Genomic DNA, 66,809 nt, shown 5'->3' on the forward strand with positions numbered 1-66,809 from the left:
CCTAAATTGGGATATGCTGAACACCCCGTCCGTCCTACATTCTAAACTTCTAAACATTCTAAAGATGCCCTTAATCTCACACAAATTATCAATGAACCTACCAGGTACAACCCCAAATCCATAAACATGGGCACCCTCATGGATATCATCCTGACCAACTTTCCCTCTAAATACACCTCTCTGTCTTCAATCAAGATCTCAGCGATCACTGCCTCATTGCCTGCGTCCATTATGGGTCCGCGGTCAAACAACCACCCCACATCACTGTCAAACGCTCCCTAAAACACTTCTGCGAGCAGGCCTTTCTAATCGACCTTGCCCGGGTATCCTGGAAGGATATTTATCCCATCAATAGAGGATGCCTGGTTGTTCTTTAAAAGTGCTTTCCTCACCATCTTAAATAAGCATGCCCCTTTCAAAAAATGTAGAACTAAGAACAGCCCTTGGTTCACTCCAGACTTGACTGCCAGCACAAAAACATCCTGTGGCACACTGCAATAGCATCGAATAGTCCCCGCGATATGCAACTTTTCAGGGAAGTCAGGAACCAATATACACAGTCAGTTAGGAAAGCAAAGGCTAGCTTTTTCAAACAGAAATCGGCATATTGCGGCACTATTTCCAAAATGTTTTGGGACACTGTAAAGTCCATGGAGAATAAGAGCACCTCCTCCCAGCTGCCCACTGCACTGATAGAGCTGCAAAATCTGGATTTCTACAAATTAGCTGGGCTAGACAATCTGGACCCTCTCTTCCTAAAATTATCCACTGCCATTGTTGCAACCCCTATTACTAGTCTGTTCAACCTCTCTTTCCTATCGTCTGAGATTCCAAAAGATTGGAAAGCGGCCGCGGTCATCCCCCTCTTCAAAGCGGGAGACACTTGACCCAAACTGTTACAGACCTATATCCATCCTGCCCTGCCTTTCTAAAGTCTTCGAAAGCCAAGTGAACAAACAGATAATCGACCATTTCTAATCCCACCGTACCTTCTCCGCTATGCAATCCGTTATTCCGAGCTGGTCACAGGTGCACATCAGCCTCTCTCAAGGTCCTTACAGATATCATAACCACCGATAAAAGACAGTACTGTGCAGCCATCTTAATTGACCTGGCCAAGGCTTTCGACTCTGTCAATCACCGTATTCGTATTAGTAGACTCAACAGCCTTGGTTTCTCGAATGACTACCTCGCCTGGTTCACCAACTACTTCTCCGATAGAATTCAGTGTGTCAAATCAGAGGGCCTGTTTTCCGGACCTCTGGCAGTCTCTATGGAGGTGCCACAGGGTTCAATTCTCAGGCCGACTCTTTCCTCTGTATATGTCAATTATGTCGCTCTTGCTGCGGGTGACTCTTTGATCCACCTCTACGCAGATGGCACCATTCTGTATACATCTGGCCCTTCTTTGGACACTGTGTTAACAAACCTCCAGACGAGCTTCAATGCCATACAACACTCCTTCTGTGGCCTCCAACTGCTCCAACCCGCCCTCCCGACTAGCATCACTACTCTGGATGGTTCTGACTTAGAATATGTGGACATCTACAAATACCTTTGTGTCTGGCTAGACTGTAAACTCTCCTTCCAGACTCACATTAAGCATCTCCAATCCTAAATTAAATCTAGAATTGGCTTCCTATTTCGCAACAAAGCCTCCTTCACTCAAGCTGCCAAACATACCCTCGTAAAACTGACTATCCTACCGATCCTTGACTTCGGCAATGTCATTTACAAAATAGCCTCCAACACTCTACTCAGCAAATTGGATGCAGTATATCACAGTGCCGTCCGTTTTGTCACCAAAGCCCCATATACTACCCACCACTGTGACCTGTATGCTCTCGTTGGCTGGTCCTTGCTACATATTCGTCGCCAAACCCACTGGCTCCAGGTCATCTAAACTCAGCAAAAAAAATTATGTCCTCTCACTGTCAACTGCATTTATTTTCAGAAAACTTAACATGTGTAAATATTTGTATGAACAACAAGACTCAACAACTGAGACATAAACTGAACAAGTTCCACAGACATGTGATGAACATAAATGGAATAATGTTTCCCTGAACAAAGGGGGGTCAAAATCAAAAGTAACAGTCAGTATCTGGTGTGGCCACCAGCTGCATTAAGTACCGCAGTGCATCTCCTCCACATGGACTGCACCAGATTTGCCAGTTCTTGCTGTGAGATGTTACCCCACTCTTCCTCCAAGGCACTTGCAAGTTCCCAGACATTTCTGCGGGGAATTGAGATCGGATTGAGATCCGGGCTCTTCGCTGGCCATGGCAGAACACTGACATTATTGTCTTGCATGAAATCACGCACAGAACTAGCAGTATGGCTGGTGGCATTGTCATGCTGGAGGGTCATGTCAAGATGAGCCTGCAGGAAGGGTACCACATGACGGAGGAGGATGTCACAGACCACCGCCACAGACCATGACGGAACCTCCAGGGACCCTGGGCATCTTTCTTTTAGTGTTTTTCAGAGTCAGTAGAAAGACCTAATTAGTGTCCTACGTTTTCATAACTGTGACCCTAATTGCCTACTGTCTTAACTTCTTACGGATCATTGGGACACTACCGTCCCACCTGGCCAACATTCGGTGAAATTGCAGAGCGCCAAATTCAAATGACAGAAATCGTAATGTTAAACATTCATGAAAATACAAGTGTCGTACATCAATTCAAAGCGTAACTTCCAGCCACATCTCAGATTTCAAAAAGGCTTTACGGCGAAAGCACACCATTCAGTTATCTGAGGACAGCGCCCTGTGCACAAAAGCATTACATACATTTTCCAACCAAACAGAAGCGTCACAAAAGTCAGAAATAGCAATAAAATAAATCACTTACCTTTGAAGATCTTCATCAGGTTGCAATCACAAGGTTCCCATCTACATAACAAATGGTCATTTTGTTCGATAAAGTCCTTCTTTATATCCCCAAAAAAGTATGTTTCAATGCCACGCTTGACTCAGTAATCCACCGGTGTCCCTCGTTCAAAATGCATACAAAATTAAAATCTTCTAATCAAGTCAAACAACGTTCCTAATCAATCCTCAGGTACTCTATTATGTAAATAAATTAGAAATTTAAGACGGAGAATACCGGAGACCATTACCGGAGATAAATAACAAAGTACGCGCCCTCACCTGAACGCGCTACAAACACTACAACCAAAATGGTAGCCACTTAGAAAAACTACAAATTCTAGCTCATTTTTCAAAAAACAAGCCTGAAACTCTTTCTAAGGACTGTTGACATCTAGTGGAAGCCCTAGGAACTGCAATCTGGGAGGACGTCCTTTTATATTCCCTTTCCCAGCTGGGGGAAAACGGTTTCTGGATGGTTTGTCCTCGGGTTTTCGCCTGCCATATCTGTTCTGTTAAACTCACAGACATTATTTTAACAGTTTTGGAAACTTTAGAGTGTTTTCTATCCAATACTATTATATGCATATACTAGCTTCTGGGCCTGAGTAGCAGAAAGTTTACTTTGGGCACCACATTCATCCAAACTTCCAAATACTGCCCACTAGCCCGAAGAAGTTAAGCTGTTAGTGACTTATCGACCGTTCCCCAGGTGCATGTTCTTTAATTGTTTATGGTTCATTGAACAAGCATGGGAAACAGTGTTTAAACACTTTACAATGAAGATCTGTGAAGTTATTTGGATTTTTACAAATTATCTTTGAAAGACAGGGTTCTGAAAAAGGGGCGTTTATTTTTTTGCTGAGTTTATACGTTTTTGCTAGGTTAAGCTCTGCCTTATCTCAGCTCACTGGTCACCATAGCAATACCCACCCGTAGCACGCACTACAGCAGGTATATTTTACTGGTCATCCCCAAAGCCAGCACCTACTTTGGCCGCCTTTCCTTCCAGTTCTCTGCTGCCAATGACTGGAACGAATTGCAAAAAATTGCTGAAGTTGGAGACTTATATCTCCCTCACTAACTTAAGCATCAGCTGTCAGAGCAGCTTACCGATCGCTGCAGCTGTACACAGCCCATCTGAAATTAGCCCATCCAACCAACTACCTACCTCATCCCATATTTGTTTTTGTTTTTCTGCTCTTTTGCACACCAGTATTTCTTCTTGCACATCCTCATCTGCACATCGATCACTCCAGTGTTAATTGCTAAATTGTAATTACTTCGCCACTATGGCCTATTTATTGCCTTACCTCCTTACTTAATTTGCACACACAGAAAACAGATTTTCTATTGTGTTGTTGACTGTACATTTGTTTATCCCATGTGTAACTCTGTGTTGTTGTTTTTGTCGCACTGCTTTGCTTTATCTTGACCAGGTCACAGTTGTAAATGAGAACTTGTTCTCAACTGGCCCACCTGGTGAAATCAAATAAATACAAATCTTGTCTCTTACTCATTTCGTCTCCACTCTTCTTCCTCCTCTTCTTTCCTCCTCTTCTCTCCTCTCCTATCTCTGCTGTGATTTCTTCTCTGTCAATGTCCAGGCCTCAGACCTCACAGCAGGATCCCAACCTGGCAACCCACAGATATCCAGCACTTTGATAGTCCCTCTGATCTGGCAATCTGGATCTGGTTGGGCTTGCCTCTATGGAGAAACCATGGTCACACACACACACGCACACACTAACACTAACACTCAGGCTTGTGTACTCCCACACTGACCCCTCCTCTCTCTGTAATGAGTGCTCTGATTGCTTTGCCCTCTGTCTAAATCCAATCAGCATCATTTAAACCTTCTTAATGTCAAAGTTGTGGACAATGGAGAACTTTCACTTTTCAGCCAAGACCCCTGTCTATTTCTAAAGACTGCAATCACTGTCCCCCTCTCTGTCCTCCTTTCTGTCCCTCCTCTCTTCTCCTCAAAACTGTCTAACCTAGCCCCTGATTCTCTCTTCTCCTCTCCTATTCTTAGCTCGCCTCTGAACTAAGCCATCCTGTTGGACTAAATATACCACACACATACCTCTGTGTGTCTGTCTGTATGTGTGTGTGTCTGTGTCTGTCTGTATGTGTGTGTCTCTGTGTGTGTCTATGTGTGTTTCTGTGTGTCTGTGTGTATTTGTGCTGATATGATTATTACATGTGAAATGGCTCATGGAGGGGGCTGTATCCTCCCTCTCTTACTCTCTGTTTCTCTCGCTCTTTTATGTAGTTATCAGACTGGTGCCAGCACTAACTCACCTCTTCTGTCTCTATCACTTTCTCTCTCTCCCCCATCCTCCTCTCCCAGCCTGCCTAGGGGCATGGCAGCCACAGCTACACCCTCTGTGTCTGTTAATAGTCTACTTAATTATCTAATCACCACTATAGATCAACCCTACCTCTCTCTCTCCCTGTCTCTCCCCCTCTCACTCCTGTAGATCTGTAGACTAGATGTTAATTACTTCCTGTTCATCCAGCATGATAAAGCTAATGAAGTTGACTGGCTGGAGTGTGAACCTGTGATCCTCTCCACACTGTGTGTTTGTGTGTGTGTGTGTGTGTGTGTGTGTGAGAGGATGGGCTCTTCTAGAGAGCAGTGTCTAAGTGTTTGGTGAGTGTATGAGGAGCAGTGATCAATCAAACACACACCCAAACACATCCAAAGTCACACAAACACATTCCAAGTCACACACACGCAGAAACACATTCCAAGTCACACACAAACAAATTCCAAGTGTACACACACACACACACACACACACACACACAAACACCCAAACACATTCCAAGTCTCTCACACACACACACACAAACACACATGCAAACACATTTAAAAGTCACACACACCCAAACACATTCCATGTTACACATGACTGCTCTGGTGAAAGTGCAATAGAAATGTGTTGATCCAAGTTTCTCAGAGAAAATGTTCTCCAACAAGACCACTAGATACTCCGTTTGGTTTAGTAGTTCCTCTCTCTGGACAAGGTGAACTCCTTCAGCATCTGGTGTTCCTTGTTTTAAAGGACAACGTGTCATTGTGTCTCCCAGGTGTCAGTGGTACATCAAATCCAAGATGAGCTCAGACGACAAGAGGAGGACCAACTATCAGAACGGACATGGTAGGACTTCTGTTTCTACTCTCCTTCTCTACTCGTCTTTCTCTCTGCCTCTCTCTTTCTGACTCACATCACTTCACACCCAATTTTACCAATTCAGGTGAACAGACGCATTTCATTTTATTATTTCCGCCTCCTGTGAGTGTTTTGTTGAAAGATAAATGGCTAAACTGTGGCGAGACTTAAAGCTTAAAAATAAAATTCCCACAGTAACACTGTACCATATTGAGCTTCTCTGTCCATTTCATGCTAAAGAGAACTATCCTGGAAAGAAACACTGTGTGGACAATTTGCATACAATCAATTCTAACCATGTCTGCCATTCTCAAGCCTCCATTAGTTTAGATGTAAATGTGGATGAAGTGTGTCCCTAACCCCTGGCCGTAGCAGACTTTGAGAGATTGGTAACACCCTCTCTCAGTTTTACAACACAGACAGAGGGGGAGGGGAGGGGTGTCAGTAGGAGTGATACATTGCCAACTTTAAACAAATCCACAGAACAAAAGGTTCTGAAACACCCCCACCTCCCTCGCTCCCTCCCTCCTTCGCTCTCTCTCCATCTCTCTCCCCCTCCATCCTCTCCTGCTCGCTTCCTCTTCAAAATCCATTTCAAGTCATCTGTGTCTTACCTTTTGGCTGAATCTAGTTATAGCTCTGCCTCTCCTCTACCTCTCTGTCTCTCTTTTTCCCCACATCCACTGTGTTTTATCTCTGAGATGAGCGAGAGGGGGAGAAAGGAACAGAGGGAAATGACTCAGAAGGAGATAGGATATAGGAAGGGGGCAGTGATAGAGGGACAGACAAACAGCAAGATGAGTTCTGAGAGAGAGAGTCCATCTGACAGGGCCTCTTACTGCCCTATGTGTCTGTCCCCTCTCTCTTTCTGTCAACAGATAGGCTTGACTCCATACAGACTGTCTCTGTGTTTCAGAGCTATCCTTGTCCTCATCAGTGGAGGACAGAGAGGACACTCTCTCTTCTCGTCCTCCTTCTCTCCTCTCTCCTCCTCTTTCTCTCTGTTCTTTCCTGTTTATTCCTCCTCTCTCTCCACTGATATCTTGACTTATCGCTCCGACCTTCAGAGTTGTGTTTCATCCAGAAGTGGATGTTTGAGGTTGATTGTGTCTTCAGGCTGATGCTAGAGCTCTGTTTTGCATGACCATTGATTGTTCTGTTTGGAGATGGAGACTAGAGGTTATTAACAAAGATGAGGCATAAAACAGCAGGTAGCAAAGTTACCAAAGGCAGAACCCAGTCTCTCCTCTCTTCTTCTCAGCCCTCCCGTATCCAGGGGTAAAGACCTATGTAGATCCGGACACCTATGAGGATCCTACTCAGGCTGTCCATGAGTTTGCCAAAGAGATTGACCCAACCCGGATCCGCATAGAAAGAGTCATCGGAGCAGGTGGGCACTCTATCCTCAATTATCCATTCAATTCGTCAAGCTTCATTGGCATGGAAAGAACAAGGTAAATTATGGCAACAATATATATATATATTCAGTACTCATTACAGAAGCTCCTTTAGATTTGCACAGTATGCTCTATATATATACCGTAGTGGATGTGAGAAGATCTGGCATCTGGGTGTAATATGCCATAATGAGCCATATGAAGCAATCTGTTTTCATTTTAAAGAAAGGAAGTTAATTATATCTTCTATACAGTGGGGGGCTTGTGCTTCCCCTCCCAGCACTTGATTTAAGACTACATTCTCTCTGCTCAATATAACAATCTAACACACACACACATACACAAACACAGTGGGGGATATGAAAGTTGTTAGAGCTTTAGAGAGCAGAGGAGAGACTATGGATTGATTGTAGGCTGATAGTTCAGAAGGAGCAAAGAGACATTTTAGAGAGTTGAATAATTCAGAGTTAAACGTGTTGTGGAGTTGTCTCTGTACTGCAACACTGCCCTCCAGTGGTTTGATATTGTGTGTGTGTGTGTGTATTCCAGGTGAGTTCGGGGAGGTGTGTAGCGGTCGTCTGCGGACACTGGGGAAGAGGGAAATCGCTGTGGCGATAAAGACGCTGAAAGGCGGCTACGTGGAGCGCCAGAGGCGGGACTTCCTCCGAGAGGCCAGCATCATGGGACAGTTCGATGACCCCAACATCATTAGGCTGGAGGGCGTGGTCACCAGAAGTAAGGAGGGTCATAGGAATTGTAGTTGATTGTGTTTTTAGGAGTTTACATGGACAGACAGACCGCAGAAAGTGTGTGTTTATCTGGGACAGCTGCCTCTAACACCGTTAATGAGTCATTACAACCAGCCATTCCACATAGCTGCATATGCCACACACACACAAGCACACGCTACAGCACAATGTGTAGCAGCCATTCCACGCTCGTCTAGTCCACTGTTCTGTAGAGACACCTGTGTACGCCACACTGTCACTTTCTCCATCGTTCTTTCCCTCTGATCTCTCTCTTCACTGTCAGACACTCTTCTCTCTCCCCTTCTCTCTCCCTCTCCCTTTCTCTCTCCCTCTCCCTCTCTCTCTGTCTCCTTCAGTCTGTCTCCATATGTTGTTTCCCCTCCTCCACTCCAGAGTCTAATTAAAGGAGAGGTATCAGGGTGTGACTATCTTACCTGAACAGAAACACCAGGTAATGCTCCTCACTCACCACTACTTTATACTCTCAGTAGTTCCTCTGGATTGGCTCCTGCAGATACAGAGAGATGGAGAGAGGAAGAGAGAGAGGTAGATAGGAGATAGGTAGATAGGAGATAGGAAGAGAGGTAGATAGGAGATAGGAAGAGAGGTAGATAGGAGATAGGAAGAGAGAGGTAGATAGGAGATAGGAAGAGAGAGGTAGAGAGGAGATAGGAAGAGTCAGGTAGTGAGGAGATAGGAAGAGTGAGGTAGAGAGGAGATAGGAAGAGTGAGGTAGAGAGGAGATAGGAAGAGAGAGGTAGATAGGAGATAGGAAGAGAGAGGTAGATAGGAGATAGGAAGAGAGAGGTAGATAGGAGATAGGAAGAGAGGTAGATAGGAGATAGGAAGAGAGGTAGATAGGAGATAGGAAGAGAGGTAGATAGGAGATAGGAAGAGAGGAGGTAGGAAGAGAGAGGAAGAGAGGAGGTAGGAAGAGAGAGGTAGAGAGGAGGTAGGAAGAGAGAGGTAGAGAGGTGATAGGAAGCGAGAGGTAGAGAGGTGATAGGAAGAGTGAGGTAGAGAGGAGATAGGAAGAGAGAGGTAGAGAGGAGATGGGTAAGAGAGGTAGAGAGGAGATAGGAAGAGAGAGGTAGAGAGGAGGTAGGAAGAGAGAGGTAGAGAGGAGATAGGAAGAGAGAGGTAGAGAGGAGATAGGAAGAGAGAGGTAGAGAGGAGATGCGAAGAGAGAGGTAGAGAGGAGAAATGAAGAGAGAGGAAGACAGAGGTAGCAGAGAGGAGAGAAAAAGAGAAGCTAGACAGAAGACGTAGAGAGAGAGAGGGGTCATGATCAGATGAGCTCCTGCATTTTTCAGAATGTTCTTAAAAAAAGATAGATTTAGAGTTAGATAAACTTGGATTTTTTGTCAGGAACATATACAGGATGCTACCCTCTACAACATAACCTTCACTCCAAATCAAAACTCAAAACCTACAACCTGATTTTGGACGGAATTACAGAATCACCTGGAAGGTTTACAACTACCAAAGATTATTATTCCAACGCTATACAGCAAATGCTCTGGAAAACAACAGAAACCTGAAAACACCATCCAACCTGGAACTGAGTGAGTAATGTTTAGTCTGAAGCTATATTTTATTTCCAAAAGCCAAGAAGAAAATACATTACATTACTTTATAAGGACTGAATGCTAAATGAAGGCTGCCAAGCTTGATACAACTTCAATTAGCACTGACGGGTCAAGTGAGTGGTGTCAAAGCCCTTTAGCCCAACAATGGCAGGAGAGTCGCACAGTCTACTCCAACCAAATGGAGAGGCCTTAGAAGCTGCCTCCCGCTGTTCAGAGGTAATTAAAATAATTAAAATTAAAATTACAGTACCCTGTGTATGTAAAGAATGATAAGGCAAGAAAAGATCACAAAATGAAGTTCCTTATAGAAAATCAAGAGACACTTTTTGCTGACTATTATAAAAATGGGAACATCAGCAACCTCATCTTCCACACAAACTATCCCCTGGCATGGCACGGTGCTATATTAGCACACTACTCCTCTGTTTCACCTAATCAAAGAATTAGCCCAACAGGAGAAGCTCTCCCTTGAGGAAGATACCCCCACCCCGAGCGGGTCAGACCAGACCTCTTCAATACATACAGTGCCTTGCGAAAGTATTCGGCCCCCTTGAACTTTGCGACCTTTTGCCACATTTCAGGCTTCAAACATAAAGATATAAAACTGTATTTTTTTGTGAAGAATCAACAACAAGTGGGACACAATCATGAAGTGGAACGACATTTATTGGATATTTCAAACTTTTTTAACAAATCAAAAACTGAAAAATTGGCCGTAAAAAAATATTCAGCCCCCTTAAGTTAATACTTTGTAGCGCCACCTTTTGCTGCGATTACAGCTGTAAGTCGCTTGGGGTATGTCTCCATCAGTTTTGCACATCGAGAGACTGACATTTTTTCCCATTCCTCCTTGCAAAACAGCTCGAGCTCAGTGAGGTTGGATGGAGAGCATTTGTGAACAGCAGTTTTCAGTTCTTTCCACAGATTCTCGATTGGATTCAGGTCTGGACTTTGACTTGGCCATTCTAACACCTGGATATGTTTATTTTTGAACCATTCCATTGTAGATTTTGCTTTATGTTTTGGATCATTGTCTTGTTGGAAGACAAATCTCCGTCCCAGTCTCAGGTCTTTTGCAGACTCCATCAGGTTTTCTTCCAGAATGGTCCTGTATTTGGCTCCATCCATCTTCCCATCAATTTTAACCATCTTCCCTGTCCCTGCTGAAGAAAAGCAGGCCCAAACCATGATGCTGCCACCACCATGTTTGACAGTGGGGATGGTGTGTTCAGGGTGATGAGCTGTGTTGCTTTTACGCCAAACATAACATTTTGCATTGTTGCCAAAAAGTTCAATTTTGGTTTCATCTGACCAGAGCACCTTCTTCCACATGTTTGGTGTGTCTCCCAGGTGGCTTGTGGCAAACTTTAAACGACACCTTTTATGGATATCTTGCCACTCTTCCATAAAGGCCAGATTTGTGCAATATACGACTGATTGTTGTCCTATGGACAGAGTCTCCCACCTCAGCTGTAGATCTCTGCAGTTCATCCAGAGTGATCATGGGCCTCTTGGCTGCATCTCTGATCAGTCTTCTCCTTGTATGAGCTGAAAGTTTAGAGGGATGGCCAGGTCTTGGTAGATTTGCAGTGGTCTGATACTCCTTCCATTTCAATATTATCGCTTGCACAGTGCTCCTTGGGATGTTTAAAGCTTGGGAAATCTTTTTGTATCCAAATCCGGCTTTAAACTTCTTCACAACAGTATCTCGGACCTGCCTGGTGTGTTCCTTGTTCTTCATGATGCTCTCTGCGCTTTTAACGGACCTCTGAGACTATCACAGTGCAGGTGCATTTATACGGAGACTTGATTACACACAGGTGGATTGTATTTATCATTATTAGTCATTTAGGTCAACATTGGATCATTCAGAGATCCTCACTGAACTTCTGGAGAGAGTTTGCTGCACTGAAAGTAAAGGGGCTGAATAATTTTCCACGCCCAATTTTTCAGTTTTTGATTTGTTAAAAAAGTTTGAAATATCCAATAAATGTCGTTCCACTTCGTGATTGTGTCCCACTTGTTGTTGATTCTTCACAAAAAAATACAGTTTTATATCTTTATGTTTGAAGCCTGAAATGTGGCAAAAGTTCGCAAAGTTCAAGGGGGCCGAATACTTTCGCACGGCACTGTAACCCAACAGATGAGCAACCCCAAGTGGCAAGTCAACCTCCCAGCACAGAGTACTACCCCCTCATTGAAGGATACATTCCCCCAGCTGGAAGTAAGACAGGTGGAGCTGAAACAGCAGGGGTTTACACTCCAGTCAGCACAGACCCAGACAACAGTCCAGCACAACAACACCCCCTTAACCAAACCCGGAGAGATGGAGGTGGAGAGAGACCTATCTGCACTCTGGACTGTGGTGAGACAACTTCAACAATATTAAAAGCAAGAGCAGGAGAATAGCAGAGCACTAGAGGAGAGGATCAGACTGCTGGAGGAGAGGGTGAGGGGGATGGCGTGTGACAGAGAACAACCCACTAGAGAGGTGGCCACCCCCGCAGAGAAGCCAGCAGAACAGCCCACCTCAGCTCCCGCCAAAAGTCTCGACAGCACAGCACAACAGTCCACACCAGACCCTGACCATAGCATTCACATCACAGCAGGACAGACAAATGAAGAACCCCAAGCCCATGGGCATCTCACCCCCTCTGAGCACCCCCCCCCCCTGTCAGCCACCCTGATAGCCTTCCTGACAACCTGAGGACATACACAAGACACAGATTGTTCTCCTTATGGACTCAAATGGGAAATGTACACAAGAAAAAAACTTTTCCCCAAACACAGTGTGTCTAAACTCTGGTGTCCAAACACCCAGCACGCCCTAGACCTTCTGTCTGAGGACCAACTAGGTTCACCTAGCCACATAATAATACACACAGGCACAAACGACCAGAGAACACAGCAGGAAAGGGTGGCCACAACACTGAACGGAATGATTGAAAAAGCTTCTTCTACTTTCCCCAACGCACAAGTGGTTATCTCCACCCTGCTACCACAAAAAGACTTCCACCCTGCAAACATAACAGTGGGTAAACGCAAGTATTTCCCATGACTGTGCCTCAAAACCAAATGTTTTCCTGGCGCACCACACCACCCTGGACTTGAACAGCCTCTATGACCAGGTCCACCTATACAAGGCAGTAGTGCCCACCTTCACCCGGACTCTAAAGGACATCGCTCTCAAACGCAGCCCCCACACTTCACACAGGAAGTGACAGATCAGATCAATAGACACCCCGCCCAGAACAGCGAGACTCTCCCAGACCTGCTGGGACCCCCACCCCCTCCACCCCCACCAGACCTACACATAGAGGACACACGCCAGGAGGACCTACATCCAGACCACAACACCACCAACCACATACACACCCCCACCCCAACCAGTCAACACCCCCCCAAGTCAACCATGCACACACCCCATTTAGGCCCTCTCAGAACGGACCTATGCCCCTCCTGCCCACCCCATGCAACCCACCCCCTCAAAGAGGGCCTCAACATGGAAGTCACACATACACCCAGGCCGTGAGTGTGCAAACAGGCCCAACCCCCACTCTTACACTAGCCCAAGCCAGTAGGATCTGCTCACACTTATTGGGCTGAGGCCTAACCACACAACCAACAACATTGGACACTTTATGGAACACAAAGCCTTCACTATCTCATCCTGGAATATCCAAGGCCTGAGGTCATCTGCCTTTGGCCTAAAGAGCAGGAACCTGGACTTCATCAAATAAATCGGAAATACAGACATTGTCATCCAACAAGAAACCTGGAATAGAGGAGCCGGACCCACTGGTTGCCCTCTAGGTTACAGAGAGCTGGTAGTCCCATCCACCAAACTACCAGGTGTGAAACAGGGAAGGGACTCAAGGGGTATGCTAATTTGGTATAGAGCAGACCTACCAAACTCCATTAAATTCATCAAAACAGGAACATTTTACATTTATCTAGAAATGCAAAAGGAAATGATCTTAACAGAGAAAAATGTCCTCCTATGTGTTACCTATATCCCCCCCACTAGAATCCCCATACTTTAATGAAGACAGCGTCTCCATCCTGGAGGGGGAAATCAATCATTTCCAGGCCCAGGGACACGTACTAGTCTGTGGTGACCTAAATGCCAGAACAGGACAAGAACCTGACACCCTCAGCACACAGGGGGACAAACACCTACATTGAGGTGACAGCGTTCCCTACCCCATATGCCATCCTAGGCACAACTATGACAACATAACCATCAAAAACAGGTCACAACTCCTGCAGCTCTGTCACACGCTGGGTATGTACATAGTCAATGGTAGGCTTCGAGCGGACTCCTATGGTAGGTACACCTATAGCTTGGCAGTAGTACTGTAGACTATTTATCAATGACCTCAACCCTGAGTCTCTCAGAGCGTTCACAGTCAGCCCACTGACACCCCTATCATACCACAGCAAAATCACAGTCTTCTTGAGCAGAGCAATACTCAATCATGAGGCATCAAAGCCGAAGGAACTGCACAATATTAAGAAATGCTATAGACGGAAGGAATGTTGTTTTGAAACTTACCAAAAAACAATTAGTCTTTATTCTTTTGGAACTTCTGTGAGTGTAATGTTTACTGTTCATTTTTATTGTTTATTTATTTATTGTTTATTTCACTTTTGTATATTATATACACTTCACTTGCTTTGGCAATGTTAACATGTGTTTCCCATGGCAATAAAGCCCCTTGAATTGAATTGAGAGAGGAAGAGAGAGAGAGAGGTTTACATGGAGAACTCAGGCCTGGTCCTCTCTGAAGCTCAGAGCTGATATAGAGAGAAGTGTAATCTGGTCAGCACCATGGACAGACAGCCTCTGATCACTGCTCTCTGCTGCCAGCCCAGCCAGCTGCTCTATATCTTCAGCCCCCATTCACCACTGCTTCTCTCTCTCTCTCTCTGCCTAGCTGGCTGACTTACTGACTGCCTCACAGAGCCCCCATTCACCACTGCTTCACTCTTTCTCTCTCTGCCTGGCTGGCTGACTTACTGACTGCCTCACAGAGCCCCCATTCAGGTCCGGCCTGGCTAGCTGAAGAAATCACTGGCCTTATGTGTGAGCCAGATACTGAGTGTCCTGACCTGCCCCCTACCTCTCTCACTATAGCCGAGCAGCAGGCCAGGGTTGTCAGCGCCAACGTTATTTCACTTCACGGAAACTGATCCATGTCTTGAAGAATTCATCAAATAGCCATTAGTTAACTGAAACTCAGTCCTCCAAAACATGTGATACAATTGAAATAGTACATTTTACAGGAAACCAAGTAATCATGACAACGACCCCTGACTGAGGCCTGCTTCTAATTCAGCCGTGGCAGGGTCACACTTTTCAACCTCCCGTCCTGTTTCTTTTCGCATCTCAGATTGTATATTCCGATATCATAGCCTCACAGCAGGCCTGTCCTTACTGCCAGACTGTTGAGCCAATTACCCCAATTAACAGGATACTGTGAGGAGTAAACAGAATGTCACTTTAGCGAAGCTAAACGTGCGATCGACAGAACCAATCAGCTGTAGTCTGTGTGAATCAGGAGCTGTGAAATGTCTGATGAGTTTGAACAGTGGGGTTTCTTTTAGTGTTCCCTTTCATGCATTACCATGGAGCCATGGCACTCATTCTGTGTCAATGGATGGACAACACAACAGACAAGAAACATAACATAAATCAATGGGCTCTGAAACAGTGAAAAACGTTGGTTGATTAAATGTGTAGTTTTCTGGATCACTGTATGATTTGGCTGTATGTTTTCTAATGAAAGACCTGTCTTTAATGCATATTATTATAATATATTAAGCTGTCCAGAGCTGTCTCTGTCTGTCTGTTGTGTGTAATCCTGTAATTAGTGCACTCAGCAGCACACTCACCCACTGGGAGATCACAGAGAGGAGATGGGTGCCCCATGGGAGGCAGGGGGAGACAGCCGATAAATACCCCTTTGTCCTCACCCCGGCCTCCTCCTCTCTGCTGTCCTGACTCCCTCTCCCTCCCGGGCCCCTCCTCTCTCTTCTCTCTCTGCCTTTACCGTGGCTCCTCATCTCCTACTCCCTTGACCTCCCGCCTGTCTACCTCTCCTCCCTGGTGTGACTAAAGAGCAATAACAGTGGCCAATAATTAGAACAGGCTGTTAATCAAACAGGATGTTAATTAATCCAGTGGTGGATTATGGTCCACTCTCCCCAGGCCCATAGACTCTCACAGTGAAACAGCATGCTAATGCTAAAGGCTAACGCTAATCCCCCCCCCAGGCCCATGGACTCTAACCGGAAACAGCATGTTGATGCTAAAGGCTAATGCTAATCCCTCCCCAGGCTCATAGACTCTGACTGGGAAACAGTGTGCAGATGCAAATGTGGGCAGCAGGTGGCCTAGATGCTAGAGAGAGTACCAACCCTTGAGCAAGGTTAAACCGCAACATGCTCCAATGGTGCTGTACCATTGCTGACCCTGAGCCTCTCAATGTTTGAGGGTCTGGAGGGGTTGGGACAAATGTCCATTAAACACATAAATCTAGAATAAAGTATCTATTCTAACCCCCGGTCTAATCTTCTATTAACCATCATACAGAGAGTAACTCCACTCTGAGTCCTTCAGCAAACAGGGATTAATGAAACACAGGGAAACCTGAGCCAGTGTTAATTTGTTCCTCTTGGTTACTTTCTGTAGCAAATATTGACACAATGATGATACACAGACAGTATGCAAGAGATGACTGCTGCTTGGTTAGTAGCATTACTGTAGAGGAAGGTTCTCCTGCTCAGACACTGGAGAGCTGGGTGTGGGCAGGCTCTTATTCCAGTCACATCTCTAACCGGTCTGACTGACCTGGTGGTGCTGTGTGCTGTGATTTCAGGCAGACCTGTGATGATTGTGGTGGAGTACATGGAAAATGGATCTCTGGACTCTTTCCTGAGGGTGAGAAGCAAATACCATTTGTTTATTGATTTTCAATTATATAAGAACAAAAAGACATAATGAAAATCTCGCTCTCTTGTGTCCCTCTCTCCATTAGAAGCACGACGGTCACTTCACAGTGATCCAGTTGGTGGGTATGCTGCGTGGCATCGCGTCGGGCGTGAGGTACCTGTCTGACATGGGTTACGTCCACAGGGACCTGGCCGCTCGTAATATCCTGGTGAACAGCAACCTGGTGTGTAAGGTGTCTGACTTCGGCCTGTCCAGAGTCCTGGAGGACGACCCCGAGGCAGCTTACACCACCACGGTAACTATGATCTTCCCCTGACCTTATCTGTGCTTTCAATAGCTTTCACTCATCTTTCTTTCCACTCGATCAACTGCTGTTATTTTGTTCTATTTCTGTTCTGTATAGTCTGTCTATACACACAGTTCTCTGAGTCTGCATGCCCTCCTAGTGACCTCTATTCTTAGGGTCACTCTGAGGGGAAAGGGTGTATTCTGGAAGAAAACGGGGAAGAGAGAACAGAAAGGATATTTTGCTTTTGGGGGCATCTGTAAACTATTTTCCGCTCGACAGAACTTTGGTCTGGTAGGGTGAGGGGACAGGGGAAGAGAGTGGGGAGCAGGCAGGCAGGTTGGGTCACAGCCACAATATGGACTGAGGATTTGTGCAGATTTTACTCTTGCCCTCATCTGAAGAGATAGAAAGAGAGTACAGGGAGAAAGGCCAAGAGGAATGTTAGTTCTGCTGTTAAAGCAGCTCAGAGCGTTTCTTTGTTCTTTGACACAAAGTCTCAAACTGTGAAAATGTGTTTGTACACGTTGAGAGACTTCAGAAAAGTGCATTCAAACTGAGACTGTTTAACATATGGTCTGTCATTTGCACATATTTCCTCAAGCATGCATTGTCACGAACCAGATGGAACCTGGCGTGTGTGTGTGTGTGTGTGTGTGAGAACAGGGAGGTAAGATCCCTATCAGGTGGACAGCTCCAGAGGCCATCTCCTACAGGAAGTTCTCATCAGCCAGCGATGCCTGGAGCTACGGTATCGTCATGTGGGAAGTGATGTCCTACGGGGAGCGGCCTTACTGGGAGATGTCCAATCAGGATGTGAGTTGTGGATGATGTCTTCTCTATGGAGTTAACCTGATAGTCTTAATTGGGATTGGGTATCGTGAAACACCATTCTTATGAGTGTCCATACTGTATAGTATCTAAAGCTTTGAGATTCCACTGGTGGGAGAGGGGGGGGGGGGGGGGGGAGAGAGAGAGAGAGAGAGACTGGCCAACGGAGGGGTTTAAAAGTTGTGGAGTCAGACCCTGGCTGACTGACCTCACGGTCTCAGGTCAATCGTCAGAGGGATGGAGGAGATTCATCCCGTCACCCTGTGGAGTGTGAAAGCTCTTTGGTAATCCCCTTCAGCTATTCACAGCGCACACCAGCACACACACAGCCACTGGCCTCATGGGGATTGTGATGCTGGGGAATTGCTTAGAAGTGCTTTCCAAGACAAACGCCCCCGCCAATCCCTGACTGTTGCTGCCTCTGCCTCCTCACCCCTCCGCCCCATCCTACCACCCGTCAGGGCTCAGAGAGGACATCAAGGCTTCCGGCCAGATGAACAGGCTGTTATATTTACACAGCCCCCCTAACACACCCTGGAGGCATGGTTACAGTCGCTCTGATATACTGTAGTAATACTTGCATAGTACACACTTCCTGAAATGCCTCAATGACATGAGCGAGAAGTGTGTGCGTGCTGACTCTCTCCCTTCATCCACCCCAGGTGATCCTGTCCATAGAGGAAGGCTACCGTCTCCCTGCTCCTATGGGCTGCCCCGTGGTTCTACACCAGCTGATGCTGCACTGCTGGCAGAAGGAGAGGAGCCAGAGGCCCAAGTTCACTGATGTGGTCTCCTTCCTGGACAAGCTGATCAGGAACCCCAGCAGCCTGCTGGCCCTGGTGGAAGATATACAGGGGTACATCACATTATTCATTTCATTTCACAGACATTCTGATTTCACCCACAAGTGAAACGTTTTTAGTTCTTATTATATTCTCTTTTGTTTGATCCATCTGTCAGTCTAGCAGAGTCCCCCGGAGAGGTGGTGGACTACCACGTGTTCATCTCCATCGGGGATTGGTTGGATTCCATCAAGATGAGCCAATACAAGAGTAGCTTTGTGGCAGCAGGATTCAGCACACTGGACTCTGTGGCACAGATGAGTATTGAGTGAGTGGAGGGACTGTTCCCTACTTCAAACATTACTCTAATGTTACTCTAACTTTAACTAAACATTACTCTGTTACTCTAACTTTAACTAAACATTACTCTGTTACTCTAACTTTAACTAAACATTACTCTAATGTTACTCTAACTTTAACTAAACATTACTCTAATGTTACTCTAACTTTAACTAAACATCACTCTGTTACTCTAACTTTAACTAAACATTACTCTAATGTTACTCTAACTTTAACTAAACGTTACTCTAATGTTACTCTACCTTTAACTAAATGTTACTCTAATGTTACTCTAACTTTAACTAAATGTTACTCTAATGTTACTCTAACTTTAACTAAACATTACTCTGTTACTCTTACTTTAACTAAACATTACTCTAATGTTACTCTAACTTTAACTAAATGTTACTCTGTTACTCTAACTTTAACTAAACATTACTCTAATGTTACTCTAACTTTAACTAACTGTTACTCTAATGTTACTCTAACTTTAACTAAATGTTACTCTAATGTTACTCTAACTTTAACTAAATGTTACTCTGTTACTCTAACTTTAACTAAACATTACTCTGTTACTCTAACTTTAACTAAACATTACTCTAATGTTACTCTAACTTTAACAAAATGTTACTCTGTTACTCTAACTTTAACTAAACATTACTCTAATGTTACTCTAACTTTAACTAACCGTTACTCTAATGTTACTCTAACTTTAACTAACCGTTACTCTAATGTTACTCTAACTTTAACTAAATGTTACTCTAATGTTACTCTAACTTTAACTAAATGTTACTCTAATGTTACTCTAACTTTAACTAACCGTTACTCTAATGTTACTCTAACTTTAACTAAACATTACTCTAATGTTACTCTACCTTTAACTAAATGTTACTCTGTTACTCTAACTTTAACTAAACATTACTCTGTTACTCTAACTTTAACTAAACATTACTCTAATGTTACTCTACCTTTAACCAAATGTTACTCTAATGTTACTCTAACTTTAACTAAACATTACTCTGTTACTCTAACTTTAACTAAACGTTACTCTAATGTTACTCTAACTTTAACTAAACATTACTCTGTTACTCTAACTTTAACTAAACGTTACTCTAATGTTACTCTACCTTTGACTAAACGTTATAGTTGCACTGCCTGCCCACCTTATTCTTCCAATACCTTAAGTTAACCCAACAATTTCCCCTAACCAAGTGTGTGCGTGTGTGCGTGTGTGTGTGCGTATCTTCCCTCTCCCCCTAGAGACGTGCGGAGGATCGGGGTGGTGTTGATTGGCCACCAAAGGAGGATCGTCAGCAGCATTCAGACCCTCCGACTGCAGCTATTACACGACAATGGCTTCCATGTATGAGACCTTAAAACAGACGGACAGAGAGAGAGAGAGACAGACAGACAGACAGACACAGCCTGTGCTTCAGACAGGCGTACAGACGGACCATCTCAGCCCGGAGGCCTCTCATACTCAGACTACCACACACTTGGACCTTGATGCAGAAACTCCATAAAGCCAGACTGTTTTGTACACCTGAACCTGCTTCAGCCAGAGACAGACCAATACAGACAGGGACAGGACTCTGAGAGACACACTGTACTGGCTGCCCCTGGGGAATGTATGCCTTGTTGCAGCATCAGTACTTATTATACGGTAGAGCTGTAGATTTGATCTACTACATGTTTTTGTGACCATGATGTAGCTGCTAACAGACGAGCAATCAAAAGGATTGTCCTTAATTAATATGATATGAATTATTTTGGAGTTTGATAAGTAAGTGTAATCATAAGGTATTCTCGTTACGTTTTTTAACCTCTCCAGAGTATCTGGGTATGCTAATACTTGAAGAAGACGAAGAGTCCGCTTTGGAAGTGCGGAGGATTTCTGAATGTTTTAAGTGTATAGAATAATTTATCCATTATAATCCTAAAATAATATTTATATCTGTGCAGTCTTGTAAGTGAGCGCCCTAGTAAATCTGGATACTATCTTTATTTATTTTGCATTTTATCTAAATGAGCAATATATGCAGTCGTCTCAGTAACTACGATAAGAGAAATAAATGATAGTCTCTTATGGACCTATAGACATTGAGAGCAGATTGTTAGCAAACCTCAACAGACTCTGTTACACGCTAACATGCTAGCTCTACAGGCCAATTGTGCAATGCTAAATACTTATGACAGCTGTTGGAAAACAATGTATATAGTAGGAATGGAAACCAAGGCTGTTTGGCATACAGTGGTTGGTGTCATGATATGTGTTTGCTGTCAAGACTCACATGTATGCCATGCTTGAGACAGATAGAGGTATGTTCTGCTCGGTGACAGACGCACAGAGAGACAGCAGCACCAAAGTCACATATATATACAACATCTCTTTGTCTCTATATGGCCCTCAACAGCATTGTAATATCCCATAAACCTCTCCAGATCCACAGGTAGCATAGGTGAACCACCCCAAACTCTGCCTGAAACCTGAAGTCTTTCATTAGCTCCCCGAAGCAAATGCTTAGGCTTTAACTCAGCAGGCTAACACAGTCTTGTGGAGCACAGACGACTTGGGTTCAAACCCAGTCGGTCACACACACACCTACAGTATACAGTATGTTCAGGAGCAGGAGTGTACCTTAGGAGCCTGTACGGAGTAGAAGGAAGTTGCCCCTGGAAACTGAACGAAGGTCAGTTTACAATTTTACCCACTAATGGTTTGAGGTAAGGATGGAGGTAGGCTATGCTGATCCTAGATCTGTGTTTTGAGGCAACTTCTACCGGGCTGGAGCTCACCTGTCCAGCAGGTGTTCACAGACAGACCTCTCAGAGGGAGGATACACTTGGCTCCTCCTGGAAGGAGAAACCAGATCAGGCTGTTTAGCATGTCTTACTGCTGAGCAAAGGGAATGCTCTTTTGTACAAAGTACAAGTATACTTATAATTCTAGTATTTTATTTTTCTATCATTTTCAAAGAGACGTGGTAGATCTTGCACACTGTAAGAGGCAGTTTAAAACTGATATTTATTTGCAAATAAAGGTGAACAGTACTGGTGGTTAGATGTCTTTTTATTACTGACTGTTTCATTCTATGGATGGCATGTTCTTCTAGGAGGCATTGTTTACAGGTTCCATCAGATGATGAGAAGGGTATCTGGTTGAACATGGCTGTATTTACTGGAGGTCTTCATTTGTGTATTGGAGTGTAGTAAATGCAGACTTTACCCAACTTCTTTATTTTGCTTGACACTTTACCCACCGTTGGAAAAATCTATTGAAAGTATAGAGAACATAACTTTTTTCACCGTGACTGGCAATCACTTTCCCCTTGTTTTTTTGTTGCCTCAACATCACTGGAAGTATTTTGTCCACCAGTGTCCCGAGAGGTTTGTAGAATACACTGTATTTCAGATGGACTTTTTAATGCTAGCCAGCAGATGGGGCAGTTGGACCATGCATCAATTTTTTATTTTTTTTATTTAACTCGGCAAGTCAGTTAAGAACAAACTTTTATTTGCAATGACAGCCTACCCCGGACGACGCTGGGCCAATTGTGCACCGCCCTATGGGACTCCCAATCACGGCCGGATGTGATGCAGCCTGGAATCGAACCAGGTACTGCAGTGCACTGAGATGCAGTGTCTTAGACCACTGCGCCACTCAGTATCATTATTCGAGCTAGGGCGATGTTGTGGACTGATAAAGCAGGAGAAAAGCCATGTTATGCTATTGTCGTGACTCGTGATGTGTGTTAAATAATTAATCATCATCTCGTTTTTCTGAATGTATAGGCTACTACTAAGAAAAGTATATAAAGAAAAACACCAGTAGCCTGTACATATTCAGAATGACTGGAATATGTAAAGGCTACTGTAGGCCTATGTAATAAACCTTTCCTCATGAAGTTGACATTATCTAATGTCCATCTCAGAATCACCCCATACTGCGAGTCAGGTCAGCAGTAGGTTCAGAGCGTTAATTCACTCTAATAGGCTTATTCACAGACTGGACTGCCAACCTGCTGTCTAGTAACCTAGTCCTCATATCCACTAAATTGTAGCGAGAAATTGTAGAAACTTTCGATTATATATTGAGGGGGTAGATGGCTTATACCGAATTCACATTTAAACCTTAGGATCAGATGTTGTAAGCAGGACAAATGGGCCTGTTTGATAAACTGTCGGGATGGCTGGGTCTGAAGAAGAAAGAAGTGAACGTGTTGTGTTTGGGACTGGACAACAGCGGGAAAACCACCATCATCAACCAACTCAAGCCCAGTAATGTAAGTCCACTGACATGGCCTAACTATAATTGAACATATGGGCCTACTGTAGTCCATTGACTGATGTATTTGATTGTGTTCTAAATTGAAACGTATTAACGTGGTGGCCTGCTGTAGGCGCGCGCGTCCTTTGCGCGCTGGCCTGTCAATGGAAACAGACGGAGTTGTGTATCTGAGTTGAGTGAGCTGAGCCATGGAGATGGTGGTTATACATAAGCGCTGTGAGTGTTAACCGTGAACATCTCATTCCAAAATCATGGGAATTAATATGGAGTTGGTCTCCCCTTTGCTGCTATAACAGCCTCCACTCTTCTGGGAAGGCTTTCCACTAGATGTTGGAACATTGCTGCGGGGACTTCCTTTCACCCACAAGAGCATTACTGATGTTGGGCAATTAGGCCTGGCTCGCAGGCAGCGTTCCAATTCATATCAAAGGTGTTCAATGGGGTTGAGGCTGTTCAATGGGGTTGAGGTCAGGGCTCTGTGCAGGCCCGTCAAGTTCTTCCACACTGATCTTGACAAATCAGTTCTGTATGAACCTTGCTTTGTGCCCGGGGGCATTGTCATGCTGAAACAGAAAATGGCCTTTTCCAGACTGTTGCCACAAAGTTAGACGCACAGAATCGTCTAGAATGCCATTTTTGTATGATGTAGTGTTGATTTCCCTTTACTGGAACTAAGGGGCCTAGCACAAACCATGGAAAACAGCCCCAGACCATTATTTCTCCTCCACCAAACTTTACAGTTGGCACTATGCATTTGGACAGGTAGCGTTCTCCTGGCATCCGCCAAACCCAGATTCGTCCGTCGGCCTACCAGATGGTCAAGCGTGATTCATCATTCCAGAGAACGCGTTTCCACTGCTCCAGAGCCCAATGGCGGCAAGCATTACACCATTCCAGCCAACGCTTGGAATTGCGCATGGGGATCTGAGGCTTGTGTGTGGTTGCTTGGCCAAGGAAACCCATTTCATGAAGCTCCCATGAACAGTTATTGTGCTGATGTTGCTTCCAGAGGCAGTTTGGAACTTACAACATTTCCCAATGGGGAAAATAAAGTCAAAGTCAGTAAAGTAGTGAGTGTTGCAACTGAGGGTAGATGATTCAGCACTCTGCGGTCCCATTCTGTGAGCTTGTGTGGCTTTCCACTTTGTGACTTAACCATTGTTGCTCCTAGATGTTTCCACTTCACAATAACAGCACTTACATTTGACCGGGCAGCTCTAGCAGGGCAGAAATTTGACGAACTGACTTGTTGGAAAGGTGGCATCCTATGACGGTGCCACGTTGAAAGTCACTGAGCTCTTAAGTAAGGCCATTGAATTTGATACACCTGTCAGCAATGGGGGTGGCTGAAGTAACCGAATCCACTTATTTGAAGGGGTGTCCATATACTTTTGTATATATAGTGTATATTAGAACTGTGAATTTTAGGCATTGTGGTTATAAGCAGTGATGTAGTGGTAAACAAAAACATAGGTGGGTAAACTGATCGCCAGTCGCAGTGACAAAAGTAACGTTCCCTATACTTTCCATGAATTCTTTCCCAAAAGGTGGGTGTACTGTCATGCAAAAAAAGAAAATGAGTAAATCGTGTTACTTGCGTTTACCCTCCACTACACCACTGATTATAAGAGCTGTGAGTGTTATCGCAGTGTGGTTATACATACGAGCTGTGAGTGTTATCGCAGTGTGGTTATACATACGAGCTGTGAGTGTTATCGCATTGTGGTTATACATACGAGCTGTGAGTGTTATAGCATTGTGGTTATACATACGAGCTGTGAGTGTTATTGCATTGTGGTTATACATACGAGCTGTGAGTGTTATTGCATTGTGGTTATACATACGAGCTGTGAGTGTTATCGCATTGTGGTTATACATACGAGCTGTGAATGTTATCGCATTGTGGTTATACATACGAGCTGTGAGTGTTATCGCATTGTGGTTATACATACGAGCTGTGAGTGTTATCGCAGTGTGGTTATACATACGAGCTGTGAGTGTTATCGCATTGTGGTTATACATACGAGCTGTGAGTGTTATCGCAGTGTGGTTATACATACGAGCTGTGAGTGTTATCGCATTGTGGTTATACATACGAGCTGTGAGTGTTATAGCATTGTGGTTATACATACGAGCTGTGAGTGTTATCGCATTGTGGTTATACATACGAGCTGTGAGTGTTATAGCATTGTGGTTATACATACGAGCTGTGAGTGTTATTGCATTGTGGTTATACATACGAGCTGTGAGTGTTATTGCATTGTGGTTATACATACGAGCTGTGAGTGTTATCGAATTGTGCTTATATACAGTATAAGACCTATGTGTTATTGTATTCGTTACACTGCAATTATCCACTGCTTGCTTGTTTTCAGCTAAGGTTATATGGCCCACTCTCAGACGACTGGAAACATGTTAGTCAGGTGAAGGTCAGTACAGCCTATTTCACCCTATTTTGCCATTTATTTTTGATACACTTCAGGTAATGTTTGTCTGTCTGCGTTTTGTTTGTGCGTATTACAGACCCAGACACAAGACATTGTCCCAACTATTGGCTTCAATATAGAAAAATTCAAGAGTTCAAGGTAGTAATTAACTTGTAATGTAAACTATGATTAACTTAGTGAACCAGGAAAAAGTCATACTAATTATATTACTATAGTGCATTAATGCGTAACATGTATTTTGTCTCTACAAAGTTTGTCTTTCACAGTGTTTGACATGTCTGGTCAGAGCAGATATAGAAACCTATGGGAACATTACTACAAGTAAGACTTCACACCTGCACTGTTTATCTATATAGACCTGCATGATATGACAGGACGTTTTAATCCAGAGGTGCCTTACCTCTAAACTTAGAGTAACCAGTATTGCCTGTAGAGCAGTTTTAGTGGTTACCCAACCCTAAATCTATCTCCAAGCGTTACAGCCCCCGGCCCCCGCTCTGAATCTAGTTGCTTAACCCTGATGTAGAGAAACACATTCAGTGTTTTTTACCCTGTTGAACCTCCTATCCCTTGTTGATGACATCGTTTTCTGTTGTGGTGTCCACAGAGAGAGTCACGCGATCATATTTGTCATCGATAGTGGAGACAAGTTATGAATGGTCGTTGCCAAAGAGGAACTTGATACTCTTCTCAATCACCAAGGTAAGAGAATGAGACAGTAAGAAAGAGAGAGAGAGACAGGAAGAGCGAGAGTAAGAGAGGGAGAGAAGGGGAGAAAGACAGACAGACAGACAAACTTTCTTCACTTGTTCTCTGGTGTTCCTGCTCCCTCCAGACATCTGCAGTAGGAGGATGCCTGTGCTGCTCTTTGCTAATAAGAGTGACCTGAGAGAAGCCATGTCTTCAGTCAAAGTCTCTCAGCTGCTCTGTCTGGAGAACATCAAGGACAAACCCTGGCACATCTGGTAGGACACAACTCTATCACACACATAAGCAGGTACAGACACACACAGTTGTGTTGGGATAGGTTACTAAAATCTGTCCCTGTGTTTCAGTGCCAGTAATGCTGTAAAAGGAGAGGGCCTACAGGAGGGGGTGGACTGGCTACAAGGTACATAACTGCGTGTGCGTGCATGTACGTGTACTTTTTTCTGATGGAATTCTGGCACCAATATTGAATCATTCTGTTTTGTTCTACCTTACCCATAGAGCAAATTGCACAGTAAGTATAATGTGTGCTCACATTAGTTTATGTCACTGTGGTGGACTTAGATGATGATGTTGTTGATGGGTTTGGAGCAGGGGAGACTATTCAGTCTGTAACAGGTATAATGTTGACGTGTGTCTCATGATAATTAATCTCCCCTACTCTTAACCCTCTAGTGAAGGGCTTTTCTAATGTAGTTGTGGAGCTTCAGGTCTCATTGTTGAGGCTGTTTGTTGTTGTAACTATCATCTCATGAATTGTCCATATATTTATAAACATATATTGTCCATATGTTTATCAACAGATCATATCAGAATAATGAATGAAATGAAATGAATGAAAGGCTTACAATGAAGGATTGTGATGGAGAGAAGAGGGATCTCCACAACTACAGCATGGCTCCTCCAACCGGTCGTGTCATTGCTTATCTTCTTTCACTATTTACATACAGTATGTGGTGCGAGGGAATCATCTGTTTTTCCTTTCTATTTGATACTCTGTCATGATGCCTACTGATGCCTACTGTATGATACTGTTGTAAAGTGTTGATGTGAAGTGTTGTTGAACCGCTTGCTGCAGTGAAGAGAGACCACCCTCTGAGATGGATTCACCTGGGATGGCATGTAGTCTAGGGGTTTTAAGAGCGTTGGACCAGTAACCAAAATGTCGATGGTTCGAATCCCCAAGCCAACGAGGTGAAAAATCTGTCGATGTCCCCTTGAGCAAGGTACTTAACCCTAATTGCTCCTGTAAGTCGCTCTGGATAAGAGCCTCTGCTGAATGACTAAAATGTAAATGTATTCAGACTGTTATTCAGTGTTACAGCACGTGATGTGTAACTGTGTTGTCTGCTTGTGGAAAGATATGATTTATGTATTCTGTTGTTAAACATTTTACCCTCCATATTTCTGAACTGTACTTGATGGTCGTTTTGTATGCCATTAAATGTGCTGTGATGTTTTCAGACATAGCACACCAGTCAGTGCTACAATATATTGCTATATATGTTGGGATGTTTTAATGAAAACAATTAAAGGCGTAGCATTTGCTTGATTTGTTTAGTCTCTTTCTTCTCCTCCGAAGAGGATGACAATTTGTCTTTCTATTTGCAGGATCTGTAGATATATTAATCTCGCATAGTGAGTGGGGATAATAGTGAATTAACACTTCAGACTGCAAAGGCTGTTTTAATCATTTATGCAAAAACAGATGAGTTTAGGTTCCATCAACACAGAAGTATCAAGTGCAACTAGGAAAGTACATTTCCTGAAGAAAATGTGGTGTGCTTGCTTAAAAGGGAAAGGGGGATACCTAGTCAGTTGTACCACTGATTGCTTTCAACTGAAATGTGTCTTCCCCATTTAACCCAACCCCTCCGAATATGAGTATTTATGGTTGTGAAATAACTTATAGTAGTGGTAGTGACTGCAGTAGTAATGGTAGGGACTGGTTATAGTTGAAAAAGTAAGTAGATGGAAAGATTGAGTGATGGATTGATTGGATATGATAAGATAGGATAGCCTGAGCATGTGAAAGTTGGTTTGGTGTCTCTAGCTTGAACGGTTCAAGAGTTACTGTTGGTGGGGGTTTGTCATGCTAATCTATCCTTGATAAAGGTTTTTAAGAATGTTAAGTTAGGATAGCCTGAACAATTTAAAGTTTGTCTTATAGCTTAATTGGCAAAGTAGCAGGACCATATTGAATAACTACCTCTGTATTCCCATGGTTCTCATTCAAACCTATGTTAATTTAAGGACATTTTAAATGGTTATAGTTGAAAAAGTATAGATGGATAGATTAAAGAATTGATTGATTTAATACTTAGGATAGGATAGCCTGAACATGTGTACGTTGGTTTGGTGTCTCTAGTTTGAACAGTTACTATTGCTTTTAGTGGATTGATTTGTGCAAATGTATGCTAATTTAAATAGTTAGAACTTATAAGGTTTTGAAATGTCTAGCCCAAGGGAGCGTATTTTCTTGCTCACGGTGTCACCTCGTATCTCATAGTGTTTGTAAATCACCGTTTTTTTTAAATGTTTTAACTTTTAATGATGTCATCAGGTAGAACTGTATTTTTTCCAATGTTGTAGTAGTACTTGAGACCAGGTGTCGGTCCGGTCTCGAAACCACATTTTGAGTGTCTCGGTGTCGGATATATTTGTACTCGGTCTTGGACAGTAAGGACTCATAATTTCTACTCAAGACCAGCCGAGTAAAAAAAACTCATAATTATCAGCTTCCATTCAGTAAGTGCATAAAACCGCTTCGCCAGGCCAAAATATATACACTCCCTTCTTGAAATATTAATACCTGCAGTCTTTATTTCTATTAGACATGTCTGCGCAGTGACGAACATATTGGACCTAGGCCTTCAGTGTGTGACAGGTTCGTGATGCTGAAAGGACAGCAACGGTAATAGCTGCGCACTCATGTAGGAGAGTACTTTTGTAAAACACAAAGGGTTAGTGGTGTAGTGGAGGCTATGCGCAGGTATAAACCGTATAACCACTTTTGGGGGGGCGGGTGGGGGGGTATTGCATATACTCACTTAATCCCCACTGATGCGTATAAAAGTAGTGTAACAGAGGTATACGACTTATCAATTATGTAGTACAATAGAGAAAAATGCGCAAAGTAGCCACCAAATCGCAAAGCACGTGAAATATATTCACATGAGCTCCTCCACACAGCCTAGTTTCAGCAGAATATCATCTGTACACTGCAATAATGTGCAGCTCTCAACCGGTTTGGGCATGTAGCAGCTCACAGAAGAATGACATTGATAACTGGTAGGGTGGGTAGGAAAGACATTTCAACGTATATCTAGCAGTAAATGCTAACTAAGGCAACAATGGGTAGGCAAACCAGGTATTGAAAAGGTTTGGTCTGAGTTCTTGGTTAGTAGCTATTTGTGTTTCGCAATTCAGTCTTCATGACCTGTTTGCATCAGGGATGTAGATATGGGTGGACACAGGCCTATCCAATCAAATTGCAAAAACATAGGATTTTTCACACAGAACGCCTTTCCTTTGCTGGGTGGGCCATTTTGGAACTTTTTGGCAAAATTAGAGTAAACCCACTTCTCCAGGTACCACTACACAGCTGCATAGGGCTGATGGAAAGACAGCAGTCACGCACAGCATGATGTTAAAGGATAAGCAGTCCATTCACTCGGCCATAATGAGCCACTAGGTCCCAATCATAAGAATACAAAAACACAACCATTAGGCTAAGCATTTCCTAATCGAAATGTACAACTACTACTTCCCATTGCAAAAAACATTTCACATTTAGCACACAAAGTAACCGGTGACCTAAACTTTTAAATGCAACGATTTCTCACACACCAGTTATTTTCAAAGAGATGGATAACAACAGCAAGTGCGCTGCAATAAAAAACACAGTTCCACTCACCAGATGATGATCATTTAAAACGTAACTTCTTGTTGAAAGTTATTCTTGTAAAGGGAGAAGCTAACAAATTAGCAACAACATCCTCTTTGATAACATCTGCTGCAGCGATTACATCAGAACATCATTGAAAAGATTAATGTAATTCGAATTATTATTCTTATAATTATTTTATTAATCCTTAGCCCCTCTCAGAAAGTGTATAAGGCCCTTATTGTTCCCCAGGTCAAGAGAAGTGAATTGGACAATAATATAAATTATAATTTATATTATAATTTGACCTGGCCTCCACAATCACCTGACCTCAATCCAATTGAGATGGTTTGGGATGAGTTAGTCCTCAGAATGAAGGAAAAGCAGCCAACAAGTGTTTAGCGTATATGGGAACTCCTTGAAGACTGTTGGAAAAGCATTCCAGGTGAAGCTGGTTGAGGGAATGCCAAGAGTGTGAAAAGCTGTCATCAAGGCAAAGGGTGGCTACTTTGAAAAATATAAAATCTATTTTGATTTGTTTAATTATTTTTGGTTACTATGTGATTACATATGTGTTATTTCATAGTGTTGATGTCTTCACTATTATTCTACAGTGTAGAAAATAGTGAAAATTAAGAAAACCCCTTAATAGTTGGTGTGTCTAAACTTTTGACCGGTAGTGTATATTTCACTGAGGCTGACTATCAGGCAGTGAGTTGGAGGCGTGCATGGCCACACAGTCATGGGTGAACAGGGAGTACAGGAGGGGGCTGAGCACGCACCCTTGTGGGGCCCCAGTGCTGAGGGCTAGGGTTAGGCGATGTGGAGATGTTGTTTCCTACCTTCACCACCTGGGACGGCCTGTCAGAAAGTCCAGGACCCAATTGCACAGGACGGGGTTGAGACCCAGGGCCTCAAGCTTAATGATGAGCTTGGAGGGTACTATGGTGTTGAATGCTGAGCTGTAGTCAATGGTTTTCTTTTTGTAGTCCGTGATTTCGTGTAAACCCTGCAACGTACGTCTCATGTCTGAGCTCTTTATCTACATTTGCTTGTTTGATTGCCTTGCAGAGGGAATAACTACACTGTTTATTTTCAGCCATATTCCCAGACCTCTTTCCATTGTTAAATTTGATGGTTCGTGCTTTCAGTTTTGCGTGAATGCTGCCGTCCATCCACGGTTTCTGGTTAGGGTAGGTTTTAATAGTCACAGTGGGTACAACATCCCCAATGCACTTCCTAATAAATTCACTCACCAAGTCAGCGTATAGATCAATGTTGTTCTCTGAGGCTGACCAGAACATTTCCCATTCCATGTGATCAAAACAATCTTGAACGTTGATTGGTCAGACCAGCGTTGAATGGTTCTAGTCACTGGTACATCCTGTTTGAGTTTCTGCCTATAAAGACAGTAGGAGCAAGACGCCGTCGTGGCCGTATTTACCGAAGGGAGGGCGGGGGAGGGATTTGTATTCATTGTGGAAGTTAGAGTAGCAGTGATCAAGTGTATTACCCCCGCGAGTACTACAATCAATATGCTGATAGAATTTAGGTAGCCTTGTGCTCAAATTTGCTTTGTTAAAATCCCCAGCTACAATAAATGCAGGATATAAGGATATATGGTTTCCAGCTAACATAGAGTCCAGTGAAGTTCCTTGAGGGCCATCGTGGTGTCTGCTTGAGGGGGAATGTACACAGCTGTGATGATAACTGACGAGAATTCTCTTGGGAGGTAATATGGCCAGCATTTGATTGTAAGGAATTCTAGGTCGAGTGAGCAGAAGGACTTGAGTTCCTGTATGTTGTTATGATTACACCATGAGCCGTTAATCATGAAGCATACACCACCGCCCTTCCTCTTCCCAGAGAGGTGTTTATCTCTGTCGGCGCAATGCATGGAGAAGCCCGGTGGCTGAACCGATTCCGACAACATATCCTGAGAGAGCCATGTTTCCGTGAAACAGAGGATGTTACAATCTCTGATGTCTGTCTGGAAGGCAAACCTTGCTCGAAATTTGTCTACCTTGTTGTCAAGAGCATTGGCGAGTAATATACTCTGGAGCGGTGGGTGATGTGCACATCTATGGAGCCTGACCAGGAGGCTGCCCCTTCTGCGACGCCATGGTTTTGAGTCGGCTTCTGGGATCCGATCCATTGTCCTGGGTGGTGGTCCAAACAGAGGATCAGCTTCGGGAAAGTCGTATTCCTGGTCATAATGTTGGTGAGTTGACGTCGCTCTTATATCAAATAGTTCTTCCCGGCTGTTTGTAATAACGCTTAAGATTTCCTGGGATAATAATATAAGAAATAATACATTAAAAAAACAAATACTGCATAGTTTCATAAGGACTCGAAGTGAGGCGGCCATCTCTGTCAGCGCCATCCTACACATCCTAAACGTGTGTGATTTATGATAAATGTACCTATGATCCCTCTCATGTAGGCTAGCCTAATGATTATGTGGCTTAAAATTAGTCTTACATGACATTACCAGATTTTTTATTTAGCCTAGCCCACAGTAGCCTAACCTATGAATAAGCTGATTCTAATGTCAAATCTTAGGCCTTAGCTGCATTCAAAAGGGGTTTACAGTGATCATTCAAATATACGTTTCCTATTTGTTGTCCTAGAAGCAGATAATAAACACCTTATTTAAGACAGAGCTCCCTAATGCGTGGAGGATTACAGTGTTTCCCCTAAGGCTATTAACTCCTCAGCATTCACATTGTCATGGTTAGAAGGGATCCAGTTTTTGCCAGAATTGACTATTCGTAGCAGGTTTAGGAGAAGTTGTGCAGCAGGTTAGGAGAATAAATGTGGCAGGCTAGGAGAATTAGGTTAAGGTTAGGAAAAGGGTTAGGGTTGGCTAAAATGCAACAAAAAAAATAAGATCACCTTTTGATGTAAAATGTACAAAAGCTGGATCCCATCTAGACACGACCCATTCACATGGTATTATATCCTTCTGGAGGAGATAGCAAGGACACATAATCTTATGAGAGACTGACACAGCAGGATGTGCTGCACTGCAGGCCGCTAGAAAGGCTACTGCTAGGCTACTATTCCGTATGAAGGAATGACAGACAGATTGGGAATATAGCCTTGTGTGTCGCTCTTCTATAGGCTCAGAATACACAAAACTAGAGAACAGGACTAAGAAAATAGTGGCAGACTGTCTATCACTGACCAGATCAAGAGCAACCAGCAGATTTGGAGGAGCTCACACGACATGGAATCTCTTGTACTTCAGGTATTGTACTTGTGTCACTCTGTTTATGTTGTCCCATGATAAGAGCTAAGGCATAATCATTTATAGTGCTATCATTATCTACTATTGTCTTTGAATACTCTCAAATTATACTGTCCTCAAACATTTTCAATTACTTTTTGTTGTTTCCATCTTTCTGTTTGTTGTTTTTGACAGATCCCCATGTTGACTGGTTAGAAGGAGGAGGACCATGCAGTGTGATGCCCTCTCTCTTCCCCTGGGGTAGGAACTATGTTTGCAACTAACCGTTATAGAGCCAAAGTAGAGCTACACCATGTCACATTACTGACAGACAGTTGTCACCTCCCTGACAGGACAATAAGGACAAAGACATACCCATACACTGCCCTCACCTGGACTCTAAAGCAGAGGCGACACTGGTGGTAGAGGGAAAGAGAGAGTGAGAGAGAGAGAGCAAGCAGACAGAGAGCTGGTCTGGTCTGGGCGGTGACGTGCAGCTTTGACAGGCTTTTTGAACTATGGAGAGGCCTTTATAAATGCTACATAACATGGGTTTGTGAGTCTACATAGGACACACAGACAGAGACTGCCAGCTGCTAACCTCCTGCAGCACTAGATAGCATCAGGCAGGATATGCATGTCACAGGTAAGAAGGGGAGAGGAGGGAGTGTATGTGTTGGGTAGATCACTGAAAGTGAAGTGTTGGGGTTTTTATTTTATAACTTTTGGTACGTGCACGGAAAAGCAAAGTTTGAACTCATGTGATCAGTAGCCAACAACATGTTAGTCAGTTGTTCTAATGTGTGGTTGTTTCCTCCCTTACAGAATCCATCATTAAACACAAAGAGCATTCTGTTCCCAGTGTTCTACTGAGCTGCTTTTCGTTGATAGAGTATGAAAAATATAAACAGTGCCTGTTTTGTTTCAAGGTTGTTGGTAGATGAAATAATTGATCCATGAAAACTGGAAAGTGGATCATAATACTGATATTCCCTCTGAATGAGGCAAAGGAAAACTGTAGTATTCGATATCATAAATTAAATGTGAGAAATCCTGTTTATATGAATAACACAATATCAATGGCATGTGGATTAGTCTGTCACTGTCCAGAGTTTGTGTGTGTGTTTTATTTAATTTATTTAACCTTTATTTAACTAGGCAAGTCAGTTAAGATCAAATTCTTATGTACAAACACAAGTGTGTGTGTGTGTGTGTGTGTGTGTGTGTGTGTGTGTGTGTGTGTGTGTGTGTGTGTGTGTGTGTGTGTGTGTGTGTGTGTGTGCACGCGCATCACTCACTGGCAGCAGTAGCATAATATCAGGACTCTGATCCCACATGGCAGGTGTCCACACATTAGCCACTCGTCTCTTCTTCAGGTAATAATTGGTTTATTACTTTATGCTCTATGACACAATCAACTTAGCTGTGACATTTAATAGTACTGACATTAGTTGAAAACAAAGATAGTTGGTGTGGAAATGTGTGTTTTATTGTTCACTAGATCAATAGCCTTCTCCTCTCTGCGCTCTTCAAATCAAAAATAGTTTTCCAAAGTGAGTTACAGAGGAAGGAGAGGGAAAAGTAAATGAAAGTGGGTTCCCAACACTTCTGACCTTTCTGCACCTCAGAAGCCCCTCCAAAAATAGCATATTAATATGAGTTCATCCTATGGTCAATTGAAATGAGGTCTAGAGTGAGGAAAAGCAATGTGTTCTGTAAGTGCTGTATGCAAATTCTTGATCAAATGTGTTTGACGCAGCTTGTGACTAAATTCCAAATCTGTCTGTGAATGAACTTTTGTCAATTTGAATATTCCAACTTCATTTTACATATTATCAGTGAGAAAATCTCTGAGCGCACTGAACAAAAATATAAACGCAACATGTGAGGTGTTGGTCTCTGGTTTCATCAGCTAAAAGATCCCAGAAACATTCCATACGCACAAAAATATTATTTCTGTTCAATTTCTTTTTACATTCATGTTAACATTTCTCCTTTGCCAAGATAATCCATCCACCTGACAGGTGTGGCATAACAAGAAGAAGATTAAACAACATCATCAATAAAAGGACACTCTAAAATGTGCAGGGTTGTCACACAACACAATGCCACAGATGTATCAAGTTTTGAGAGAGTGCAATTGGCATGATGACTGCAGGGATGTCCACCAGAGCTGTTGCCAGAGAATGTAATGTTCATTTCTCCAACAGCGTTTTAGAGAATTTGGCAGTACATCCAACCGGTCTCACATACCGCAGACCACAAGTTCTCATTTACAACTGCAATCTGGCCAAGATAAAGGCGTCGTGTGGGCGAGCGGTTTGCTGATGTCAACGTTGGTGCCAGTGGGGTTATGGTAAGGGCAGGCACAAGCTAGGGACAACAAACACAATTGCATTTTATCGATGGCAATTTGAATGCACAGAGATACTGTGATGAGATCCTGAGGCCAATTGTCGTGCAATTCATCTGCCGCCATCACCTCATGTTTCAGCATAATGCACGGCCCCATGTCGCAAGGAGCTGTACACTATTCCTGGAAGCTGAAAATGTCCCAGCTCTTCCATAGGCTGCATGCTTACCAGACATGTCACCCAATGAGTATGTTTGGGATGCTCTGGATCGACGTGTACGACAGCCTTTTTCCGTTCCCGATGATATCCAGCAACTCAGCACAGCCATTGAAGAGGAGTGGGACAACATTTCACAGGCCACAATCAACAACCTGATCAATTCTATGCGAAGGAGATGTGTCGTGCTGCATGAGGCAAATGGTGGTCACACCAGATACTGACTGGTTTTCTGATCCATGCCCCTATCTTTTTTTTAAGGTGTCTGTGACCAACAGATGCAAACTTGCCACCAATACTCTTATAGGACACGTCACTGCACTCTATACTCATCTCTGTATACCTGTCGCAAGACCCACTGGTTGTTGCTTATTTATAAAACCCTCTTAGGCCTCACTCCCCCTATCGGCAGGTAGCCTAGTGGTTAGAGCATTGGGCCAGTAACTGAAAGGTTGCTGGATCAAATCCCTGAGCTGACAAGGTTCAAATCTGTTATTCTGCCCCTGAACAAGGCAGGTAACCCACTGTTCCTAGGCCGTCATTGTAAATACAAATTTGTTCTTAACTGACTTGCCTAGTTAAATAAAGGTTAAATAAAAATCTGAGATATCTACTGCAGCCTTCATCCTCCACATACAACACCTGTTCTGCCAGTCACATTCTGTTAAAGGTCCCCAAAGCAGACACATCTCTGGGTCACTTGTCTTTTCAGTTCGCTGCAGCTAGTGACTGGAACGACTGGAACGAGCTGCAACAAACACTCAAACTGGACAGTTTTATCTTAATTCAAAGACTCAATCATGGACACTCTTACTGACAGTTGTGGCTGCTTCGCGTGATGTATTGTTGTCTCTACCTTCTTGCCCTTTGTGCTGTTGTCTGTGCCCAACCATGTTTGTACCCTCTTTTATGCTGCTACCATGTTGTGCTGCTGCCATGTTGTGTTGCTACCATTTTGTTGTCATGTTGTGTGGCTACCATGCTGTGTTGTCATGTGTTGCTGCCATGCTATGTTGTTGTCTTAGGTCTCTCTTTATGTAGTGTTGTGTTGTCTCTCTCGTTGTGATGTGTGTTGTGTCCTATAGTTTTATTTCATTTATTTTTATTTTGAACCCCAGCCCCCGTCCCTGCAGGAAGCCTTTTGGTTAGGCCGTCATTGTAAATAAGAATTTGTTCTTAACTAACTTGCCTAGTTAAATAAAGGTTAAATACAAAAATGTAATAAACAGATCTGTATTCCCAGTCCTATGAAATCCTAAGATTAGGGCCTAATTCATTTAATTCAATTCACTGATTTCCTTATATGAACTCTAATTAAGTCAAATATTTTAAATTGTTCTATGTTACATTTATATTTTTGTTCAGTATAAATCAAACAGTATGATTAAAATATGACACATTTTATTGTACTTGGAGAAATGCAATATCTATTATGGGCCAGCTGAATGCATATTTTCATTAAATGGTTTTAGTGTTTTTAAACACAAAATGTATACAAGAGTTATAAAACAGTCTCTCAATTAGAAGTTAGTGGTTTGTCACATTCAACTGAGCTGGGTGTTGGTTTCTGTGAATGTTTAATCATGTGTGTTCTCCACAGGAGCAGCGGAACAGCCTCAGTCACAATCATAGAGAGACTAGCTGGCTGAGCTCAGAGGACCATGCTCAACAAGTGGAGCTGAACGAAGAACTTATTAGTCACAGACTCAATGACACCAGGGACAGAACCCTCAGAAGAAGCATCTGTTAAAGAGCTCTAGAGAGCACATGGAAGACACAGCCACTGGAGCCACTGAAGTCACTGTACAGAGCTCTATAGACAACACTGAAGACAGCGAAACCACAACACCTGAGCTCCAAAGGGAACACCACTGCAGGATGGCTTCAACACCGTGACTGACTCTAGACCCTCTGGAGTTCCAACAGTACAGCTGGGAACCAGAGCTAAAGACCAGAATAATAGGATACTAAACTCATGTCTCAAAGCCATTATTGTGTGGTTGTGTGTGTGGCTCTGTGTGTGTTGATTTGTGTGTGTTGTGTGTAGCATTGTGTAGTTTTGTGTGTGCAGTTGGTCATTAGCGGATGTTCCAAACATGGCCAGCATGGCGGTCCAGCTGCTGGGCTTCTTCCTGGGTCTGCTGGGGCTTGTGGGTAGTGTAGTTGCTACAGTGCTCCCCCACTGGTGGCAGACGGCCTATGTGGACTCTAACATAATCACAGCCACTGCCTACATAAAGGGGCTCTGGATGGAGTGTGTGTGGCACAGCACGGGCATCTACCAGTGTGAAGTACATCGCTCAATGCTGGCTCTGCCACCTGACCTGCAGGTAGGAATTATTGGTTGTTTGATTTGTTAATTGATTGGTTGATTGATTAGATTAATTTGAGCACACGGTAGCTTAGTAAATAGGGGGTAGGGTGTAATTTGAGCAACAGCCATTATGATACTAAACTCTTCTCCCTCCCTAGGCGGCACGGGCGTTGATGTTGCTGTCCTGCCTGACCTCCACCCTGGCAGCCCTCGTGTCCTCTGCAGGGATGAAGTGTACCCGCTATGCCCGCGGCTCGTCCATCAAGCATGTCCTGGCCATCAGTGGTGGGGTCTGCTTCCTGTCTGCAGGCATGCTCTGCCTAATCACTGTCTGCTGGACAACCAATGATGTCATCCTCGACTTCTACAACCCCATCCTACCTGAAGGTACTATTCAATATATTTCATTCATCTTTTATTCATTTTATTTTATAACTCTGATACTAGTTTTTTTTCACTTAAACATGTTTGCAGAAATAACAAAATAACAAGAAATGTTACTTTGTGTTGCAGGTATGAAGTATGAAATTGGCATGGCGGTGTATTTGGGCTACGTCTCGGCCTGTCTTAATCTGATGGGAGGGGTGGTGCTCTGTTGGAACTGTGAGGGGCGGCCCAGGAACCCCCTACATCTACCTCATCATCGCCACCCTTGTCCTCCCCTCGTCTTCAACACTATAAACACCCCCAACACCCCAGCACCCCCCTACTATCCCCCTGCCGCCCTGAAAGGGAACTACGCCCCCTCATGCACCTCACTGTCCAGCAATGGCTACAGACTCAATGACTACGTCTAAGGGATAGAGTACACACTCAATGAATGCTCCTAGTGTGGAAGTGCAAACACTCAATGATTATGTCTGAGTGTGGCAGATAATAGAAACTGATTGAGGGAAGTTTAAACTCAATGACTACAAAAAACAGACTCAAGTTACTTTTAAGTGAGCAAGTACACACTCATTGACTTTCCAGCAGACCTTCAGAGAGTCAGTGAGGATCAGTGTGGTTTACGGTGTTGATGTTGTTCAGGTTGTGTCCTTCTCTAGGACTGCCCACAGGCTAATCCTGTATTACTTATCCTGTTGACTTTGTATGTTTACTATAAGAGCCGAAAAACATTAACAGGACTTATTCCTGATACAAAAATGAGCTTCCTTCATAAAGGCCTTTAGGAAAATGACAGCAGGTATGATAATGGTCAAGTCAAGTTTTATTTCACATGTATTATCTGTTCCCGTTTCATTGCTCATAACTTAATGGCTGTTGTGAAGCACTTCCTGTCTTTATAGTTTTATAGTCTCATATTTGTAAACTGCTTTATACTTATACTGCTATTTTAAAATACAAAGTCACCATGGTGCAACAGACTACGTTTGAGCTTGAGTATGGTGGTAGGATGCTCGCTATGTGCATTAGCCTAACTGGACTAAAGCACAGAAACTTCTGGGAAATGTGATCTGCGCCAGGCCTACGATGACCACACGGTGGCACCAACAGTCTGTCTAGGAGGTGAGTGGCGTTCACTGTTCAAGAAAGAAAGACTAGCCAATTGCTTGGCAGATATCCAACTTGTTCTGGGTTGAAGACAGGCAGCTTAGAAAGAAGTTTCATTTAAACATAGTCGATGTTTAAATGAAACTGCTTTTTAAAAGGTTCCTAGAATTTCCATTAATTATGTCCAATCCCTATATCAATATATCCAAGTATAACTCCCTTTAAAATTGTATTCGTCTTTAATTTTGACTGCCATTTTAAGTTAGCTAAATGCTATATTTGATCATTTACACACAGTCCATATCGCAGTCCATGTCAATTCATTATTGTTGTCTGTCTCTTGTTGCAGGCCCCTACCTGCGCTATTAGCCACGGCAGGCACATGGACAGGTTTATGAGTTGTTTGTGTATTCTAAAGCTATCCAATTAGATGTATCCTCTCTCTGGCAGACCGTCAACATAAAGCAAGGTAAATTAGACAGAGCTGTCAGAAGAACAGATAAGTCAGCTGTCTGGTAGCCTATTCATTAAATTGGTCAACATGTTCAGTCTAAATATAGAAATGAAAAATGCCTTTCCAATCTTCAATGCAAAAAGTGGTCCATTGCTCTTAGAAATTAGACAATGTCTATATGAAATGTGCACTGAAATGACTAAATTACTTGAACAGACTGAAAACCAATACACTCAAAAAATGAGGGGTTCAACAAGGATTCTTCTAAGATCCTCAAAGTTCTTCGAAGAACCTTAGGGTTCTTGGCACTGAAATTGTACCCAAAAGGTTATTCCAAGAACCCCATAGAACCCCATATGAGGTGGGTTCCTACTAACCTCCTTAGTTGGTGGGGGTTCTTGCAGGAATCTAATTGCCCAACAGAAACATTTGGATTTGAATTTGAAAGGACAGCAGGTTCAGTCACTTAACTGAAACATTTAAAGATCTCCTCAATTTAAGGTAAATGTCTCTTGTATGATCTAAATTGATATTGTTATTTTCATATTTGTGCAACTCTTTCCCAAACAGAAAATGGACACAATTCAATGGATATCAACCAACAAAGAGGTAAGAATATGTAGGCTATAAGAATATGTTGAAGGCTAGTTATATTAGATGCAGATGACTGAACTGCTCACTTTTGTGTCTGCAGGTATACAGACGAGGAGCCATACAAAGGTATGTCAATTGGTTTTGGCATGTTACGCAGATCACATTTACCATCCTCCTCACTTACGTCTTCAATGAATATCCCTTAGGCCTCTACATTATGGACAATGTATGTGTATGAAGACCATTTTCAAAACAGTTTTTTAAATTCACATTTACCACAAAAACTAGGGTATGAATACTGTTGTGTGCATGTTTTGTTAATCATCTGTATAATTACTATTTTTGCGATTCACACCCTCCCTACACCTCTGATGAATATAACAGAAAACCTGTTCGATCACCATGAGCTTCAAAATCATTCTGGTTATGGGTAGGAGGAACATCAACACGCCAGAGGATATGTCTATTGGACTTGGGGTTCTGCTGGGAGTTTTTACCTCATTTTTTTTATTTTATATTCTGCTTTTCCACTGAAACCATAATAAACACTGATAACAAAAATATTGTGTTATTGTTATGCATATTATTAATAATAACAGGGGGGGGGGGGGGGGGGCTGGTTCAAAAATGTACCTCAAAACGTTCTCCAAAAGGTTCTTTGAGGATCAATAAAAAGTGCTTCTTCAAAGAACTTCTAGGGGTTCCCCCACAGTTTAAATTTGAAGAACCCCTAAAGGATACCCCAGTAATATTTTCTTTTTAGAGTGTAGATTGGATGGAAGTGGTTGTTTCCAAATTTCAGTACCGTGGACAGCAACAATCTGACAATTGCGACTATATACTCCAAATCCCTGATGAGCTATCTCCAAAACCTTGACGCACACCACGCAGAGCTACTAAATGCACACTGAAAGTAGAACAATGTTGGTGTAGGTCAGGGATCATCAACTAGAGCGGATGGTCGGGGGCCTGAACATAATTCTAAATCATTTGTAGACTGCAAATTGACTGCAAAAAGCCCACACAAATATATTTGACTTAAACATAATTATTTCAAACCTTTGTATAGGATCACGTCGCTCTATAATCTGGGAATATACCAAAATTAAAATCACGTGGAGATGATTTCCTGGTGGTTTTTTGTATGTTTATGTCCAACAGTCTGACTGATTCTCGTTCCTATTGCCCATGGCTATAATGTTAGACACTATCCTGCATAAAATGGCCCATGTTTTACCAGATAAATAAATAATTTTAATGTTACTGGATGTAGCAAGAGAAAGGCCATCCATCCAGCATTCTAACCGCCCACTATCTCAATATTCAAAAAAAAATCCCAGTGCTTTAATTTCCACTCAACAGGCCCCTGTGTGAACGTCAATCACGTCTAAATGTAACCTGGAGAGTTAATGGGGTCCATTCAAACCGGACGTTTTAGAAGACATCTCTCCCCTGGGTGTGCGTCATGCCATTACCTATTAGTTATTTTCCTGTCCTTTCCTGGAAGACCTTCACTGTCTGCCTCTACACAACCTGTCACCTTTATTGATAAACCAAACCCACCACTCCCTTCAGCTTCTCACGCCCATACCCCCACCCCCCTCTGACGAATATTCCTCTCATAAACCACACCGGGGAATTACACACGGGTGGCGTGGATTACGTTGAGTTCAAAGATTTTTCCTACCAGGATCTTACCCATTATTTTCTGGAAATCCTGTTGGTCGCTCTTTTGCAACCACCGCCCGACGTCCATTTAAGAGCCAACTATAAAGGTAGGAGGAACACACACTGTGTCCTGGATAGGGTACTCCCTCGTTCTCCAAACAATTGTCTTTACATATATGTTTCAACCGGTTTGTTAATTAACTGTCGACTCAGATTTCATTCAATTAAAGTAGAAGCCATTATCTGAAATTACGTTTAAGTGTGTGTGTGTGAGAGATCGGCGGGTCTTTGAAAGGAAGTCGATATTACTGCTTTAGCCGCTCCTGAATCCCTGCCGTCAGCAAGAATTAAACCTGAAAAGTGATTTGATTTTGGTGGTGTGGCACGAAAGACACATCCAGTTAAAATGTCTCAGCACTTTATTTTCCTAGTAGAGCGCGCTCTCCGGGATGCGTAATGCGCCTTTTACGCACATGTGAAACCGGTGTAGAACATAGCCTTTTCTACATCTGATAAAACATGGTTACAATCACAATCCCTGTTTTACTGTAAACATTATTGTTAAACCCATAATCATTCGTGGGTGTATTATGTAGCCTACATAATTTTGGTTAACATGTAAATAAAACAGTCCACAAAATCTTCAATAAAAGAGTGGAAAGAGAGAAAGCTAAAATTGTCAAATAATATTATAGCCAATACAAATTCAACTAATTATTATTTAGCCAATTATGGAATAAAACAGTTACATCTGATTGTCTTAAGAAGATACACGTTTGATTGTCTTAAGAAGATACACGTTTGATTGTGCGTCTGATGCCACTTTACCGGGAGTGGCTGAGTGGCTTTTTCCTCTCCATCCCTGGCGCAGGTCTCAATGAAACGCCGTTCCTCACGCAGAGACTGATCACGGCAGTGGAAGAGGATGGCCGTCCACGCTGAGGGGATCGTGGCTATAGTGATCTTCTACTTGCTTATTCTGGCCGTGGGGATATGGGCCGCGTGGAAGAACAAAAACTCAGGGGTGTCGGAGGGCCAGGACCGCAGTGAAACCATCATGGTGGGCGGGAGGGACATTGGGTTGTTCGTCGGTGGATTCACCATGACGGGTGAGTTGTGACATGTTTTTAGACTTCGCGACTTGGAGAGAGATTGTGGCAGGGCTGGGTTGGCTTATAACATTTAATTCATGATTTGAAAACCTACAATTGTTTCCTATGAGGATGGTTTACATTTAAATGTGGACTTCTTCCTAAATTGACTGAATTGTTGGAGAGGAAGTGCACCTTGCTTTTATTTCCAAATATTTTCGCTGTCAACTTTAGAGACAGTTTAGTGATGGGGAAATTGAAATCAATCATGTTCCTCTTGACACAATGGAAACTGACGTAATAAGACAAATGCCTGTGTGACTATTTTTCCCCACACAGCAGTCAGACCAGCACCGCGGACCGGATTTACGCACGGACCTTTATCAACTAAAGGCGATAGGCATCGCGAAAATCAATTACCTAAATTTCAACGACAGCTGTTGTATCGAGTTGGAGAACACAATGTATCGACAGGCTATTGTAAATGCACATCGTCTCATTATCAGAATTATTCCCTTGTTTTAGTGAGAACAACATTAATTGACGCCAAAGTAAATTAAAGACCCAGAGCATTTCCTAACTAATCTCTTTGATGCTATTTTAATAACAGACCCCGGAGGTGCAGGCTTTTATAGGCGCGAAAAGTCATCAATTATTTATTTTCCGCCAGTTACAGAAATGATCAGGAAAATAATGGTGGCCTAATGTGAACCGTTTCATAATTTACCAATCCAGACATATTCATTAGCTTTATTAACTGGGAATAAAAACTAGGTTATTAACGTTCTGTGATTTATTCGACTAAATATATCCGATTTGACATTGTTTGTATGATTGGATATTAGTTGTGTGATTAATTTGAAGGCTACAATGTGGCTCTAAAATTAAGTCTATGAAAAACATAAAACTATAAAGACATCTCAACAATTTGAAACAATTTTTTTAGGCAAGCTTATTAATGTGTGTTAAATATTTGTATATATCTTAAACTATGTGATGATCCTCTCCTCCAGCTACATGGGTGGGCGGAGGCTACATCAACGGGACGGCAGAGTATGTCTACCTGCCTGACTACGGCCTTGCCTGGGCACAGGCTCCCTTTGGATACGCCCTCAGTCTGGTAGTAGGTAAGGACACTAACCAATTGTGTTGGGATTCATCATCATCAATAAAGGGTAGTACATAGTACTGTCGTTCCACCAATTAGGTGCCTTTTGAGTATAGTGTAACTTTCACCAATTTTATACATTCTGTTCAAATTCATAAAAAAACGAGTTTTCCCATCTCAAGAGGTTAAATAGAAAAAATACTATAGTAAGTGTCTATTAGCCTAAGTGTCAAATATAGTAACAGGGTTGACTGTAACAGTGTTGAAAATGTCATCTTATATCAGCCATAAATCCCCTTGCTAAAAGGGGAATGGCAGCGTGTTGTGTGCAACAGGGAGGGGTCATTGAATGCCAGCTTTACACATTTTTTATTTTATTTTTTTAAATCATTTAAATTGTGAGAATATTTCTAGCCTGTCTATCTATGGGTAACAGTGTTGACGTGTTATTCTAGCCTGGCTATCTATGGGTAACAGGGTTGACGTGTTATTCTAGCCTGGCTATCTATGGGTAACAGGGTTGACGTGTTATTCTAGCCTGGCTATCTATGGGTAACAGGGTTGACGTGTTATTCTAGCCTGGCTATCTATGGGTAACAGCGTTGACGTGTTATTCTAGCCTGGCTATCTAGGGGTAACAGCGTTGACGTGTTATTCTAGCCTGGCTATCTATGGGTAACAGGGTTGACGTGTTATTCTAGCCTGTCTATCTATGGGTAACAGGGTTGACGTGTTATTCTAGCCTGGCTATCTATGGGTAACAGTGTTGACGTGTTATTCTAACCTGGCTATCTATGGGTAACAGCGTTGATGTGTTATTCTAGCCTGGCTATCTATGGGTAACAGTGTTGACGTGTTATTCTAGCCTGTCTATCTATGGGTAACAGGGTTGACGTGTTATTCTAGCCTGGCTATCTATGGGTAACAGTGTTGACGTGTTATTCTAGCCTGGCTATCTATGGGTAACAGGGTTGACGTGTTATTCTAGCCTGGCTATCTATGGGTAACAGTGTTGACGTGTTATTCTAGCCTGGCTATCTATGGGTAACAGTGTTGACGTGTTATTCTAGCCTGGCTATTTATGGGTAACAGCGTTGACGTGTTATTCTAGCCTGTCTATCTATGGGTAACAGCGTTGACGTGTTATTCTAGCCTGTCTATCTATGGGTAACAGCGTTGACGTGTTATTCTAGCCTGTCTATCTATGGGTAACAGCGTTGACATGTTATTCTAGCCTGTCTATCTATGGGTAACAGCGTTGACGTGTTATTCTAGCCTGTCTATCTATGGGTAACAGCGTTGACGTGTTATTCTAGCCTGGCTATCTATGGGTAACAGCGTTGACGTGTTATTCTAGCCTGTCTATCTATGGGTAACAGCGTTGACATGTTATTCTAGCCTGTCTATCTATGGGTAACAGTGTTGACGTGTTATTCTAGCCTGGCTATCTATGGGTAACAGTGTTGACGTGTTATGCTTGACCCTCACAGTTTTTCACTACAAAACACCAGAAAATGGCCAAAAATAGTAGAACCAGCTCACCTGCTTTTACACTATGATTTGACAATTAGATGTTCATTGTTTCTCACCATAGTAAAACAAGAGTTCACTTCATGTAACAGGGTTGACATTAAAATGAGGCACAGGTTGTTGTTGTTTTTGAACCTTAAAATTAATCACTAATCATTTTGTGGGACAACCCAGTATCTCAATGACGATGTTGGTTAATGGTGTCTCTCTCGTGCTCCAGGTGGCCTGTTCTTTGCCAAGCCCATGCGCTCCAGGGGTTACGTCACCATGCTGGACCCGTTCCAGCAGATATATGGGAAGCGCATGGGGGGGCTGCTCTTCATTCCCGCGCTCATGGGGGAGATCTTCTGGTCTGCCGCCATCTTGTCAGCCCTGGGTAGGCTTGGGAACCATACTATTTTAACTCCATTATTCAAATGAAAAATCCTTATTGAAAAGGGAGAGATGAGGAAAATGAATACGCTATACATTCTTCAATAATCAGGCGTTAGACTGTAGCACCACATGTTTATTTATTTGACACATCAGACCTGACTTCATACCTGCTGCTGATGTGTGTGTGTGTCCCTGTGTATTGTCTAGGAGCTACTCTGAGTGTGATTGTGGACATTGACATCAACATGTCGGTGGTGATCTCAGCCCTGATAGCCATCTTCTACACCCTGGTAGGAGGCTTGTACTCTGTGGCCTACACTGACGTGGTGCAGCTCTTCTGTATCTTCCTGGGACTGGTGAGTCAAACACAAAGCGTACTTCCTCCTTTGCCATACAACTCCAGGATGATGTACTCTCCAGCGCTGATCATGGTGCTGAAACCCCCCCACCCTTCCCCTCATCTCTCTCTCTCTCGCTCTCTCTCAGTGGGTCAGTGTGCCGTTTGCCCTGTCCAACCCAGCGGTGTCAAGCATCAGTGTGACAGCTAAAGAGGCTGTGTACCAGACACCCTGGCTGGGTAAGATAGACTCAGCAGACACCTGGATGTGGATCGACAACTTCTGTCTTCTGGTATGTCATCAGTCACTATAATCATCAGTCAATTATATTGACTATAATGTAATTATGCTAAGGTTTGGAGTATGTATTCATTATAAAGCTGTGCGTTGGTTTGTTGTGTATTGACTGTGGTGTTTCTGTCCCTAGATGTTGGGGGGGATTCCGTGGCAGGTGTATTTTCAACGGGTTCTCTCTGCCTCTTCAGCTACGTACGCCCAGGTTCTGTCCTTCATCGCTGCCGCTGGTTGCCTGGTCATGGCTGTCCCCTCCGTCCTCATAGGAGCGATAGGGGCCTCCACAGGTAAACACACATACACAGGCACACAGGCACATATACACAGGCACTCACATACACACACACAAACATTTGTCTCACACATATTTTCTCATTCATTACGTTGTTCATATCCATGAATCCACTCACATTATTTACAAATGGGAAGTATGATAAAAAGCCCCATCTTTCTCTATTAGCTTGTTTCTACAATGTAGCTCAGCTCAGATGTATACACCAGTAGGCAGGATACAGTGGGATGTAAACAACACCAGACGGCTCCTGTCATACAGCACGAAGAGGGATTCATTAGGAGATGTGATTTCTGTCAATATTACATCAGGAGGAAGACTAATTAATTAGGTTGATCTGAAGATTCTTCATCAAAGTCACTGTTAATCAACAGCTGTTTGTTAAAGTCCAGAAGTGAGAAGGAGAGTGAGACTGACTAGGGGTATGACTGACACGGACGAGTGAGGAGAAGGGGGAAGTGGTAGAATGGAGGGGGAGAGGAGGTACTCAGATGGCAGATATATGTTCTGGTGTTGTGGAGATTTATTCCTCTGTTGAGAAGCTGTATCTTGCCTGTTGAGATACATGCAGTTCCTGTCATCACTGATGAAATGACAACGTTCAGAATAGTGTCGTACTATGGCTTCGAGACTAGAGATATTTTCTAACAGACAGATTGAATCACATCTGTTGTATGTACGGATTTGAGTAAACCCTGCCCATATACATTTGATAAACCCTCCTAATGAATCCCCCATATACATTTGATAAACCCTGTCCATATATATTTGATAAACCCTCCTAATAAATCCCCCATATACATTTGATAAACCCTCCTAATAAATCCCCCATATACATTTGATAAACCCTCCTAATGAATCCCCCATATACATTTGATAAACCCTGTCCATATATATTTGATAAACCCTGCCCATAAACATTTGATAATCCCTGCCCATATACATTTGATAATCCCTGCCCATATACATTTGATAATCCCTGCCCATAAACATTTGATAATCCCTGCCCATATACATTTGATAATCCCTGCCCATATACATTTGATAATCCCTGCCCATAAACATTTGATAATCCCTGCCCATATACATTTGATAATCCCTGCCCATATACATTTGATAATCCCCGCCCATATACATTTGATAATCCCCGCCCATATACATTTGATAATCCCTGCCCATATACATTTGATAATCCCTGCCCATATACATTTGATAATCCCTGCCCATATACATTTGATAATCCCTGCCCATATACATTTGATAATCCCTACCCATATACATTTGATAATCCCTGCCCATATACATTTGATAATCCCTGCCCATATACATTTGATAATCCCTGTCCATAAACATTTGATAATCCCTGCCCATATACATTTGATAATCCCTGCCCATATACATTTGATAATCCCTGCCCATATACATTTGATAATCCCTGCCCATATACATTTGATAATCCCTGCCCATATACATTTGATAATCCCTGTCCATAAACATTTGATAATCCCTGCCCATATACATTTCATAATCCCTGCCCATATACATTTGATAAACCCCGCCCATATACTACTATGTCTGTTGTATTCCCCAGACTGGAACCAGACTACATACGGGGCAATTCCTCCCAAAGAGAAAGACCAATCAGATATGATCCTGCCCATCGTGCTGCAGCACCTGTGCCCACCCTGGATCTCCTTCTTTGGTCTGGGGGCGGTGTCTGCCGCTGTGATGTCATCAGCGGACTCCTCCATCCTTTCAGCCAGTTCAATGTTCGCCAGAAACATCTACAAGCTGGCCTTCAGACAGTCTGTGAGTGCACACACACACACACACACACACACACACACACATACATACAGTGGGGCAAAAATGTATTTAGTCAGCCACCAATTGTGCAAGTTCTCCCACTTAAAAAGATGAGAAAGGCCTGTAATTTTCATCATAGGTACACTTCAACTATGACAGACAAAATGAGAAAAAGACCACTGATAATCTCCCTCGATCTGGGGCTCCATGCAAGATCTCACCCCGTGGGGTCAAAATGATCACCAAAACCACACGGGGGGACCTAGTGAATGACCTGCAGAGAGCTGGGACCAAAGTAACAAAGCCTACCATCAGTAACGCACTACGCCGCCAGGGACTCAAATCCTGCAGTGCCAGACGTGTCCCCCTGCTTAAGCCAGTACATGTCCTGGCCCGTCTGAAGTTTGCTAGAGAGCATTTGGATGATCCAGAATAAGATTGAGAGAATGTCATATGGTCAGATGAAACCAAAATATAACTTTTTGGTAAAAACTCAACTCGTCGTGTTTGGAGGACAATGAATGCTGAGTTGCATCCAAAGAACACCATACCTACTGTGAAGCATGGGGGTGGAAACATCATGCTTTGGGGCTGTTTTTCTGCAAAGGGACCAGGACGACTGATCCGTGTAAAGGAAAGAATGAATGGGGCCATGTATCATGAGATTTTGAGTGAAAACCTCCTTCCATCAGCAAGGGCATTGAAGATGAAACGTGGCTGGGTCTTTCAGCATGACAATGATCCCAAACACATGGCCCGGGCAACGAAGGAGTGGCTTCGTAAGAAGCATTTCAAGGTCCTGGAGTGGCCTAGCCAGTCTCCAGATCTCAACCCCATAGAAAATCTTTGGAGGGAGTTGAAAGTCCGTGTTGCCCAGCAACAGCCCCAAAACATCACTGCTCTAGAGGAGATCTGCATGGAGGAATGGGCCAAAATACCAGCAACAGTGTGTGAAAACCTTGTGAAGACTTACAGAAAACGTTTGACCTCTGTCATTGCCAACAAAGGGTATATAACAAAGTATTGAGATAAACTTTTGTTATTGACCAAATACTTATTTTCCACCATAATTTGCAAATAAATTCATAAAAAATCCTACAATGTGATTTTCTGGATTTCTTTTCTTGTTTTGTCTGTCATAGTTGAAGTGTACCTATGATGAAAATTACAGGCCTCTCTCATCTTTTTAAGTGGGAGAACTTGCACAATTGGTGGCTGACTAAATACTTTTTTGCCCCACTGTACATGCATACATATGCTGGCACGCACAGTAAACACACAGGAAACACAAGGTACACAAATGCACACAGATACAAACACTAAAGTCCCTCCTCCCCTTTCCTTCTCCTTAACCCCCATAGGCGACAGACCGTGAGATTGTGTGGGTGATGCGTATCACCATCTTTGTGTTTGGAGCTCTGGCCACGGCCATGGCGTTGCTCACAGGGACAGTATACGGCCTGTGGTACCTGAGCTCCGACCTGGTCTATGTTATCATCTTCCCCCAGCTGCTCAGCGTGCTCTTCATCAAAGGAACCAACACGTACGGCTCGGTGGCCGGCTACATCTTCGGTCTGCTGCTGCGTATCGGGGGAGGGGAGCCCTACCTCAAACTACCCCCCTTTATCTACTACCCCGGCTGGGTGCAACAGGAGAAGATCCACCACCTGACTGGAGACGTGGAGTACTTCATCCAGCAACGCTTCCCCTTTAAAACGGTCTCCATGCTGGCCTCCTTCCTGGGTAACGTGGCCTTCTCCTACCTGCTCAAGTACCTGTTTGAGTCTGGGACTCTGTCTCATAAGTATGACTTCATGGATGCTGTGGTGTCCAAACACAGTAAGGAGATCATGGACAAGACCACATTGGTCAGTAACGACAACATCATCCTGTCGGAGATGGCGCCGGTCAAAACGCACCTCAGCTCCTCACTGGCCGGGGCGTTTACAAACACAGAGGCTCTCAGTGACGACGAGGAGTCCAGCCCCGAGTCCTTAAACAACGACCAGGAGTAGAGACCAGGACCCAAAGCCCAGGACCCAGAGCCAGACCTAGACCCAGAACTGACTAGAACCAGCCCTCCTGGGTACCTACCCTCCTGCAGAATTTTGCTCCAGCCTTGCTCTAACATACCTGACGCTACTAATCAGCATCTTTAATAGCTCAACCAGGTGTGCTACAGTAGGGCTGGAGCAAAAGCCTGCATACCAATTGCTCTCCAGCAGAAGGGTTAGCCAGTCCTGATGTAGATCCTTGAACCCAGGCCCAGACCAGGTCTGTCCAGCCATCCAGCCCCGTCGTGTTCTCATCATATCAACCACTGACTGACTCTGCGAATCAAACGCCACGGCCATTTTAGTTTTCTGTTCTCAGTGTTGCTACAGTAAATGGAGTCATTATAAAGGTAAGGTAATCAAGGTATAAAATATAACTGTCTGTATGTGTCAATAGGGAGCTCTGAGATGGATGCCAGCCCAGAGGGTGATGAGAATAATGCAATATTTAATTGTGTGTGTGTGTACGTGTGTGCGTACGTGTGTGCGTGCGTGAACAAATTCATATCCATTAGTTATGTGTCTGAAATCAGCTTTAGATTATTTTATTTATTTATTTAGATTATTTCCTAATTTGCTTAGAATTAATTAACTAATACAGCAATACTGTTTTTAGGGTCCATGCTTTAAATATATATGTCATTACAAATCATTACAAATCGTTGATTGTTTTTTTTATCTTGATAGCAAAAACACAACATTTCAGTTAGTTTTTATGTTGTGTGCTCATAATCTAATTTACACACAATAACCTGGTACAGTTCAGAATACTCAGTGTTAACAGTATTTGCATAGTAACCGGATTTGAACAGAGCTGAGAAGAGAAACTCCTATTCCATGTTGTCCATGTCCCAAAATCCCCCTCTCTGCAGGTGGCGAGGTTCAATACTGTGCTGTTGTGTTGGAGGGGAACACTTGCTATATTTCACAGTCTTACATCACATTTTTACTGAGGAACTACCGTGTGTCAGCAATATAGGTGACAAGACATACAAATACTGTATTAATGGCTATACTGGTTGAAGGTGGACCTAGCTGTGGTTTTCATCCATCTGCATCAGAAATTACACCATATTCCCTATATAGTGCACTACTTTTGGCCAGAGCCACATAAGGTTAGGTAGTGTGCTATATAGGAAATAGGGTACCATTTGAGATGGGCCCTATAATCGTTTGTTACCTTCTCTAAACTGTTATTGAGTGCAGAGCAGCAGCAGAGCGGCAGAGGGGTTGGGGAGGCTGAGATTGCTCCTCCAGGGATCGTATCAATAACCCGTTTGCACGAACGATTCAATTCTTCTCCGTCCGTCTGCCCCAAGAACATTTGATTGGTGTTCCAAGCTGGTTATGAGCTGAGACAGGAAAAGAACAGCACTGGTTGTTTTGTTATCAGTGGTTGTAATGATTGGAAGTTGAGCAGGTCCTATGCTGAGTGAATGATGGGTGAACGCTGACAGGGCCCGGCTCTAGCCTTTTGGGGAGCCCATGTTTTATGTTTTAAACTTCATTTCTTGAGATTCTACACATTTTGCCATGGAGTGTAGCAAAAATGTTCCAATTTATAACACATTTCATGCAATAGTACCCATTTTGCCGTGAGACAGAGAGATTTTTTTGCAGTTCTACAGCAATTTTTCTGCAATTTTATCCATTTTGCCATGGGGTGGAAAGATATTTTTGCAGTTTTAAAGCAAATTTCCTGCAATTCTACCCATTTTGTAATGACTTATGCCATGTTAATATGATATCTGACTGAGAATGCCAAACAAAATCAATGGGGGCCTGCTGGAGGTCAGGCCCCCTGGGCATTTGGTATTCGGCCATGATTACTACAAGTTTAGATAGCTGACGAGTTTAACTACCACTCTAAAAATGGTTAGCTGACATGGCTAACTGAGTGGCTGTCAGTAGCTCGGTTTCCATCCAATTTCGACAGATTTTCATGCAGATATTCTAAAACCTGCATGAAATAATATGCTTCTTTTTGCACCAGAGATGTGTTTCCATTAAACTTACTTTTTGCCTTTAAAATACTGTGCGTGACGTAATGTAGATGAAAATAACTTTTGTGGTTACATTTCCATTTAACAGTATCAAATGAAAAATAAAAGTTAGATGGGTTTCAATCACATTTTCAGCTCTACTGATGGTTTTGTCACAAAACCTTTTGAGTTATATAATGTATCCACTCCGGTCTTGGCACGTGTAATCTAGCCAACAGCTGGCAGATACAGTGCAGGTAGATTACCTATGTTATGAGATTATTATGGATAAGAGTGTGTTTTTCAAACGGCAGCCAGGAATCGATCATGTCACCAGAAGAAGACCCTCAATATTTTTTGGAAAGGAGCATCAAATTCATCATAACTTATTTCAACTGCAGCCTAATAAACTGCATGATTTTCCGAGTCGTAGTGGGAGGACCACACAATATATCATTGCATCACTCCAAGTTTACTTCGATAGGATGGTTATTATACCAATATTTGCGCATAAAGGCGCTTCCACTACTATTTCTCACATAATTCATTTTACAGACACAAGAAGATCACACCATGTTGAACGAACACATTGTCTGTTGGCATTTATACAATTGTATCGGCATTTCATGTTTCCATCAGCCCAGTCGTGACTTTTTATGCGTCAGGTTATTCATGCTCATGAAATGGCTGGATGGAAACGTAGTCAGTGAACTGACATAAGAAGAAAAAATGCTGATGCACAACCACATTTCTAAATTGCACCTGGTGTATTATACTATTCTAACTGTCAATAGTAAGTTGAGACCCTGACCGACTTCCTTTTTAAAACATTTGTGGGGGGGACCCCCTAGCAGCCAGGGGCCCTAAGCTTATGTCTCTTATGCCTCGAACCAGCCCTAAACACTGAGGAAGGTCTGTTGACCAATAGGTTGGTCAGAGAAAACATGTCAAAATGCAGATTTGAGATGATGATGGGAAATTTGGTTCTTGTTTTGATGTTGTTGAGTATTTCTATTCTCTGCTTCACTCCTCTCAAATAGTATTTCTTAGTAAACATTTGCTGGTCTTAATATATAATTTTAATCTGTTTGAATTATGGCCTTAATTTGGGTAGTATTGGGAGCTGGTCTGATGCTATGTGAAGTGTCAGAGTGGACTTGTGTGTCAGGCAGTCTGTTTAGAATGTAATGTGAATGTAAGGTTTCCTCTCCTTCAACCAGGAGACCAGGCTTCATGCTGTCTTATGTGCTACAGTATCACTGGAAAACCAAATCAAAATGAAAGAATAAAAAACAGAATCACATCAGTTGCTCGGCTGGCTATACTAAATGTGCTTCTATGTCGTAAATGGAAATATATATTTATGTGTGATACATGTATATACCAACAAAGTCAGCATATGAACAAATGGAATATACGTTTCAATGCAACATTATCAATTATTTATCTGTTTAGTGAGGTGAAATTACAGCTACATAATTATTTATTTATTTATGCAGTGTCTATAAAATTATGGTGATTAATATGTGAGGTAAATAAATGATATTATTTAGCACATTGATCATTTGTCTTTCATTGTTTTTGTGTATTAGATATAACCAGTGCAGTGTGAGAGCTGTAAACAGCTGGTATAAAGAGAGTGCTGACTGGCTGATTTGATAGCTCTGGGTAACGTACCACGGTAAGCGAGACTGGTTAACAACATGACGGGCCAAGGTCTTCCATTTACTCTCTAAACAATCTATCCAGCTCCAGTGATTTTGTTGGTATTTATGTGTAGCCCTACCTCTGTGATCTCCAATCAGGGCATCAAACCCACTTTTTAGCGAACAGTGAAAAGACAGACTGATTTCTCTGCTGATATGCCAATGTGTGTGTGTGTGTGTGTGTGTGTGTGTGTGTGTGTGTGTGTGTGTGTGTGTGTGTGTTATTGGCAGCTCTGACAGCAGTGATGGTTATTATATTCTGTGTTGGTCTTTGATTGATTCCTTTTTCCAGAACACCAGATGAAGCACTCTCCTGCCAAACAGACAGACACACACTGACGGCCTTCTGTAATGCCAAACAGACAGACACACACCCTGACGGCCTTCTGTAATGACAAACAGACAGACCCACACCCTGACGGCCTTCTGTAATGCTAAACAGACAGACACACACCCTGACGGCCTTCTGTAATGCCACACAGACAGACACACACCCTGACGGCCTTCTGTAATGCCAAACCAGACCACTGACACGCCTGACCTGATGCTTCACACTGACCTGAATACAAGACTTCCTCCCATGCCCTGACCCCATTTGGCCCCTGATCCAGTTAGCTCATTCATTTCAACAACCTTGGTTGGGGTGTGAAGTAGCAACAGACAGGGTACTGTTTGTTCTCCCCTCAACCCCTGGGCCATGAACTCATCACAGAGTATTGGGAAAACCAAGTTCACTCCACTCCATCAGGATAATTAAACACAGACACAGTGGGTGGTGTGTCTGATGGTGTGAGTTTATGTACATGCGTACAGATGTAGGATTGCAGGACTGTTCTCCGGCAACAGGGTGATCAAATTAAGATGCTACATTTGTACCTGTGTGTGTGGGGAGATCTCAATAGAATGCTGCTGTTGGCAGCCTTGATAGAAATCACTAGGGGAAATACTGGTGAACATTGGACTCCACTTCTGTTCACACCCCCTTCAGGCTAACATCACAGAGGTATAACTCATGCCCATGCACTTAACGGACTAACACAATTGAATGACATTGGATATGCTGTACAGTTCAAGGCTTTTCTTTATTTTTACTATTTTCTACATTGTAGAATAATAATGAAGACATCAACGTTGTGAAATAGAAAGAGAGTAAGATAATGATGTAATTTACAGCAATGCAGCTCCGTTGATGTAGTGCTTCTCCAGTCAAAGCAGTAAGGGTGAGGAGGTCTAGAAATAGCCCGCGGTATTTACATTACTCTAAGTGCTGCGCTCCTCTCCTCAAGATGGAGGAAAGGAAAAGAAGGGGCCAGACATGTATTGTGCCTCCATTAGCCGGTATGAGAAATGGGATGGACCGGGAGACTCCACCCACTAGCCAACGCCCTTCTCCTCCTCCTTCCGGATTGGTGTGTGTGCGTGTGTGTATGAGCACAATGTTGTTAGAGATGTACTGGGTTTTCCACAACAGAGGCATAAAAATAAGAGAGATAAAAGCAGCTACAGGCTAGTGGCTACCATCTTCTTTTCAACTCCGTGGCAACAGATTCACATAGAGACAATAAGACAGTGTGAGTAACAGGTGCTTCCATCTTGAATTAGGTATGGAGGATGTGGAATTGACTCAGCAGTATGGTTGGTGTCGATATAATCTATTTACATTGAAAGCCATCCGGCACTGTTACAAGTGCTTGTTGGGCTAACTATTGCCTTCTGGCTGATTCCATTCGAGCTGCAGGTTAGTTACAGAGAGATCACACACACAAACAGACACGCACACACACAAACACAAACACACAAACAGACACACAAACACAAACACACACACACACACACACAAGAGCCTGACTGCCTGCGTGCCTCCCTCGGGTGCAGACAGAGTTTATTAACGCCAGTGCTGTCAGACAGCCACATAAATACTAGTAGTTATTACAGCACAGCTATAGCAGGGAATTAACCTGAACTAACGCTTTAGACTGGACATCGATACACCAGTTAATACTGCCAGAAATGCAGTATACTGGAAGGAGAGGAATATGGTACATTTAGTACATAGACTAATATGATACATTTATTACATAGACTAATATGATACATTTATTACATAGACTAATATGATACATTTATTACATAGACTAATATGATACATTTATTACATAGATTAATATGATACATGTATTACATAGACTAGGTCTCAGTAGCAGACTCATTTAATCTCCTATCTGTGATAATGATGCTGTGAAACAAAACAGCAATCAATACAATGTGAAACAAAACAACAATCAATACAATGTGAAACAAAACAACAATCAATACGATGTGAAACAAAACAACAATCAATACAATGTGAAACAAAACAACAATCAACACGATGCGAAACAAAACAACAATCAATACAATGCGAAACAAAACAACAATCAATACAATGTGAAACAAAACAACAATCAATACAATGTGAAACAAAACAACAATCAATACAATGTGAAACAAAGCAACAATCAATACAATGTGAAACAAAACATGTCTACAATGTGAAACAAAACAACAATCAATACAATGTGAAACAAAACAACAATCAATACAATGTGAAACAAAACAACAATCAATACAATGTGAAACAAAACAACAATCAATACAATGTGAAACAAAACAACAATCAATACAATGTGAAACAAAACAACAATCAATACGATGTGAAACAAAACAACAATCAATACAATGTGAAACAAAACAACAATCAATACAATGTGAAACAAAACAACAATCAATACAATGTGAAACAAAACAACAATCAATACAATGTGAAACAAAACAACAATCAATACAATGTGAAACAAAACAATAATCAATACAATGTGAAACAAAACAACAATCAATACAATGTGAAACAAAACAACAACCGATACAATGTGAAACAAAACAACAACCAATACAATGTGAAACAAAACAACAATCAATACAATGTGAAACAAAACAACAATCAATACGATGTGAAACAAAACAACAATCAATACAATGTGAAACAAAACAACAATCAATACGATGTGAAACAAAACAACAATCAATACCATGTGAGACAAAACAACAATCAATATGATGTGAAACAAAACAACAATCAATACCATGTGAAACAAAACAACAATCAATATGATGTGAAACAAAACAACAATCAATACCATGTGAAACAAAACAACAATCAATACCATGTGAAACAAAACAACAATCAATACGATGTGAAACAAAACAACAATCAATACGATGTGAAACAAAACAACAATCAATACGATGTGAAACAAAACAACAATCAATACAATGTGAAACAAAACAACAATCAATACAATGTGAAACAAAACAACAATCAATACAATGTGAAACAAAACAACAATCAATACAATGTGAAACAAAACAACAATCAATACAATGTGAAACAAAACAACAATCAATACAATGTGAAACAAAACAACAACCAATACAATGTGAAACAAAACAACAACCAATACAATGTGAAACAAAACAACAATCAATACAATGTGAAACAAAACAACAATCAATACGATGTGAAACAAACAACAATCAATACAATGTGAAACAAAACAACAATCAATACGATGTGAAACAAAACAACAATCAATACCATGTGAGACAAAACAACAATCAATATGATGTGAAACAAAACAACAATCAATACCATGTGAAACAAAACAACAATCAATATGATGTGAAACAAAACAACAATCAATACCATGTGAAACAAAACAACAATCAATACCATGTGAAACAAAACAACAATCAATACAATGTGAAACAAAACAACAATCAATACAATGTGAAACAAAACAACAATCAATACCATGTGAAACAAAACAACAATCAATATGATGTGAAACAAAACAACAATCAATACCATGTGAAACAAAACAACAATCAATACCATGTGAAACAAAACAACAATCAATACAATGTGAAACAAAACAACAATCAATACAATGTGAAACAAAACAACAATCAATACAATGTGAAACAAAACAACAATCAATACAATGTGAAACAAAACAACAATCAATACAATGTGAAACAAAACAACAATCAATACAATGTGAAACAAAACAACAATCAATACAATGTGAAACAAAACAACAATCAATACGATGTGAAACAAAACAACAATCAATACAATGTGAAACAAAACAACAATCAATACGATGTGAAACAAAACAACAATCAATACCATGTGAGACAAAACAACAATCAATATGATGTGAAACAAAACAACAATCAATACCATGTGAAACAAAACAACAATCAATATGATGTGAAACAAAACAACAATCAATACCATGTGAAACAAAACAACAATCAATACCATGTGAAACAAAACAACAATCAATACAATGTGAAACAAAACAACAATCAATACAATGTGAAACAAAACAACAATCAATACAATGTGAAACAAAACAACAATCAATACAATGTGAAACAAAACAACAATCAATACAATGTGAAACAAAACAACAATCAATACAATGTGAAACAAAACAACAATCAATACAATGTGAAACAAAACAACAATCAATACAATGTGAAACAAAACAACAATCAATACAATGTGAAAAAAACAATACAATGTGAACAACACAATCAATACAATGTGAAACAAAACAACAATCAATACAATGTGAAACAAAACAACAATCAATACAATGTGAAACAAAACAACAATCAATACAATGTGAAACAAAACAACAATCAATACAATGTGAAACAAAACAACAATCAATACAATGTGAAACAAAACAACAATCAATACAATGTGAAACAAAACAACAATCAATACAATGTGAAACAAAACAACAATCAATACAATGTGAAACAAAACAACAATCAATACAATGCAATAAAAATCTAAATACAGCATAACACAAAATGTAAGAAAAGCAATTACATTCCTTGGCTACTAGGTCCTCAATCAACACTTTAAATTGCCCGAGAGGCACCAGAACATCCAATTGTAATGAGTTTTGTAAATTATTCCAGCAGTAAGTTGCATTTTTAACTTCAAGCAGATGTACCTAATCCGGTGGAGACCCGAGGGACATCGAGTTAACCAACCCCGTGAACGGGTTTGGTAACTCATGTTTTTATACTTCACCCACGGAGTTAGGTAAGTCGGAAGTAAGTAGGAGAGCTTTGTAAAGAAAAAGGGAATAGTGAAGTGATCTAAGGGATGCATGTTAACCCCTTATCTCTGTCTAGATGAATAACGTTAGTCCTGATTATGTGTAGACGAACACCTCTTGTTAGAATGAGGATGACCAGACCTCTACCTCTGATCCCAAAGAAAGGAAAGCCTTGATTAAATGTACATGTCTACCTGGACAGGAGAGAGTAGAGGGTCAACAGACAAGACATCCGTCCTCATCATGGATGTTACCCTTCAATCACTACAAGATCCCTGGTTAAAATGGCCTAAAACACAGCCTCAGAAATGGTTGTACTTGGTTCGTTCATTCAGTTCTCATGGTGCCAGTGTCATATTCGCAAGATGAAGCCTGAGGTGTACAATCAGTTATATGAGCCAGCCAGTCACTGGAGAGCTGGTGTGTGCATGCTGTGTGTGATGTATCGAAGGCTGTGTTTGTTTCTCCAGGCTGTCTCAGGCTGACAGCTCTCGTGCTAGACCTGAACCCTAAAGGAAGCCTGTCTGTCACAAGGTGAACCAGCCTTTTGTCTCACCATTCATCTGGAGAAAAACTCCATTTGTAAAATTCCCTCTACAATACTAATTTGAAGGCATCATGTCACCAGATATTATGACTTTATATCTTATCCCCTACATTACCTTTTCTTACCCAGAACACCCTGTGTCTGTGTATCATTCTGTCCACTTCCTGTTCGATGGGTCATGACATGTGAAGGCTCAAGGCTAACTGTTTAGCTGTTTGTATTTCCCTCTACGACACATTGATTGAGAGTTGGCCTCTTGCACACTGCACTAATATTAACCACTCATTGATTTCCTATCACTGACTCCCACACTGTGAGCTCCAGACCTGGAGGATGAGACAACCAACACACACCATGGCAGAGAGAGGTTCTGATGTGTCTGTTTAGCTCAAAACAAATATTTTGGCAAAAGCAACTTCTGACTGCTGGATTTATGTTGACTCTAAAGGACCTACTGATCCTTTTTTTTACAAGTGATGTATAGTAACTGTTCATTTAAATCTGCCATAAACCAATCGAATGAAAAATGTACAGGTAGCCTAGTGGTTAGAGCATTGGGCCAGTAACTGAAAGGTTGCTGGATCGAATCCCCGAGCTGACAAGGTAAAAATCTGTCGTTCTGCCCCTGAACAAGGTAGTTAACCCACTGTTCCCAGGTAGGCCATCATTGTAAATAAGAATTTGTTCTTAACTGACTTGCCTAGTTAAATAAAGGTTCAATAAAAAGTAACTGCCAAAATAGAGGAAACACCAACATAAAGTGGTGGCTAATAGGTTCCCTGTCTTGATTCATTATCTGGGTGCTCTGCCATATGATGACGATGGCCTTTCTGGGGACTTTTTCCTAGCCACCGTGCTTCTACACCTGCATTGCTTGCTGTTTGGGGTTTTAGGCTGTGTTTCTGTACAGCACTTTGAGATATCAGCTGATGTACGAAGGGCTATATAAATACATTTGATTTGATTTGATGACTTCAAATGAAAATCCCAAGTTGAACATTGATAAACTGCGGCACTCCAACATTTTTTATAAAAGGACAAAAGGACGTCACCTCATTTCACCTTTTTATTTGGGGCCGGGCAGGCTACCGCGTCAGCAGTTACATCAGAGCATCAAGAGGTATGCCAGTTACATCAGAGCATCAAGAGGTATGCCAGTTACATCAGAGCATCAAGAGGTATGCCAAAGACAGTGTTTCTTATGCAAGTCTTTAGGTGATAGTTTCAGGCCTAGTGGTAATACCAATATTAGTCAATAGACAATTGTTACACTATATATACAAATACATAAACAAATATACAAACACCAACATAAAGGGTCTTAATAGGACATTGGTCCACCACAAGTCAGAACAGCTTCAATGCACTTGGCATAGATTATACTGGTGTCTGGAACTCTACTAGAGGGATGTGACACCATTCTTCCACCATAAATTACATCATTTGGTGTTTTGTTGATGGTGGTGGAAAACGCAGTCTCAGGCTCCACTCCAGAATCTCCCAGAAGTGTTAAATTGGGTTGAGATGTGGTGACTGAAATACACACACTGAATCACTGAGATTTCTCCAAAATAACGAGCAACTGGGCATCTTTATACGTGACTCCCAGGAACTCAGGAACTACACCTGTGTGGAAGCACCTGCTTCAATATACTTTGTATCCCTCATTTACTCAAGTGTTTCCTTGCAATTAGCTGTATATGTTCTACTGAGTGTTCTTCTGATTCTGAGTGTCTTCCTGATCAATTCTTTACCGGTTTGTATTACCTTTATATGCATGGATTGTTTTTAGCAGTTGTGGTGTATGGAGCTGCAGTAGATGACTAATGAATATGGTGTGTGTCCAGCCATTGTCCTACCATTGATCTCATCAACATTAAGTGGCCTGTGGCCTGTTTAGACCTGATAGGGAGATGGGGAGCAGGAGAGGAGAGAAAGAGATCCTGCTTATTTCTGACCAAGCTGATTAATCCCAATGTACTCCACAGCTGGTTGTGTTTAAGTGGGTATGCATGGATTAAAATAGCTCTGTGTGGTGGCTAAATATAGAGTCGCCTGCATCCTTAGGCTCACTTAGAGCACCGGACTGGGGAGAACTGGACAGGACAAACGTGTGACGGTAGATGGTTTATAAGGGCCTGTTGGGGACTCAAGGACACTTCTTCAATGGGTTGAGGTTATATTTATAATGTAAAAAATGGTCATGTTTTAAACATCCATTGTGTATAGACTAATAGAATGTAAACTGATGTAAATAATTAGCTTTCCTTTCAGTATATTAAACTCCAGCATTGAATCGATAACACTGGTTGAAATAAACATCCCTACCCTGAATATGATCAGTCTCTGTTCCAATCTCTCTCTTTAATAGCATCCCAACAATTGAAACCTGTTCCAAAGCTTTCCTGCTTTTCTTCCTGGTTGATGAGTTGACAGGTGCTGAATCGTCACAGCAACAACAGTAGCCAGCGTAATGACTCGCCGCAGCGCTGAATCCAGATGACCTTCAACACACAAATTACATTACGCATGAGAGAGGAGGGGCTGCCATCTTTGAGAGTGATTTAGTTGATGCCCAAAAGGAGCTCCACTGCAAGGAGAGGGGGTTGGGTTTGGGGGAGAGGCATTGGGGTGATGCCTGAGACTTAGTGTTGGGAAGTCTGGAGTAAAGATCCCTCTTCCACCCCACTGGTTCTGAGAAAGCATATAGCAGTTCTGGCAGCAAGGGGAATCAACCCATTACCAGGGAAAAGTTTTCTAAAGAGGGTGTCCATTTCTTCTTATCTAACACTACCAATAACAATAACAACACACAGTTGACGTGTCTCACTATTCCTCTTTTTTTCTCTCCTTCCTCTCTCTCATTCTCTCTCTCTCATTCTCTCTCTCTCATTCTCTCTCTCTCTCTCTCTCTCTCTCTCATTCTCTCTCTCTCATATTCTCTCTCTCTCTCATTCTCATTCTCTCTCCCCCCCCCTCCTCTCCTATACCCCCCCTCTGTTTCTCTCTACAGTTCCAGGAGAGAACAGAGCACCTGTTGCCCAGATTGCTGTCTGTGTGTTTACCTGCATCTGTAACTGATATCGACTTCCTGGTCGTTCTGTTCTGGGGAAGAGCCTCATCCGTCACACTAACAAACCTCTGGCAACAGCGCATGTCTCTACGCCCGTAATGCTTTACGATGCTGTCATTTAAAGATGACACATGATAGGGCAGGATTTAGCCGGGCAATATCCCTCTACACACACAGACACAGACACACACACACACAGCTGGTGCTGTTGAGGAGGCCGAGGCAGGCAGAGATGGATGGGCAGCTGCTGTGTGTGTGTGTGTGTGTGTGTGTGTGGGGGGGGGGGGGTGGTCTGCTGACCGCCACTGGTAATTTATTTAATTATTAACGTTGTCCATGAATCAGGAGGAGGGGCTGTGTGCGACAGCAGGGATGGGTCCTCCTCTCTGTCAGGACTCAGAGAGAGAGATGGAAGGAGAGACAGAGTCAGACAGAGAGACAGAGACATTAACCAGTCCATAGGTCTGACAAGAGGTCTGTAAATCTTTACTGTGCTACCAGAGAGGACATGTTGATTTTAACTAACAGGACATCTGCTCCTCCACCTCTCATCTACATATCTAACCATAAATAAGCTTTAAGAGACAGCAGAGTTACCAACTGATATCAGCTCTGCTCTGGAGAGGAGGACTGGGCTGTTTTCATCTGTCATTGTGGTGTCAGAGGAGACAACTAGGCAACTAGCTGGATTTATATGGAACAGGAAGTCCCAAGTCAATCTCTGTTTGATGGCTAGGGGCTGTTGTCTAAGGTCCATTCAGGTCCACACACACAGCTGATGCTGTTGAGGAGGCAGAGGCAGGCAGAGATGGATGGGGCAGCTGCTGTGTGTGTGTGTGTGTGTGTGTGTGTGTGTGTGTGTGTGTGTGTGTGTGTGTGTGTGTGTGTGTGTGTGTGTGTGTGTGTGTGTGTGTGTGTGTGTGTGTGTGTGTGTGTGTGTGTGTGTGTGTGTGTGTATTAGGGAGGGAGGGGTAAATATTTCAGGTTTATCTGCAGTGAAAGATCAGGGCCCCTTGATTAGATCATTAATTATGGATTAATTAATGAGAAGAAACCGAGTCCAGCAGCACAACACAGTAACACATATTCATTATAAAGCTCAGCTGGAGGGAGACACGCCTCCCTGTGGTATTTCAGACTAAGATATGAAGATAGATAGATAGATAGATAGATAGATAGATAGATAGATAGATAGATAGATAGATAGATAGATAGATAGATAGATAGATAGATAGATAGACTTTTAGCCTAAATCCAATGACGTTGAATTCATGTTAGTTGACAACTCAATCAAACTGACATCTGTGTCCAGTGGGGTGATAGTGCACTTTACCATAAACACAGAGTATCTGGTTCAGATATGGTCTTCAAGCAAACCCAAATACTTGACCTTACTATAATAGGAAATAGAGTCATGCTACTGTCTTATATAAGGCCCAGTTAGCTTGTGGGTAGAGAGGAGCAGAGTAAGAGGACATTAGGAGTAGCAGTGCATTAGTGCCGGCCTGATCTGCTCCACTCAGCCTCTTACTGCGACACTGCCAGAGGGACAGTATCAGCTATGTAACTGTCCAGGACGGTTCCCCATGTAGTGCTCTATTTCTGACCAGAGACCATACAGACTTTACAAACATTATACAGCCCTCTTCAGCCAAAGTTTCTCAATGGCATAACACACAGAGTGTATTTAAAGTGGTGCAGTAACCATCCATTTTATTACATTTTCTGCCTGGTATAAAAGCATATTCTCATTCCGACAGGGATAGAGAGAATATTTATGGTTTCCTTAAGTGATGTTTCCTATAATGTAGTTGCATATCTAACACACACAGAGAGAGAGAGAGAGAGAGAGAGAGAGAGGGCAGAATAGAGAGACGGTGGGTGGGACAGAATAGATTGCACACTCATGCCTTCCACTTCTCTCCGTTCATCCCTCTATGCTGCCGTTTGTGCCCATACAGGAAGCCATGGATGTTAATCTGATTGCTGGTTCTGAAGACGGAAAGATAATTCAATCTAACAGGAGCTAACCCAGTTACATGCACTGTTACGTATTGGGACAGCCTCTAGTCTGGCAGGTACACACACAAGTACACACACACGTACACTCACATACACACAGAGAGACCCTCACACAGAGGAATGGCCATTGTGTGAGTGTGTGCCTGAGGCAAAGGGGAACACAGTAGTGGTGTGTCTGTGAGAGAGAAAGAGACATGGAGGAGAGAGGCTGGATTTGGGAGTAGTTCTCTGCTGACATGAATGGATGTGCTTGGCCCCTGAGGCCCCAAGCCAAGACATCACAGAGCACACACATCTCAGTGAAGTGTCTGGGATGGGTCTGCTCTAGATTTCTGCCCCTGCAAGACTATTCTCTGAGTGTTTTTTGGCACACACATCAACCAAAGTAGTCGTTTCACGACTTGTCCAAGCCACACGCACACAGTATGTGTTCACAGTCTCTATGAATAGTGTCCCTGATCTGAGAATAGCCCTGTAGACCCAGGTAGTTATGACCTATTAAAAAGGACACTGACATCTTTACCCCTGAAACCCACCATATATCACTAGACAGACACAGGTCTGCTTATAATAAACAGGTGTTACGATGTCAACAATAAATGTCTTCAATAGTTTTACTGTCTCAACCTTGTTATGCAAAGGAAGAAGTGGATCAAGCAAAAGGAAAACGCGCTTACAGAACGTTTACAGAAACAGGCGCCTTTGTGTCATTTTAGCCCAGGCCAAAGTAACAGAGACTGGGTTGTCACTGAAAACATCAGTATGACAATGATAGTTAAC

At 42.5% G+C, this 66,809-nt stretch overlaps 3 protein-coding genes and 1 pseudogene across 5 annotated transcripts in view; all 4 read left to right on the top strand.

Moving 5' to 3' along the window:
- LOC109877800 (ephrin type-A receptor 6-like) overlaps positions 1-22,030 on the top strand; it is a 204,830-nt gene extending 182,800 nt beyond the window's left edge. The window contains exons 10-18 of one of the 2 annotated variants that reach the window (XM_031805584.1): positions 5,969-6,039; positions 7,313-7,441; positions 7,998-8,183; positions 16,668-16,729; positions 16,827-17,036; positions 17,694-17,843; positions 18,521-18,714; positions 18,819-18,968; positions 20,240-22,030. In XM_031805584.1, the coding sequence (XP_031661444.1) occupies positions 5,969-6,039; positions 7,313-7,441; positions 7,998-8,183; positions 16,668-16,729; positions 16,827-17,036; positions 17,694-17,843; positions 18,521-18,714; positions 18,819-18,968; positions 20,240-20,348 (1,261 nt within the window). In that variant the 3' untranslated portion in view covers positions 20,349-22,030. Of the gene's footprint in view, positions 1-4,479; positions 5,634-5,968; positions 6,040-7,312; positions 7,442-7,997; positions 8,184-16,667; positions 16,730-16,826; positions 17,037-17,693; positions 17,844-18,520; positions 18,715-18,818; positions 18,969-20,239 lie in introns of those variants that run through there. The other variant, XM_031805585.1, reaches the window with a different exon arrangement.
- A 1,109-nt stretch (positions 22,031-23,139) lies between these two features.
- LOC109877770 (ADP-ribosylation factor-like protein 6) lies at positions 23,140-27,969 on the top strand (annotated as a pseudogene).
- A 5,356-nt stretch (positions 27,970-33,325) lies between these two features.
- On the top strand, positions 33,326-39,854 carry LOC109877785 (claudin-14-like). Its single transcript, XM_020469981.2, has 5 exons — positions 33,326-33,558; positions 33,733-33,798; positions 37,708-38,437; positions 38,580-38,808; positions 38,935-39,854. Exons 3-5 carry the CDS (start codon positions 38,204-38,206, stop codon positions 39,216-39,218), a joined length of 747 nt encoding a protein of 248 aa, XP_020325570.1. The 5' UTR covers positions 33,326-33,558; positions 33,733-33,798; positions 37,708-38,203; the 3' UTR covers positions 39,219-39,854.
- A 2,750-nt stretch (positions 39,855-42,604) lies between these two features.
- On the top strand, positions 42,605-55,062 carry LOC109877807 (high-affinity choline transporter 1). 2 transcript variants are annotated; one of them, XM_031806341.1, is made up of 9 exons: positions 42,605-42,738; positions 43,503-43,740; positions 44,736-44,849; positions 46,581-46,736; positions 46,943-47,091; positions 47,222-47,365; positions 47,501-47,654; positions 49,251-49,468; positions 50,827-55,062. In XM_031806341.1, the coding sequence occupies exons 2-9, from the start codon at positions 43,557-43,559 to the stop codon at positions 51,478-51,480; spliced, it is 1,773 nt and encodes a 590-aa protein (XP_031662201.1). In that variant the 5' UTR covers positions 42,605-42,738; positions 43,503-43,556; the 3' UTR covers positions 51,481-55,062. The 2 variants fall into 2 exon arrangements, with proteins under 2 accessions (XP_031662201.1, XP_020325605.2); XM_020470016.2 differs by lacking the exon at positions 42,605-42,738 and having other exon boundaries at positions 43,467-43,740.
- Positions 55,063-66,809: the final 11,747 nt, after the last annotated feature.

Source organism: Oncorhynchus kisutch, linkage group LG26 (assembly GCF_002021735.2).
Source record: "Oncorhynchus kisutch isolate 150728-3 linkage group LG26, Okis_V2, whole genome shotgun sequence".
NCBI lineage: Eukaryota > Metazoa > Chordata > Actinopteri > Salmoniformes > Salmonidae > Oncorhynchus > Oncorhynchus kisutch.

Coding starts and splice junctions, on each gene's coding strand:
- LOC109877785 (XM_020469981.2), top strand. CDS start 38,204: ATGGCCAGCATGGCGGTCCAGCTGCTGGGCTTCTTCCTGGGTCTGCTG. Junction 38,438..38,579: donor CTCTGCCACCTGACCTGCAG/GTAGGAATTATT, acceptor CTCCCTCCCTAG/GCGGCACGGGCGTTGATGTT. Junction 38,809..38,934: donor CAACCCCATCCTACCTGAAG/GTACTATTCAAT, acceptor TTTGTGTTGCAG/GTATGAAGTATGAAATTGGC.
- LOC109877807 (XM_031806341.1), top strand. CDS start 43,557: ATGGCCGTCCACGCTGAGGGGATCGTGGCTATAGTGATCTTCTACTTG. Junction 47,366..47,500: donor TCGACAACTTCTGTCTTCTG/GTATGTCATCAG, acceptor TTCTGTCCCTAG/ATGTTGGGGGGGATTCCGTG. Junction 49,469..50,826: donor AGCTGGCCTTCAGACAGTCT/GTGAGTGCACAC, acceptor TAACCCCCATAG/GCGACAGACCGTGAGATTGT.